Consider the following 71,108-nt stretch of genomic DNA (forward strand, 5'->3'; position numbering starts at 1 on the left):
GAGCAACGGAGTCACTGGCAGGCCTAGGTCCATCGATTTGCTCGGGGGCTGCCACCAAAACATACATCGTCGGTTGAAAGAAAAGTTGCTTACATCGGGTTTCACAAAACTCGCAACATGATCTGATCACTCAAAAGAATTTGCTGCCGACAAGCATACGTATACATCATAATACAGATGTAAAACGAGTAGTTAATATTTACTCCTAAAACCTTGCCAATGGCATTAAAATATAATTACAAAAAGGATGTACATATATACACATGCCGATGAATTAGTTTAATTCTAAGCATCCGAACAATAGGATACAACAAGTATTGGAGTGTTTCCTTTATAACCGGAGCATAGTTCAGAACTATTCATATGGAGCCTCCACTTCTTCAGCTACTATTGTGGAATCTTCAAGTCTTTCGATAACAATGGTGGCAGGAACCTCCACCTTCGGATAAAGAGGTCCTAGCTCACCATCTGTGTTATCAATGGTCATTAAGTCTGCAGAAGGATGTTGTACAAGAACAAGAGCAAAAGCAGATTTAGCTCCCGCAATTAGCTGTGCTCGAATCAAGCTTCGGATCTCCCTGGTATTGCAGAATTTTGACATTAAAGTCAGCAACGTAGGAGGAACCTCGTTCAAAGGGAACATTGTCTTCCAGATTATCCTTAAACTCCTATAGCACTTGTCAAAGAATCGGTGGACCTGTTGCACCCGATCTTGAAACTTGGCAATAGTCGAAGCCTTTGATTGACTCCTCCAGAAAACTTCATCTGCAGATGCTAGCTGACTCAACACATTCACGCATTCATGAATACGCTTGTTCTCTTCAGCTGAGTTCAGAGCTATGACTACAAGAAGCAAAGAAGGAATATAATAGGGTACCTTTATTATTATGGAAAGTTAAGGAACAGGAAATTAAAAGGCACTTACAGTTCAAACTTTCCGTGGCCTTATGCAACTCAGCAAGGGCATATTGCTCTGCGTCCGTGGCTAGCTCCCCCTTTTTCTTGATAATAGCAGCCAAAGCCCATAAGTACCACGCATATCTTTCTCCAACTGCGTGATCCGAGATTTCATACGTTGGAGTCGATCATTCTCAGAAGAAGCACCCGAAGAATCTTCGGTAAAGGAGGGTACAGGAAACACCTGCAAAGTTATTAAGAGCATGATGGATTATATGGGTTCATCATTGGAATTCACTCCCATCGGGAGCGTGAAAATAAAAGTATTATAACAGGAGGGAACTGGCAACATTGCCAATACAAAATTCGTTACAAACACAAGGTCTTGTGACAAGAAATTGTCTTAAACAAGCAAAGATTACAATTCAATAGGAATAAAGTCAAGGAGCTTGGGTCTGGTTTGACAAGCTTGGGCCAGTGGATGATTTCCTTGCCGAGACCAACTCAAGAAGCTGGCGAGCACACTTAAGCGTTGGGATTTTAAAGTCACCCAAATCAATGAGTCGCCCATCCTATTCCTTTGGCAGTTCCTTGGACATTTTTTCAATATCGGCCTTGAAACCATGACCCATCATAAGCTGAAAAGCTAGGAGGGCGCCGTAGGTGCGCGAAGTGCGTTTGAATACCTCGATAACTTCCTTCGTGTCGACAGCAAAGGCATCAGTTAGTTGCTCCAGAGTTTTGTTCTGGTCAACTTTGGGAAAGATCATCGAGTGTATCCTCGCCATAACTCCTTTATTCTTCTCAAGAAGGGCTTGAACAAGCTTGTGAAATTCAAGGGTCGAAGACAAGGCATTGGCAGGAGAATTATTCGGGAGCTTTTCCAAAACCTCAGCGGGGATATCGACAGCTTCAGCAAAGAACAAAAAGGAATAATTTGCTAACAACAAAATTGAATCAATGAAGGGGGAATTAAGAAGAAAGCCAAAACGAGGATTACTGAGCAAGGCCAAAACAGATTGGCGAAGAAGATCGTCCTTCTCGTTCATTTGAGCTTCGGCAGCAAGCCGCGAAGTTTCTTCGCCCTTGAGCTTCCTCTTCAGCTTCTCAAGCTCATCCTTCAAGGAATCGGCATTCTGGCGAGCTTCGGCAGCAATTTTAGTTGCTCCTTCCAGCTTTGAAGAATAAGACTCGACCTCTTCTTGCAGTCGAACTTTATCAGTTTCAAGGGAAGAATACTGAGAAGAGAAGGCCTCCAGAGAAGAAATGACAGCCCGAAGATCCTGGAAAAATAAGAAAAGATGGCTATTGTCAATCAGAGAACTAACTTTCAGAAGAAAAAAAACCCATTCGGAAGCTACCAGAGGTGAACGTACTGTTAAAACAAAAAAAGGGGCTTACATGTTTCTCAGGAGGAGAAGCTGTGTGTACAGCAGCTGAAGGAATCTCCTTCCCTTTGGAGAGGGAAGAAGCTGTTGAAACTTGCGCCGCTGGGGCTGTAGCGGGAGCCGAAGCCTCCGAGGCCGCCGGGACTGGCTTGCTGATGCTCGTCTTGGTCTTCTTGGGTGTAGGTTCGATGGAGCCCTCGTCACTGCAAGAATACGAATTAGAAAAAATCGGAAATGAATGCAGATGAACTTCGTCAGAATATAACCTTGGAGTAAGGAGTGAGGACTTACATATCAAAAAGTTCGTCTTCATCGGCAAAGCCGCCGGACGATCTCTTGAGGGTAGCACGTTGGCCTTCTCCGCAGCTGCATCAACAAAGGCAGTGCGGTCAGCGTCGTCATCATGGGTCGACCCCGCCGTATTGCTTATGTCGTCAGCAAGGGATTGAGGATCGATGGAAGAAGCTTCAGGATTCATCGGATCATCATCTTCATCTTCTGGGTTTATGTTTCCTTCAGTATGAGATTCTACATGGAGTGGAGAGTTTTTTACTTCCGAAGCGTCATTCGACAAATCTTGCAAATGTTTGGGAGCTACGAGGATCTGTCGAAAAGAAACCAAGTCAGGATAGCAGGAACCATGAATATGAAAGTAGCAAGGTTAATGCAAACTCAAAGGGAAAATTACCTCAGTTGGTGGATGATCAGCATCGAAAGGCGGCTGGAGGGATATGAGTGGTATCGAGTCTTCTTGGCTAAAGAGAGTAAGGCGCCTAACTTCATCGAGCAGCTCCTTCTTGGATAATTCAGCAACGTTTACTCTAGTCTTGTCCTTGGGGCCCGAGTACAACCACATCGGGTGGGCCCTAGACATCATCGGCTGAACTCGACGTTTCAAGAACACGGCGGCCACCTAGGTACCTATCATGGCCTGGCCGTCGGATTCCTTAATCCGAAGAAATCTCTCAAACAATCTATCGGTTATTGGTTTTTCATCGGGTGAAAGAATATTCTTCCAAGACTTCTTAGGCACTACCTCCAAGACATTAGTGAATTGGGGAAGCTGGGTGTCGGGTGCTGACGAATCTCTGATATAGAACCACTTCAGCCTCCAACCTTGGACAGATTCCCTCATCGGAAAGTTGAAATAGTTCACATCTTTGCGGACGACGAACCCGACTCCGCCGATGACGAAGGACCCACCGCTGCAGCTATATCTCTTCACGAAGAAAATTTTCTTCCACAAACCAAAATGGGGCTCAATACCCAGAAAGGCTTCACATAAGGTAATAAAGATAGCAAGATGAAGGATCGAATTGGGGTTCAACTCCCATAGTTGGATCTCGTACACACGAAGGAGGCGATGAAGGAATTCATGAGCAGGAAGCAAAAGACCTCGGTAAAGGAAGGATAAGAACATCACAGTAAAACCGGCGGGGGGATTGGGCCGCGAAGCCGCACCTGGCAGAATGACGTTCCCTTCGACGGTGGAGATCATGCCTAGACTTCACGCCCTCTTCTCGTCGTGTTTCGTGATAGTAGAGACCGACCAATCGCCGGGCGCGGGCCCAGCCGTGGAACTTTTCGGCGCGGGCGGCGCCGGAGCTAGGGGAGGAGCATCCGATGCTCCTCTCCTCGATGAGCTTGGAGGAACCTTGGCGGCGGCACCGCTGGTCGTTGCGCCAGCGGTGACGGTGAGGTTATTCTTCTTCACCATCGTGAGATTTGAAGAAGATCTAAAAAGTGGCGGCGGCGCAGCAGTTATAAGTAAGAAGGATGGACGAAGGAAGAAGAATGCGAGGTGAAAGCGTGGAAAGGGTGAAAACTGCCCTTTGAAGGTTATAAACTAAGGAGAGTCTCAGATTGGGTGGCCACGTGTTGCTACCTTCAATTTGTTAAAGGATCTATTTTCATCATTGTGCGCGAAAATCGAGGAGACGCCTTGGTAACCGCACGAGGACTGGTCATTTCCTAAACTGACCGCACGGAAGGGTGGGCCCGTTAAGTCACATCATGTCAAACCGCAGCAGTTGCTACGTCATCCATGATGTCATTGGAAGTATCGATTTGGCAAGGAGCATCCGAAGAAAAATGATGTTATCGAGTGGTTCGGCTTGAGTCTACATACGTATGCGAGCATCCGCGCTTAGACTCGGGGGCTACTCCCATCGGGAGCGCTGAACGCGCACCCGATATAATTTGGACTCAAAGATCATTGCAAGAAAGATTACACCAGAAGTATCTGAAGAAAGGTTCAAGAGATTTGGGCTTGAGTCTACACACGTATACGAGTATCCGTGCACAGACTCGGGGGCTACTCCTATCAGGAGTACCAAGTGCGCACCCGATAAAAGTGATGAACTCGAAGATTTTTTGCGAGGACCGGAATCATGCCTGGGGACTTGATTCTGTGTAGAGTGATGTTGTTTTGCCATCGGCAGTTAATCGGTAAAAACTGGGCACATTACTCAGTATCCCTTACGTACTAAATCTTGCTTGAAAAAAATGAAGACCCGATAAAAGGAGAAATATCGGATGATCATGATGAATTGAAGAAAACTTCAGCAGAAGGGAAATGTTCGAGTAGTACAACTTGAGTCTACGCACGGTTGCAAGCATCCGTACCTAGACTCGGGGGCTACTCCCATCGGGAGCGCTGAACGCGCACCCGATAAAAGAAGACGATGCTGTTACAAGAAGGACAAGACTTATCGCCTAAGGCGAATATTCGACAGAAGACATGCTTTAGTCCCTGCCCGAAGTACCTTCGGCCAAGCACTCGGGGGCTACTGGTGTGGGCAATACCCTTCGGGTAACTAGTATTGCACTACCTCTTGCGGCCCAACCAGGGGCCCATGAGGGCACTCGATGGCAAGGTGGGCCACTACGACGGTGCCGAAGTAGAATCCTTGAAGAACAAGACAAGGAGACGAAGAATACAAGGAAAGTTTAGAACTAGGACCCTTTGTAACCTAGTCGTACCCGGACAGATCTCTCAAGACCTGGCTCCCAATATAAGGGCCAGGAGAGAGGCTGCCGAGGACACACACAATCTTAGTAATCTTAGCCACCGCAAGTTTCGAGCTAGGTCCCTACGGAACTTAGTCTCTCGACGAGATCACAGTCGAAACCTTCGGCACCCCATTGTAACCCGATATTTTCATAATCAAGATCAGACAGGCAGGACGTAAGGGTTTTACCCCATCGAGGCCCCCGAACCTGGGTAAATCGCTCTCCCCGCTCGTTTGATAACCGATGTCTCGCGTCAGCCTACAGGATTCCATCTACCCTAAGCCCCTTACGGAGGGCATTGCCGAGGAGTACCCTCGACAGTCGCGTTCTTGCACTAACCGCTTCTCAAAGAACCCTCGGGCCATGCCTTGGAGGAACGCCCGGTTTGGCCGTTTCTAGTGAGCCACCCCCATTTCCGTAGAAGTGGAGAACGCGGAGTCCTTGCGGAGCCACCGCGGGAGATGGTGGGAGCTCGCGCGGGACGGCGAAATCTCGGCGGGATGAATTCGATCACCGCGCTTGAATTTTCGCCACCGTATATAGGGGCGGCTCTCTCACCGGCAAATCCAAATCCACCATTTCCCCCATTTCGAGCTCATCGTTCCCGGTCTAGCGACATGGCCGACTCTACCTCACCCGCACGGTCGACGAGGTTGCGGCGGCGACGGCGGCTACTGGCCGTGGATGGTTGTCTTCTTCCTCTACGTCAATGACTTTGGTTGTGGTAAGCTTCTGCAAACCCTAGCCTTAGATCTAGATCTTTTGGGTACACAAGCGGGGACTGAACGAATCCATTGTAGGACATTCCTTCGTCGCCGGTGGAGGTTGTCCAGGTTGCATCTAACTCTACGACATGAACCGGTGTCGTCGTTGACTCTTCCACTGGGACGGTGGTGCTGCCTGCATCTTCACCAGGGTCCCCTGCTTCCCCGACCTCGGGGTTGCGTGTGGATCCTTTGACTGTAAGGCCGCTTGATACGTCTCCGACGTATCGATAATTTCTTATGTTCCATGCCACATTATTGATGATATCTACATGTTTTATACACATTATATGTCATATTTATGCGTTTTCCGGAACTAACCTATTGACGAGATGCCGAAGGGCCAGTTGCTATTTTCTGCTGTTTTTGGTTTCAGAAATCCTAGTAAGGAAATATTCTCGGAATCGGACGAAATCAATGCCCAGCATCCTATTTTTCCACGAAGCTTCCAGAACACCCGAGAACCGCCACAGGAGGGCCCTGTGGGCCCCAGACGACAGGGTGGCGCGACCCAGGCCTTGGCCGCGCCCCCCTAGTGTGTGGGCACCCCGTGGCCCCTCCGACTCCGCCTCTTCGCCTGTTTAGTCGTCCCTGACCTAAAACCTCGACCACGTTCGACGAAACCAGAAAAAACCTTCCAGAGCAGCCGCCATCGCGAAGCCAAGATCTGGGGGACAGGAGTCTCTGTTCTGGCACGCCGCCGGGACGGGGAAGTGCCCCCGGAAGGCTCCTCCATCGACACCACCGCCATCTTCATCAACGCTGCTGTCTCCCATGAGGAGGGAGTAGTTCTCCATCGAGGCTCGGGGCTGTACCGGTAGCTATGTGGCTCATCTCTCTCCTATGTACTTCAATACAATAATCTCATGAGCTGCCTTACATGATTGAGATTCATATGATGATGCTTGTAATCTAGATATCATTATGCTAGTCAAGTGGATTTTACTTATGTGATCTCCGGAGACTCCTTGTCCCACGTGTGTAAAGGTGACAGTGTGTGCACCGTGTGGGTCTCTTAGGCTATATTTCACAGAATACTTATTCACTGAGTTATGATTTGAGTTGGATGTCTCTATGAAATTGTGGTGTGTTAGTACCTCCTGTGAATGCTCAAAGTGACAGCGTGGGGTGTTCATTAGTACTTGGGAATGCATCTTTAAGGTTTGCCTACATGATGAATTAGTGTTCGTTATCTTGCCAGAGAGTAATTCAGAGTAGCATAGTGAAGTGCTTATTTATATCTCTTTATGATTGCAATGTGTTTTGTATCACAATTTATCTGTGTGCTACTCTAGTGATGTTATTAAAGTAGTTTATTCCTCCTGCACGGTGTAATGGTGACAGTGTGTGCATCGTGTGGTACCTGGCGTAGGCTATGATTGTGATCTCTTGTAGATTATGAAGTTAACTATTGCTATGATGGTATTGATGTGATCTATTCCTCCTTTCGTAGTGTGAAGGTGACAGTGTGCATGCTATGTTAGTACTTGGTTTGGTTATGTTGATCTGTTATGCACTCTAAGGTTATTTAAATATGAACATTGAATATTGTGGAGCTTGTTAACTCCGGCATTGAGGGTTCGTGTAATCCTACACAGTTAGTGGTGTTCATCATCCAACAAGAGGGTGTAGAGTCTAGCATCTATCTATTTATTCTGTTATGTGATCAATGTTGAGAGTGTCCACTAGTGAAAGTATGATCCCTAGGCCTTGTTCCTAAATACTGCTATCGCTGCTTGTTTCTTGTTTCTTTACCGCATTTATATCGCTCGCAATATTACTACCATCAACTTCATGCCAGCAAGCACTTTTCTGGCACCGTTGCTACTGCTCATATACATTCATACCACTTGTATTTCACTATCTCTTCGCCGAACTAGTGCACCTATTAGGTGTGTTGGGGACACAAGAGACTTCTTGCTTTGTGGTTGCAGGGTTGCATGAGAGGGATATCTTTGACCTCTTCCTCCCTGAGTTCGATAAACCTTGGGTGATCCACTTAAGGGAAACTTGCTGCTGTTCTACAAACCTCTGCTCTTGGAGGCCCAACACTGTCTACAAGAATAGAAGCACCCGTAGACATCAAGCTATTTTCTGGCGCCGTTGCCGGGGAGGAAAGGTAAACGGCACTCACACACCGGACCCCGGCAATAAGCTATTTTCTGGCGCCTTTGCCGGGGAGGAAAGGTAAAAGGCTCTCATACTCCGGTCCCAGGTAAAGTACTTTTCTGTTGCCGTTGTGTATGTGCTCGAAGCTATTTCCTTTAGATCCTGCAATTGCATCTTTTTGTTTCTTGTTTACACTAGTTAGGCATAATGGACAACAATGAGCTTCTTATTCTATTTCCTGATTTAAGACATGGATGGTTTGATGCGAAAATTAAAAAACCTATGGAACATATTAGTATGAACGTTTTGAACACCATTGTTGCTAATGATATGGAAAATTCTAAGCTTGGGGAAGCTGGCTTTGATGAGCATGATATTTTTAGTCCCCCAAGCATTGAGGAGAAAATTTACTTTGATGATACTTTGCCTCCTATGATGATTATAATGATACTGGTCTTTTAGTACCGCATGTTATGGAGGATAAATTTGATTATGATTACAATATGCCTCCTATATTTGATGATGAGAATAATAATGATAGCTACTTTGTTGAATTTGCTCCCACTACAACTAATAAAATTGATTATGCCTATGTGGAGAGTAATAATTTTATGCATGAGACTCATGATAAGAATGCTTTATGTGATAGTTATATTGTTGAGTTTGCTCATGTTGCTACTGAAAGTTATTATGAGAGAGGAAAATATGGTTGTAGAAATTTTCATGTTACTAAAACACCTCTCTATGTGCTGAAATTTTTGAAGCTACACTTGTTCTATCTTCCTATGCTTGTTACTTTTTTCTTCATGAACTTGTTTATTTACAAAACTCCTATGCATAGGAAGCATGTTAGACTTAAATTTGTTTTGAATTTGCCTCTTGATGCTCTCTTTTGCTTCAACTACTATTTCTTGCGAGTGCATCATTAAAATTGCTGAGCCCATCTTAATGGCTATAAAGAAAGAACTTCTTGGGAGATAACCCATGTGTTTATTTTACTACAGTAATTTTGTTTTATATTTGTGTCTTGGAAGTTGTTACTACTGTAGCAACCTCTCCTTATCTTATTTTATTGCATTGTTGTGCCAAGTAAAGTCTTTGATAGTAGGGTTGATACTAGATTTGGATTACTGCGCAGAAACAAATTTCTTGCTGTCACGAATTTCGACCTGCCTCTCTGTAGGTAACTCAGAAAATCTGCCAATTTACGTGCTTGATCCTCAGATATGTACGCAACTTTCATTCAATTTGGGCATTTTCATCTGAGCAAGTCTGGTGCCACTTTAAAATTCGTCTTTACGGACTGTTCTGTTTTGACAGATTCTGCCTTTTATTTCGCATTGCCTCTTTTGTTATGTGGGATGGATTCCTTTGTTCCATTGACTTCCAGTAGCTTTGGGCAATGTCCAGAAGTGTTAAGAATGATTGTGTCACCACTGAACATGTGAATTTTTGATTATGCACTAACCCTCTAATGAGTTTGTTTTGAGTTTGGTGTGGAGGAAGTTTTCAAGGGTCAAGAGAGGAGGATGATATACTATGATCAAGGAGAGTGAAAAGTCTAAGCTTGGGGATGCCCCCGTGGTTCATCCCTGCATATTTCAAGAAGACTCAAGCATCTAAGCTTGGGGATGCCCAAGGCATCCCCTTCTTCATCGACAAATTTATCAGGTTCCTCCCTTGAAACTATATTTTTATTCGGTCACATCTTATGTACTTTACTTGGAGCGTCTGTTTGTTTTTGTTTTTGTTTTTGTTTGAATAAATGCTTGTGTGGTAGAGAGACACGCTCCGCTGGTTCATATGAACACATGTGTTCTTAGCTTTTAATGTTCATGGCGAAGATTGAAACTGCTTCGTTAATTGTTATATGGTTGGAATCGGGAAATGCTACATGTAGTAATTGGTAAAATGTCTTGGATAATATGATACTTGGCAATTGTTGTGCTCATGTTTAAGCTCTTGCATCATATACTTTGCACCTATTAATGAAGAAATACATAGAGCTTGCTAAAATTTGGTTTGCATAATTGGTCTCTCTAAGGTCTAGATAATTTCTAGTAAAGAGTTTGAACAACAAGGAAGACGGTGTAGAGTCTTATAATGTTTACAATATGTCTTTTATGTGAGTTTTGCTGCACCGGTTCATCCTTGTGTTTGTTTCAAATAACCTTGCTAGCCTAAGCCTTGTATCGAGAGGGAATACTTCTCATGCATCCAAAATCCTTGAGCCAACCACTATGCCATTTGTGTCCACCATACCTACCTACTACATGGTATTTCTCCGCCATTCCAAAGTAAATTGCTTGAGTGCTACCTTTAAAATTTCCATTCTTTACCTTTGCAATATATAGCTCATGGGACAAATAGCCTTAAAAACTATTGTGGTATTGAATATGTACTTATGCACTTTATCTCTTATTAAGTTGTTTGTTGTGCGATAACCATGTTCCTGGGGACGCCATCAACTACTCTTTGTTGAATATCATGTGAGTTGCTATGCATGTCCGTCTTGTCTGAAGTAAGGGAGATTTACCTTTCATTTAATGGTTAGAGCATGCATAATGTTAGGGAAGAACATTGGGCCGCTAACTAAAGCCATGAATCATGGTGGAAGTTTCAGTTTTGGACATATATCCTCAATCTCATATGAGAACATTAATTGTTGCTAATTGCTTATGCATTAAAGAGGAGTCCATTATCTGTTGTCTATGTTGTCCCGGTATGGATGTCTAAGTTGAGAATAATCAAAAGCGAGAAATCCAATGCGAACTTTCTCCTTAGACCTTTGTACAGGCGTGTTGCGGTCAAAACCCACCGGCGGGCAGCGACGGGCAACACAGTAGAGCCGGGAACAACTTAGGGCTGCGGCTGGCCCTGGTCCCTCCGAGCGACGGCCCGCAAAGCCTCTGGTACACACGTCCGATGCTAATGCAAGGGCGTGCCACCTGACCTATACCTGGTCAGGAAGGTGATGGAGATGCCTCGCTTAGTTTCCTGCATGGCATACACGTAAACATTAAATACGAGCCTCGATCGGCTCTCAGTTTATCCTGTGAATCGGCTCAAGGAGCCGATCCACCCATGATTCGTACGAGGTGCACCCATGATCAAGATAAAGCTAATGCGATCTACGACGATTTAGGGTTTTCACCGCATAATCGGATCATCCTACTCACGATTGGGCCTCGCGGCCACGCACGGTAATCGTAAGCCGATCCTAGATAGGGCCTAAAAACCAACACGAGGTTGATCCCCGGAACATCCTGTCTAGGACTAGCAAACGACACCCTACGTGCCGCTGGATCCTCCAACCCTTTGTAAGGCCTAACTATTGCAGATATTAAACTAATCCTTGAAGAACAAGGAGCAACCGTAACGGATCGGATCTACTAAATAATGATCAAGCGGGGTGCCGTCCCTACACCTAAGATAGGTGTAAGGGCGGCTAGATATGCAAGGGTTGCACTACGATAGCATGTTATACGAAGAACTAATGCTAACCCTAACACATCTATGATAACTACGTTGCTCGCCATCAAAAAGGCTTCAGTACGAGCAACGCATGAACAACATAAAGCTTATGCTGCCTAGATCGCAAGATGCGATCTAGGCAGCATGATACTTACCGGTAGAAACCCTCGAGACGAAGGAGTTGGCGATGCGCCGAGATTGATTTGTTGGTTGAACGTTGGTTGTTGTTTATTTCATAAACCCTAGATACATATTTATAGTCCAGGGGACTTTCTAACGTGGGAACAATCCCCACCGTGCACGATACAAACTCTAAGTTTTAATCTAAGATGCGATCTACTATAACTAAAGATACACGGGCAATCTAGCCCAAATTCTTCGTGCAAGGCCGCTTCAGAGATCTTCCACATGTAGTCTTCCAAGCCCATCTCCCTTACGGCCCACCTCCTGATTTGGCCAAAATCTGGTGATAACACATGCCCCCCTGGTTTTGGCAATGATAATTTCAAAACCACTCTGTTTTTCCTTCGAAGGGTCATGTCGTGGCAGAGCAGACCTGTCGCAGTATTCTTCATCATGACGCCCTACCTTCTCAACTTCTCTGCTCGATTTGACAATTTTGGCTCCACCCCCTCGGAAACTGCTTGAGCAATAAATTTCCACTAGGCTCCTCATTATTTAACTGTGCCGATTGATTAGCCTACTTCATCCCCTTCCTCTGTTCCAGCTATCGGCACCAAAAAACCATCTTCCCCTGTAGCAATGTCTTCCTCTTCCTCTGTCTCCTCCGGCCTCTCCCTTCAATCCTTCTCTTCGAGCGAGCCGGAGTGGAACTCCGATCACGCGCCAGAGGGCGACCTGCCTCTGACCGATGGGGAAGAGGACCTCAAGTTCCTCATCGATGGTGAGCTGATAAGCGAAAGTGAAGACGACCTCCATCCCTGGGCGAAACCCACCTCCCCCGACGGGAAGGGGGAAGAAGTAGAGGAAGAAGAAGAAAAAGAGGAGGGCGGCCCCTCTTCCCCCGCTAAGCTTCTGCCGGCCAAGCGATTCCGCGCTTGGGCAGACAGCGAAGACGATGATGATGACGAGGAGGAAGAGGAGGAGGATCCTCCTCCTCCATCGGGTATCCACCGACCAAGCGCTTTCGCTCCTGGGCGGACAGCGAGGATGATGATGATGACGAGGAAGACGAAGCTCCGGCCAAGGGCTGGGGTAGCAGCGACGAGGAGCTTCCTGGGAGCAGCGCCGACGATATCGACGACAGCGACGATGAGGACATCGATGACTAGTAGAGTAGGACTAGTAGTAGCAGTGCACTAGGCACCAGATCCTTCTTTTGAGAGCCATCGGCTCTTTCTTGTAAAGCCGCTCCTTTGAATTAATGAAAATTGTTCTTTCAATTCATCTTTCAATTAATCCAATTTCACTCCTTCCGCTTGCCACACCAAGACCGATAGCAACGTATCGGATTCCTTTTCCTTTAGACGCCCAGGAAGCCGGACTCAAATATCGATTAGACCGTCAATCAAGCTCTTCTCAAATTCAGACTGCGATTTGACCTCTGACCATAAATTTTCGCAATCCCATAGCCGATGACTATTCATCGGCTATTTTGAGAATCCAGTCCCTTTCCTTTTCTTGCAGCAGCAGGACGGTCCAAAACCTGTAAAAGCCGATGGCCTCCTTTTCTGGCTTCTCTCCGTAACTTTAGCAGTCTTCTTCTGCAACACCTCACTGCTTTCAGAGAAAACCACGATGCAAGGTCAGCCGATGCAACTCCAATCGACTCCCCAAACAGAGCATCTACCAAGTTAGCTGCCCCCCGAGCCTTAATCAAGGCGAGAATACCGGCGAGGATGCAAGGATGCACAGGTCATTGATCAGCTTTCTTCCACTGGGCGCCGATGTTGTAAATAATTTTTTTTTTACTGGCCGATTTTTCCTAATCGGCCCCCAATGTTTCACTGCACACATGTTTACACATGTTTATCTGCGCATGCTCATCTGACTATATGCCCCCCGAGCCGAATCTGCCAGGTGACTACAGATATCGGCTTTGTGGTTAGCCAAGGCACTGTACTTGCACGTCGACTCCGGTAAGACCAAGGTTGATTTAGCTCATCAGCCGTCGTAAAACCGCTGCCAAGTAAATCGACGTTGCATGTAAGCAGAACATGTGGTGAAGATAATTTTGGCCGATTGCTGGAATCGGCCTCCATATTGATTGAAGTGCTCAGTGAAGGTTCTGTAATGCCCCTTCATAGATTTTTGGGAGCCGATCCCAAGGATCGGCCTCGCCATACTTGCTCATTGGTTTGTTCTTGCTACTCGGTCAGGCCGGTGGACAAGACCATCCCAACCTCATCCTTTGTCATGTCGATGCACTCGCTGTCGTCCACCTTAAGTGCATCGTTTAATCCTGGAGCGCTAACCTCCGAAGGAAGGATGAACACCATGTTTGTGCCAGCCGATGTTTCATCATCGGCTTTCCTTTGCTTGGGGCGCCACTCCATTTTCCGTGGTCGATCCTCTTCGTCCAGGGTTCGCTGAACTTTTGCAGCCAGATCAGGTCGCGCCTTCCTTAGCGTATGCAAGTATAATCTTTCGGCTTCCTCCAGGCCACGCAATCGCTGAACCCTGCGCTTTTGGGAACGGCTGAGCCCATCAGGGCACCACCTTGGCCGGTGGTACCTGTCTTCTTCTTCTTCTTCTTGTCCCTCGTCTTCTGAATCCTCGAGATCTTCCAGCCGAGGGGACTCAGCGCGTTTGCTTTGTGGTGGGAGAGGCCCTAGGCGCTTGAACACGGACACGTTGGCTGCCTCCTTCTTCTTCTGGTTGCATTCTGGGCAATTGCCGATTGTGAGCAATCGGCTCATTCCTGAATCCCAGCATTGTCGGAAGAAGGGGCAGTCCCAGTGCCTATCGTTGTCGTCTTGCTCCCTTGATTTTCCTTTGGCACGGCGCTCGTGCTCCTCCTCATCGCGATCGTGCCGACGATGTCTTCTGGCTTCTCTAGCCAAACGATCTCTTTCATCATCATCGCTGGATCGTCGGCGTTGGTCATACTGACTCACATACTTGTTGAGGAGGTGATCAGAGAGGGGTCGCTGATATCTTATGTTCTTCACTTCTCCCTCTGTGACGTAGCGCTTGCCATCATGACGGAGCCGATCGCGTGGAGCGGCCTCCTCTGTGTCCTTGCTACGAGAGCAGCTGCCCTCAGCTCCATCCTTGCCAGCGTGGTGTCCAAGTCCTACCATGTTGATGCTGAACGAGGATCCTGGCTGGCAACTTTCAGGGTAAGTGCATTCCACCATGTTAACGGCGGGGAAGGGTTGGGTGTCGACCTTCATGGCGTACTGGTTGAAAATCAGACGTCCTTTTTCTATCGCCATTTGGATCTGCTGACGCCACACCCTGCAGTCGTTGGTGGCATGGGAGAGCGAGTTATGCCATTTGCGGTATGGCTTTCCGTTCAGCTCTTGTACCGTGGGGAATTTGAGACCTTCGGGAATCGTCAATCGCTTCTCCTTGAGCGGAGGTCGAAGATTTGCTCAGTTTTGGTCACGTCAAAATCAAACCCCACAGGCGGGCCTGGTGGCTTTACCCATTTGCGGGACACGAGGGTTGCCCCCGAGTCCATTCAGCCACTGCTACCTCTTGATCTCCCGCGAAACTTCGTCTTCCTCTGCCTCGACCGGGACTACGCACGCTTGAATTTGTCCCTGCACAGGTCCGGTGGCGCTGTTCATATGCCGACGGTTTCTGAACCATGTGCGCCGGTGAGGGTAGTCTGCTTGGGAGGCCATGTCCTTGAGCGGCGCTGCAAGGCCCGCTACGCCAACTCGGCGCTTCCTTTTCGGTCACACGAACCGAATAACATCGGTTCCTAAGATTCCTGAAGCGCTGGATGTATTCTGTCACAGTTTCTCCACGCTTCTGACGCATTTGTGCTAGATCGGCAAGGCCAGACTCGGAAGCCTCTGAATGGTACTGCATATGGAACTGTTCTTCCAACTGCTTCCAAGTCCGGATCGAGTCTGGTGGCAACGAGGTGTACCACCCGAAAGCCGATCCCGTGAGGGACTGTGAGAAGAACCTCACGCGTAGTGGATCCGACACTGAGGCCGTTCCTAGTTGTGCCAAATATCGGCTCACATGCTCGATGGAGCTGGAGCCATCTGATCCGCTGAATTTGGAGAAATCAGGGAGCCGATACTTGGGTGGTAACGGGATCATCTCGTACTCATCGGGGTACGGCTTGGAATAGCCGATTGCCCTCCTTTTCGGCACCATGCCGAACTGGTCTCTCAGTATGGTACTGATCGATCCCATTGTCTTTGGCTGCGGGAGTTGAACTACGAAGATTCGCCGGGGTGGCGTACTTAGCCAGCCATGCTTGCTTTTCCAGATACGAGCCAACCGCAGGAGCTGAGCTACGGAGGTTCGTCGGGGTGGCGTACTTAGTTAGCCACGTCTGCTTCTCAAGATCTGTCGCTGACGTTCCTCCTGTTTTCCCAGAAGTCCCTGATGTTGTGGCCTGGTTCGTGAGCGCCCAGTTACCGCAATCTGGCACATACGTGCACATGTACCCGTGAGGGATCTCCTTAGGCGCCTCATGCAAGAACTGGCAGTCACTAGGGTCACCACCGATCTTGTATCCGGCGAATGCCGGTGAAGTCGGCACTTCGGTGCTGCCAACGCAAATGGCAGCGGTGGACGGGACTGGAGTGGCAACTCTCCTTGATGCGTCCCGAGAGCTGGTCCTGACGGCGAGTACTGGTGCCTCATGATCTCCTGGATCACCCGAAGAGCTACACGCTCCAACGTGTTTACCAGGTTCTCAGAGTGGCGATGTAGCGAGTGAGCCACCAAGTAGTTGATCTCCTGCCGTAGGGACCTGGTGCGTTCTTCTGACGGGGCAGAGAGGTCTATCCCATCGAGTGCACCATCAGGCGAGAACCCCTTCCACCTGATGCCATGTGAACGGGTTCTGTGGAAAGAGCCGATGAGATCGGCTTCGAGGATAGCTTTGACCTCGTCATACTTCTTCTTGAGCTCGTCGGTCAGATCCTCGTACGTGACTGGAGTGCCGTCCGCCATCTCAGACGTAGATGGCGATGTGGTTGATGACGAAGCTTGTCCCACCGGGCGTGCCAGAATGTGTTGCGGTCAAAACCCACCGGCGGGCAGCGACGGGCAACACAGTAGAGCCGGGAACAACTTAGGGCTGCGGCTGGCCCTGGTCCCTCCGAGCGACGGCCCGCAAAGCCTCTGGTACACACGTCCGATGCTAATGCAAGGGCGTGCCACCTGACCTATACCTGGTCAGGAAGGTGATGGAGATGCCTCGCTTAGTTTCCTGCATGGCATACACGTAAACATTAAATACGAGCCTCGATCGGCTCTTAGGTTATCCTGTGAATCGGCTCAAGGAGCCGATCCACCCATGATTCGTACGAGGTGCACGAATATATGGTGGTCCTGCTTGATCAAGATAAAGCTAATGCGATCTACGACGATTTAGGGTTTTCACCGCATAATCGGATCATCCTACTCACGATTGGGCCTCGCGGCCACGCACGGTAATCGTAAGCCGATCCTAGATAGGGCCTAAAAACCAACACGAGGTTGATCCCCGGAACATCCTGTCTAGGACTAGCAAACGACACCCTACGTGCCGCTGGATCCTCCAACCCTTTGTAAGGCCTAACTATTGCAGATATTAAACTAATCCTTGAAGAACAAGGAGCAACCGTAACGGATCGGATCTACTAAATAATGATCAAGCGGGGTGCCGCCCCTACACCTAAGATAGGTGTAAGGGCGGCTAGATATGCAAGGGTTGCACTACGATAGCATGTTATACGAAGAACTAATGCTAACCCTAACACATCTATGATAACTACGTTGCTCACCATCAAAAAGGCTTCAGTACGAGCAACGCATGAACAACATAAAGCTTATGCTGCCTAGATCGCAAGATGCGATCTAGGCAGCATGATACTTACCGGTAGAAACCCTCGAGACGAAGGAGTTGGCGATGCGCCGAGATTGATTTGTTGGTTGAACGTTGGTTGTTGTTTATTTCATAAACCCTAGATACATATTTATAGTCCAGGGGACTTTCTAACGTGGGAACAATCCCCACCGTGCACGATACAAACTCTAAGTTTTAATCTAAGATGCGATCTACTATAACTAAAGATACACGGGCAATCTAGCCCAAATTCTTCGTGCAAGGCCGCTTCAGAGATCTTCCACATGTAGTCTTCCAAGCCCATCTCCCTTACGGCCCACCTCCTGATTTGGCCAAAATCTGGTGATAACAAGGCGGCATAGAGGTACCCCTTTGTGACACTTGGTTAAAACATGTGTATTGCGATGATAATCCTGGTAATCCGAGCTAATTAGGACAAGGTGCGGGCACTATTAGTATACTATGCATGAGGCTTGCAACTTGTAAGATATAATTTACATGATACATATGCTTTATTACTACCGTTGACAAAATTGTTTCATGTTTTCAAAATAAAAGCTCTAGCACAAATATAGCAATCGATGCTTTCCTCTTTGAAGGGCCATTCTTTTACTTTTATGTTGAGTCAGTTCACCTATCTCTCTCCACCTCAAGAAGCAAACACTTGTGTGAACTGTGCATTGATTCCTACATACTTGCATATTGCACTTGTTATATTACTTTACATTGACAATATCCATGAGATATACATGTTATAAGTTGAAAGCAACCGCTGAAACTTAATCTTCCTTTGTGTTGCTTCAATACCCTTACTTTGATTTATTGCTTTATGAGTTAACTCTTATGCAAGACTTATTGATGCTTGTCTTGAAGTACTATTCATGAAAAGTCTTTGCTTTATGATTCAGTTGTTTACTCATGTCATTACCATTGTTTTGATCGCTGCATTCATTACATATGCTTACAATAGTATGATCAAGGTTATGATGGCATGTCACTCCAGAAATTATCTTTGTTGTCGTTTACCTGCTCGGGACGAGCAGGAACTAAGCTTGGGGATGTTGATACGTCTCCGACGTATCGATAATTTCTTATGTTCCATGCCACATTATTGATGATATCTACATGTTTTATACACATTATATGTCATATTTATGCGTTTTCCGGAACTAACCTATTGACGAGATGCCGAAGGGCCAGTTGCTGTTTTCTGCTGTTTTTGGTTTCAGAAATCCTAGTAAGGAAATATTCTCGGAATCGGACGAAATTAATGCCCAACATCCTATTTTTCCACGAAGCTTCCAGAACACCCGAGAACCGCCAGAGGAGGGCCCTGTGGGCCCCAGACGACAGGGTGGCGCAGCCCAGGCCTTGGCCGCGCCCCCCTAGTGTGTGGGCACCCCGTGGCCCCTCCGACTCCGCCTCTTCGCCTATTTAGTCGTCCCTGACCTAAAACCTCGACCACGTTCGATGAAACCAGAAAAAACCTTCCAGAGCCGCCGCCATCGCGAAGCCAAGATCTGGGGGACAGGAGTCTCTGTTCCGGCACGCCGCCGGGACAGGGAAGTGCCCCCGGAAGGCTCCTCCATCGACACCACCGCCATCTTCATCAACGCTGCTGTCTCCCATGAGGAGGGAGTAGTTCTCCATCGAGGCTCGGGGCTGTACCGGTAGCTATGTGGTTCATCTCTCTCCTATGTACTTCAATACAATAATCTCATGAGCTGCCTTACATGATTGAGATTCATATGATGATGCTTGTAATCTAGATGTCATTATGCTAGTCAAGTGGATTTTACTTATGTGATCTCCGGAGACTCCTTGTCCCACGTGTGTAAAGGTGACAGTGTGTGCATCGTGTTGGTCTCTTAGGCTATATTTCACAGAATACTTATTCACTGAGTTATGATTTGAGTTGGATGTCTCTATGAAATTGTGGTGTGTTAGTACCTCCTGTGAATGCTCAAAGTGACAGCGTGGGGTGTTCATTAGTACTTGGGAATGCATCTTTAAGGTTTGCCTACATGATGAATTAGTGTTCGTTATCTTGCCAGAGAGTAATTCAGAGTAGCATAGTGAAGTGCTTATTTATATCTCTTTATGATTGCAATGTGTTTTGTATCACAATTTATCTGTGTGCTACTCTAGTGATGTTATTAAAGTAGTTTATTCCTCCTGCACGGTGTAATGGTGACAGTGTGTGCATCGTGTGGTACTTGGCGTAGGCTATGATTGTGATCTCTTGTAGATTATGAAGTTAACTATTGCTATGATGGTATTGATGTGATCTATTCCTCCTTTCGTAGTGTGAAGGTGACAGTGTGCATGCTATGTTAGTACTTGGTTTGGTTATGTTGATCTGTTATGCACTCTAAGGTTATTTAAATATGAACATTGAATATTGTGGAGCTTGTTAACTCCGGCATTGAGGGTTCGTGTAATCCTACACAGTTAGTGGTGTTCATCATCCAACAAGAGGGTGTAGAGTCTAGCATCTATCTATTTGATACATTATGTGATCAATGTTGAGAGTGTCCACTAGTGAAAGTATGATCCCTAGGCCTTGTTCCTAAATATCGCTATCATTTGCTTGTTTCTTGTTTTCTTGCATTTATCTTTGCCAATATTACTACCATCAAGCGCACGCTTGACAAGCACTTTTTACAGCACCGTTACTCTTGCTCATATACATTCATACCACTTGTATTTCACTATCTCTTCGCCGAACTAGTGCACCTATTAGGTGTGTTGGGGACACAAGAGACTTCTTGCTTTGTGGTTGCAGGGTTGCATGAGAGGGATATCTTTGACCTCTTCCTCCCTGAGTTCGATAAACCTTGGGTGATCCACTTAAGAGAAACTTGCTGCTGTTCTACAAACCTCTGCTCTTGGAGGCCCAACACTGTCTACAAGAATAGAAGCACCCGTAGACATCACCGCTCTTACTTATCGTGTTGTTCATTGATGTGGTAGTGGTAGTTCATTGATCTGCTAGTGCGTAAGGATATGGATGTGGATGTGGTACTGGTAGTGGTGATAGTTCATTGATATGTTAGTGCTTGTCATGTAGGCGATCATACCTTTGGGCTCCCGTGATCTGTCTGCGTCTACTGTGAATGCTTAGCCATGTCTAATTGCAAGCAAACCAGTCATGGTTTGGAAACCTGAGCTATTAGAGTTTGTGCTGAACCTGTTGGTTTAGCTCGTCCGTAGCGGCGTCTGCTTCAACATGGAATTCAAGGAGCATCAGATGAAGCAGGTAGCAGCGGATGTTCTTGCATTCGCCGGCGTACATGTCACCACTCTTCAGCTGTACAACCACATCAGAAACTGGAGGACGAAGTGGAGCGTCATTATGAAGATGAAATCCGATCGCATTCTGAACTGGAGCGAAGATGGTTGCTGCTTCTACGGCAGTGCTGAAGGGATGGCGGACGAGTACATCCATGTACGAAGCTCATTGAGTTCTACATAGATCTGAAAGTATATATATGTGAATTTCGTCTGCACTAACAGTTGTTCCTTGTGGATTGCAGCGCTACCCGAAACACCATTAGCACGTCGGCACCCCGATCACGAACTACGCTCAGATGAAGACAATCTTCACTCCCCGATTTGTGTGCAAGGCGCAACTGTTCCAGCCTAACTTGCTGGTCAGGGCTATCGACTTCATTGCAGACAATGAAGTAGAGTATGCCATCTACCGTAAGCTGCAGCCACCGGAGAGGAGGAGCTGGCTTAGGACCTGGCTCCGCAACCAGTTTCCTGCTTAGTGCTTCTGCTTCCTTCGTCATGATCTGCTGATTTTGGTAGGTGATCTTGTATCCTTCCATTAGCTAGAACTTGTTATAACCTGATCCCCGGTATGTAATGATGAACTTGTTCGAGGTGGTATATACTAACCCCTCGTGTGATGAACCTGTGATGCATCACAAAGTAGTTGCTTCGCTCGTGATGCATCGCTCACTAACTAGTTGCTGTGTATTACCATCACCTTTTGTGATGAACTGAATCTGATGTGTGCTGTTATTCAATGCTGGGTAACCTCACCACTCTAAGGGAAGGAGTTACCACAGTACTCAGCTATGTGCAACCAAACACGTTGTGGGCTGCACGAGCAGGGAAGAAAATAGTGGAAACGGGCAACCAAACGATGGGGTCTGGCTTCCCTCTCCATCGCAGAAAAGGCCGGCTAGTCTACCAAACGACTCGCCTTTCATGGCCTATGACCCGTTCGCGATGCGCAGGGAAACCCATCTTACTGGCGTAGTGGTGGAAGAAATCCATACAGGCTACCAAACGCGTCCTATGTACATGCTCTCTACAGAAACTGCGGTACACGATTGGCATCCGGTGCACGACGTCATGGAGTCGGAGTCAGTTAGGCCAATTTCTCACCGTGCACACTTGTGCAGCACCGGCACAGTGTGCTCGCCTGCCCATCTTTGACAACAACCCCATGTCTGTTCCCATATTTTCCTTTTCCAATTCGCTACGTAACAAAATTCTGCGATCTCATTTCGTCGCGCACCGTCTGCCTCACCCTCACCCCAGCCAATCCGGCAACGGGGCCGAGCTAAACGCCATTGGCACGCCTGGCCACGGGCGTCACTAAAAAATTCTGCCCAGCGCAGAGCTGCCGGGCAGGCCCCGATTACAAAGAATGGCCAACTCTGCCGCCCTGCTCCACTCACTCCTCCCCTCCACTGCCTCCACCCCGCGCCTCCGCCACCGCGCCTCGCCCGCCCCGCCCGCCGGTCTCTTCTGCCGCCGCCGACCGACGTTCCCCGCCGGCCCGATGGCGACCGCTGCCGTGGCCGACGCGTCGGCGCCGCCGGGGCTGAACGAGGGCATCGCGGGGCTCTACGACGAGTCGTCCGGCCTCTGGGAGAGCATCTGGGGCGAGCACATGCACCACGGCTTCTACGACGCCGGCCAGGCCGCCGACATGTCCGACCACCGCCGCGCCCAGATCCGCATGGTCGAGGAGGCGCTCGCCTTCGCCGCCGTTCCCGGTGAGTAGAGTACGCTCCGGATCATACGCTTGCAGTTGCAGTTTTTGTATCAGTCCGTCAGTTACCTTCACCTGAGTGGTACAGTACTACAATCCCGAGTACGGTGTGGACTTGTACAGTGTATATTGACCCGAGCTATCTGCCCGGCTTACCTTTACCTGCCAGTTGCCACGCTAATGACCATTGCTTTTTGTAAGTACGAGATGACACGGGCTAGGAGGACCGCACGCTCTTCGGATTGAGCTCGCTTGTGTCATCTCTGTTCTGTTCTGCCAATAGCCTCTTGCTCGTACTAGTAGTGCTTTACATACAGTGGTCGTGCCCACTAGACTCAACTAGCTGTCTAGCAGTTTGCAACGATGGCGTTTAAAAGGAAAGTCTGTGTATACTACTACTATACAGGGACGCGGCTTGCCTGTTGCCTCTTGATGCGACCATCCGTGCGACCTTCTCTTCATTTAGGATCGTGTGGCTGCTCCCAGTTTTTCCATCGGCCGTAAAAGAAAATACAAACTGCTTCCTTATTTCATTCTTCTTCTCATCGTACGGCACTACGGTCGTACCCCGTATGTCCTCTCGATTCGACATACATCCAGAGAACAGGAGCGCCGCCCCACCGGCCCACCTCCCACGGGAGTGCGCATGTTCATCGTCTTCCTCGTCGTGACCACTGGGTGAGCGCGACGGAGACAGACCAGACATGGTGGACATGGCCATGGCGGCAGGTATTTCTGGAACTGGAGGGCGGAGTCGCGACCCCGGCAGTTCCTCCACCACAGCGGCCTCGTTGGGGACACACGATGCAGACGCCGCGTAAGGTGGAGTTGGTGGCCTTGCGCCGCTGGCCGAGCCGAGGTTGTTTTGCGAGAGGCAATCTCTAGCGGCAGCGAGGCAAATGGATGACTAGAACGCCCGCAAGCAAGTGCAAGAAAGAAAATGGATTGGGAGAGATGCCAATGTATGCACGAGAGAGAATCAAGTCAGCTGGACTAGAGCTGCGGTGGCTGCCATTGATCACTCCATCTGCAGGACCGCCGTACATCGTTGTGGCCGCCGCCACGGCCATGGATCTAGATCATGTACGACGTGTGGACGCTGACATGCTACTTGCGGCCTCGAGGTTGCCGACCTACACCGTGCCCCTACCGCCGTCCTTCCGCTATCAGGTGCGAAAATTTTGATCTGACTGGGCTCTGGAGAGACTGCGATGCGAGGTGGGCATCGATACGCAGTCGCGAGTATATTCGCCGTATTTCTATTTTCCTTTTCGTAAAAAAAAAACCAGCGAAGAGAGTTGCAGCAGGGATAGCCGTGGGATGAGCAATGAATGGTTCGGTCGCACGGATGGTCGCACAAAAAGGCCGCAGGCAAGCCGCGTCCACTATACAGTACACCTCTCGATGATCAGCCCTTAAGGCCGCACCAGTGCAGTAGTCCACGTTCAGCTTTTAACCCAAGTCAAACTTTATTAAATTTGACAAATTGTTTAGAAAATAGTGGCGTGATTTATTACACTAAATTAGTACCACTAGATCCATCTTGAGACATAATTTAATAATACCTTTGTCCACAAACGGATGTCTCAAATTTGTCCGAATTTAGATGTATCTATACACGTTTTAGTGTATGGATACATCCGAATTTAAACGAATCTCCGACATCTTTTTATGGATGGAGGGAGTATAATATACTAATTTGATGTCATATATGTTTCTACCTTTTTTTCATAAAAGTTTGGTCAAATATGAGAGTTTAAAAAGGTATACATACACTTAGTCACGGATGGAGGAAGTCCGCCGTAACAATTCCCTCCCTTACAAATTATTTTTTGGGCGTTCCCTTTCAATTTCTATAGAGTACTTGTACTTCTACTTTTTTTATGATTGTCTTAAGTAGATTTGAAATATACTTTTTCTGAGAAATTCACTTTGTAGTCTCTTATAGTATGCATGACAGTATATTATAATTGGTGCTAGAGTGTGACTTATTTTCTGCTTACTCTGATCATATAAAAGTCAATTTTGGAAGGTCGAGAGTAACCCTATTTTATTATTATTATTTATTAAGATGGCATGGAAATAATGTCCTAGATTATTCACGCACTAGAACTGCTTGTAATTTATTTTTAAAAAACATATATTCGGTCATAAGTATTACAAGTGCATAACAACAACCACATCTCCAGTTCAAGGCTGCCGTAATATCTTGCAGCACAGCTGCATTGGGAATCAACCAAGTTCAAATTCATAAAAATGGACTAAACGAGACATCTTAAAGGATAGTAGCACCTTGTTTCAAAACAAGCAGAACTAGGAAAATTGGCTGTAATGTCTCATGTATGGACAATCAGCGTAATATGTGCTGCAAATATGCATTGCTGCTACTAACAGTTCGCTTGTGCTGGTGTTTGTGCTTTCAGACGATCCGGCGAACAAACCCAAAATGATAGTCGATGTTGGGTGTGGAATCGGTGGTAGCTCAAGATACCTGGCGAACAAATACGGAGCACAGTGTCGCGGGATCACATTGAGCCCTGTGCAAGCTGAGAGAGGAAATGCCCTCGCTGCGGCACAGGGGTTGTCGGATAAGGTGTGCCTTACTGTTCCACTCTTGGCAATTGGTTTGGGATTTCAGTTGGTTTTAACGCTAGGAGTAACAATGTTGTGGACATGCTTGGCATAGGCTTCTTTCCAAGTTGCTGATGCTCTGGATCAACCTTTTCCCGATGGGCAGTTTGATCTAGTTTGGTCTATGGAGAGTGGTGAGCACATGCCGAACAAAAAGAAGGTAAACATACTTCTGAAAAGAAACCTAACAGTACGTGTCACTGCAAAACCATAAATTAGCCCACTCACCTGATGAAAATTAGTATTGGGTATTATGTCAAATCCTACTGAATCATGTATCAGTTCGTAGGCGAGCTGGCACGCGTCGCAGCTCCTGGAGCACCGATCATCATTGTTACCTGGTGCCATAGGAACCTAGCGCTGTCTGAAGACTCATTGAAACCTGACGAGCTGAATCTCTTGAAAAAGATTTGTGATGCATATTACCTCCCAGATTGGTGCTCGCCTAATGATTATGTCAAGATTGCCGAGTCATTGTCCCTTGAGGTATTTCTTTCCCCCCCCCCCCAAATTAGGAGCTCTGAATTAATTTGATTGATTCTATCTACCTCATACACAAATTTGCACGATCTCACACTTGTACTGTCTGAGATATCAGGATATCAAGACGGCTGACTGGTCGGAAAACGTTGCACCATTTTGGCCTGCTGTTATCCAATCAGCACTGACATGGAAAGGCTTCACTTCTCTTCTAAGAAGTGGTATGATCTTAGCTTCTTTCCCACTCTGTACGGCCCATCAGCTGCACCAAAATGAAACGATCTGTTCATGATTCTTTTTGGACTGATTTACATCTCAACTTGGGCTTTACCCATCTGAAGGATGGAAGACGATAAAGGGAGCACTGGTGATGCCTCTCATGATTCAAGGCTACAAGAAAGGCCTCATCAAGTTCACCATCATCACCTGCCGCAAACCCCAAACAGCCATAGAAGGAGAAGAAACTCCCATTGCTAGCCCAGCATAGGATGATAGAAACCACATGATTGTGATTTCTCCATTGTAATACACTCGGCATGCTGAAGCCTTGTAGCTGAATAATTTGTGTTGCCCTACCTCTGTACCTTAGTGTCATATAATAAACGTGGCTTCTGAAGTAAAATTCTCCACAGATTTATTAGTAATACTGATGTTACAAAAGAGCAAGCAAAGAAATGTCTATACATGCTGATATGGATTGATTACTAAAAACGAAGAAAAAATGAGATGCTATTCATGCAAGACAAAGACACCATCAGGTTTTAACACAGCTTATCCAAAGCGCAGAAACAGCAGATAATACCTCCTCCTTGCTGTAGATGTGTGCGCCAGGTTGTTGATAGGAGCCTGATCCACGCGTGTACTCTAAAATCCAGCTCTTAGACAAAAACTACTTAATAGCACAATGCAGATGCGTAGTATCTGTCCTTTGCTTCAGTTCAGCTCTCAAATAAAGAGGGTTGCAAAGAGGTGTCAATGCAGAAGAACAAACACGTCTTATATTAACTTTCAAATTCCAACATCTGAGTATACATAAAAGCTATCAAACGAAGCCGAATAAAAATCAATGATATTTACTGTACAGTCACAAATAAAAATCAAGGGTGTTTACTGTCTAACAACAAGACATGTCTGCCCTAAAAACGGCAGATTATTGCATGGTCAAAAAGAAGTTTCGTGGCAAAAACTGAAGAGTCATTTCTCATCGCATCTCTGGGATAGATAAACAGATGGTCAAACTCCAGGCCAAATCTTGGCTTGATCAGAGTTCTTCCCAGTTCTCAGTTACTCACGGTAGTGACATGCCTAAGAAGCATGTGGATCACCTCAGGGGAGATGCTCGCAGCCTGTTGATTTAATTGCTTAATTTTCGTAGAAGTTTCTTGCTCAAGGCGCTTGACGTTTGCACCGGAATCCCCGCTACTCTAGAAAAAAGAGCAGATAGGTTAGGACCAATGTAGCTCCTCTAATTCTATGAAAATAATAATTGGGTAAAAATGAAGCATACCTCTGCAACCTTCCTCTGAAAGTCAGCCTCCATCTGAGCACGATATTCAGCTATCTCCCTCTCAGCCTCCTCTTTAGCCTGCCTAAGCCTCGCTGACTTAGCTGCCAAGTAGTAGTCAACATGTGATCAGTTTCAAACCAATCATTTTGCATGTCAGTTCTATAGGCAGCATAGCAAGAATGGTAAGAAATATATCAGTGACAGAGATTACTAATTAGCAGGTTTTTTTGCAAATTTTAAAGCAAAAGCTGAAATGGCTTCTAAAAAGCTGTGCATTTCACTGCATTGTCCAGATTGTTGTTTTGTAGATCCAAGGAATTGAAATTTGGTGTGATACAGCAGCGTGTAATAAAGAAATATATAGTATTTAAGGATCAAATGAGATACATAGTCATAGATCACCACACCAAAAAAACCATCTGAGTTTGGTGAAAATGAGCATAAGTATACCAAAACCAATACCATAGAGCTTATTCTGATTCTCAAATGATCACCATTGAGATTATAGTTATTTTAATTTGTATTCTTATAAGAGTTATCTTAATTTCAAAGAAAACTTTTGGTAGACATGGAAATCTTGTGTTGTTAATTGCTCTAAATTGGTAACCGTATTTAACAAAATAATGAAAACAGATGAAGGTGCTCTATGCAAATATTGACAGAGACTTTTCTTTGAAGTTTTAGAGCAAGAATGGGTGAAAACATGTTTGTTCCAGGGATCACCAATTAGAACATTTTTGAAATTTTAAAACAAAAGCTAAAAATGGCTACTAAAAAGCTGGGTATTTTATTGCATAGTCCAGACTGTACTTTGGTAGATTCAAATAATTGAAGTTTGGTGTGAAACAGCAGCGAGGACCAAACTAAATATGTAGTCATGAATCTCAACAACGAAAAACATCTGAGTTTGGTCAAAATGAGCGCAAGAATTCCGAAATCAATACCATAGAACTTATTCCCATTCCGAAATGGTCACCATTGAGATTAGAGTTATCTTCTACGGCAAAAATATAGATTAGAATTATCTTAATTTGCATTCTCCAAAGAGTTATATTAATTTGAAAGACAACTTTCGGTAGACATGGAAATCTTGTGTTGTTAATTGCTCTAAATTGGTAACCATATTTAATAAAATGATGAAAACAGATGAAGGTGCCCTATGCAGATATTGACAGAGTTTTTGAAAAGTTTTAAAGAAAGAATGGGTATAAACATGTTTGTGCCAGCGATTAGCAATTAGCACTTAAAAAAAATCTAAAGCTAAAAATGGCTTCTAAAAATCTATGTATTTCACTGCATAGTCCAGATAATTGAAGTTTGGTGTGAAACAGCAGCGGGGACCAAACAAAATATGTAGACATGGATCACAACAACGAAAAACATGTGATTATGTGAGTTTTGTCAAAATGAGCACAAGTATACCAAAATCAATACCATAAACTTATTCCAATTCTAAATTGATCACCATTTGAAAATAAAATGATGAAACTAGATACGTAGTAATGCTGGCAGTGGAAAAAATGAAAAAATAAGATACAGTTAGTAGTAATGCTGGTAAACACATTAAACATATAGCATACTGCATAAGATTTTGCTCCACCAGTGGTGTACTGTGCTCAACTCACTATACTAACAAAATCGATAAAATAATTACCGGTCCTAGCAGCATTCACTATTTGTTGAGCTTCCTGCTCTGCAGCTAATAATTGCTGAATTCCCCCTTGGCGTCTGTTAGCATCCATCTCCCTTCTGCTACAGGCATGATGGACAAGGATTCAGATAAAAGACCCTAAACATATCATTGTACACAAGGGCACATAAAGAAGGCCAAGATAAATATGACAAGTTCTAAACAGATAGATCCGTACAAGCTTTACATCATATAAAGGCCAGACTCTCTAATATAGTATTGTATGCAGTACATCTTATCAGTGTTAGAATACATGTATACCGTATATGACTCTGGGTACGGTGTAGTACACCGACCTAGGTCATACCCTTGTAATGCTCCGGCTGGGGCTTTTCCAGCCTATATAAACATGCAACCCGGGACCCAAAAGGTACACCGGTTAAACCCTAAATTTTCACAATCAGCATAAAGAGAATATATTAAATCAAGCAATATATAAGCCTGTAAGGAGAAGGTATAGAAAACCACAGGGGGTGCTATTTATCTAATGTGATATTCCCCAGGGATAACTTTTGGACCAATACGCACGACTGGCGTATCATATCACAATTAACTTTATATTCATCGCTAATTTGTATTCAGAAGCATCCGTCTGTACTTTGATTTCAGAGGTATATAAGAAGTCAGCATTCAATGGCTTAGGCATCTTGTTGTATCTGAGAGGGTTTGCTGCTTTCTGCATTTTTGGGGCCTGGTTTTCTATAATTGAGTTTGCTTACTGGTATCTTGTTTGTGGAAAGACCAAAGCTGAGATTGAGTTGTTTCCCCTAAAGCTTCATACAAAGGCAGCAGCTCTCCTGTACTGCATTTGGAAAGGGCCGCACTTTGGCTTGGAGTTAAGAATTCAGAGGATCCTATCTCTATGCATGCGCACCAAAAAACTAGTTTTAATCCAAATCTTCCATCTATAAGTTCCAAAACAATCGCCACAATTGTAAATTTAAGCCTATTTTCACCAGAAATACATGCGATTAAACCAGAAATTGTTGTTTTATGTTCGGCTAAAGAGAGTGGAAACAGAAATCTACAGCTGCCAGTGCGAGGCAACAATCGTCATGACTCGTGCGATCCACAAATGACCGCATTGGAAAGATAAGATCGGGCAGATGCAATTCTGTTCGATCGTCCTTCCTTCTTGAGATGCGACGCAAAAAGAATCGGATCAAGATGCGGCCCGCTGGGAGTCACGGGGAGCTCCGGATTTGCATCGATTGAAAGAGAGAGCGAGAAGGGAAACTTGTCCGTGGAGTGGAGCCGAAAGGGATCGTACCTGCACGGTTGGACGCTTGACGATTCCACACAATGAGGATCTTGAGATGGAATTGCAGGAACCGATCTGTGGCTGGCGACGAGGGGTAGGTCCGAAGGTACACGAAGCTGACCCGTGACCTGTTCGAGGCAATGATCCTGTGGGCTTGATGGATTCAGGTGTGGCAGTTATCACGGTATTATTATTACTTTTTTTCACGACTTCCTATATTGTTTCTTGTGGAGTCTCTCGATATGGTAGATGCTCATCATATTGTAAAAAAGATGGTCAAACTAGAAAACATATATATATACCTTATATTTTTGTAATGAAGAGAGTAGAATGAATGCGTCTCTAAGTTCAAAGAAATTTGTGGCGCAGTCATTGTGTTTCTCTGTCATTGCGTCTCTAAGTTAGTTTTATGTTTGTATGTCTCTACTAGTGGTGTCTGCGATGAAGGTGGCATAAGAGGAAACTATTTTGGACTTCCAATCTTCTCTTTCTAAATAGCCGACCCCATTTTCTTGCCCTCCTGTGAAGCCACGTCAACACAATTTGAGCAGCCCGTTGCGGATGGTTGCCTCCACCTTTCGCCTTCTCCACTACGACCTCCCTCTTCATCTCCACTAATGCATTGCATTGATTGATTCGTTCTTTTATCTTCATCTCCACCAAACTGTAGTAACCGATGCCACAACTATATATCTTCTTCTCTCCCCTTTGAGCATTGGACCCGCTTTGTCAACATCGTCTCCGCCATAGCTGTGAGGCAGTGCCCCTGTTGTGATCTGAATCCCCATCGGTGAGTCATTCCCGTCACATTCTCTAAAATCTCCCCACTTAGGTATCTGAATTAACAGATTTTAGCTCAGCCGAACAGATTTCATCGCATGTGCCATCCAAGCTCATCGCCGGGGGCTACGCGGTTGCTGGACGAAATTAATCTTCAGCCCTTGCCGGCGCTGGCGCTCCACTTCAACCCGCTCGCCAAATCAGGCCAGTACAAATTTCCCCCAATCGTCACATACTGAATTTCCTGTTGATTGTTTTTTTCCTGTCTCGGTTCAGTGTGCCGATTTAGATGATTTCGTATACCCCTGTTGGATCTCTGAATTCACAGGTACACATGTTGTTATACATTCTTGGGTGCAATGACACAATTAGATTTATATGCTACATGCAGAATTAAGAAGTGCATTAGAAAGCAGTACAATGATCTGCATGTTTATATTTGAGATAATCGTACAAATAACCATTGTCCGTATAAATTGCATCTTCTGGTCACCTTGAAATCATCAAAACCCCTGACTGTTGGATCTCTGAATTCACAGATACACATGCTGTTGTACATTTTTGGGTGCAATGGCACAATTAGATTTATATGCTACATGCAGAATTAAGAAGTACACTACAAAGCAGTACAATGATCTGCAGGTTTATATTTGAGATAATCTTACAAATAACCATTGTCCATATAAATTGTATCTCCTGGTCACCTTGAAAACATCAAACCCTTGAGAACGACCTTCTGTCCGACATATTTGTAAGGATGAGCACTGAAGAAGATTCAAGATATACCTTATTTTTCTACTTACTGAATATTCATGTCTTCCAGAAGTGATCGGCAGAAGGAGGGCTAAAAGAGCAATCACGTCAGACCAGGTCCAGCATCCCCTGTGTATCACTGATTTCTCCTAGGTGATGGGTGTATCCTTTGCTACTTTTCAATACTGTATTAGTACAATCGTTCATGGATAAGAGGGCTAGATGGGAAATATTTTGATATGTGATCAGAACATTTTTTTCCCGCATGTCGTCGAGGCCTCCTGAATCTCTCTGGCCACCGTATCGTTCTGTACTTCTGCTGTCACCGATTCATGCGCTGAGGATGGCCACGGCAATATATTTCATTTAGTAAAGGTTCTCTTTGGTCTGATCTGTGTTGTCGATCTCTGATAACCTGTTCTCCCTCTCTTTTTTTTTCCCTTGCCAAATATTTCCGTGTAAACTGTCCTGAATGAAGATGAATGTCCTCCTTGCTGTTGGTTGTCTTCATAAATCTACTTAACATGCATTGCTTACTTGATGCATGATTTTCTTAACTTTTTTTGTTGTTGTTGCATGTTACAGTCATAAGAGAATAAAAAGAAGCACTATTGTGTCCACTTATCTATTGTGCCATTTTTTTCGTTCTATGTTATTGTGCAAAGTTGGTCATTCTTTGACACCAGCCCTCAGACTGCCTGCATTATATCTGGCCTCAGTAAGGAGGTACTTGCTACAATTAAGTATCTATAATGTTATCTGCTTAGTTCGTTTTCATCTGCCTACTATGACGAATTCTGCATGATATATGTGAATATGTTTACATTATTTGTTCAAACGTTTGTACTGAAACATGTCATCTTAATCTACATTCTAATTCAAACTCACACTTCTAATTTATTGTGCAAATTTTCAGATATATTTTCCCTAGAAAGATGGCATGGCAGTAAAGACAAACAATTCTTATGTTTCCATTATATGTGTGAAGATAAGGTGTTAAAAAAAACGATGATTAGAATATTGAAATTTCCTAAACATGGGAATCTGATGATGTAAACTATATGTGTAAGAATATTGTGCAATTTAAATTGGTTAATCACCTGATATCCACATTTTTTTCTTATTATTTGAGTGTTTTCTTATACTGAATTTCTTATTCTTCTCTGCGCAACAAGTATGTATGGGTATTCCGCAGCAACGCGCGGGATATCATCTAGTTTAGTGTAATGTGATTGTTGTGGCTTACATTAAGAATCAATTGGTGTTCACGGATGAACTTTCAGCTTAGTTTTTCTGTGCTCTTGTTTCTCTTCCCCGGGTAGTCAAGCAACATGCTCTTGAGAGGGATGCATGAAGTACATAACGAATGCCTTTTTTTAGAAATAAGGTTTATTTGGCTAATTAGAATTGGAGAAAAAAATAGGAATGTGATTATTTTTTCTTTGTTGGCACTATTTTATCTGTTTGGTTCAAAGTGATAGAGCAATGAAAAAATTGTCTGCCTATGTCTTGGAGAAATGTGAGAATTTAATACTTCACTTGACCTCCTTTCAGAATTTCTACACATGAAGTATGAGATTTAAGGCATTTATCGACATTATACCATCACAATTATGCTGCTTTATATGGTTTAATTTTAATTTAGCTGTGCTTATTATTATTATGTAAACCATACACAACAATTTATAATATTCATGTGTTTTGAGATTATCTATTTTGCACATGGTTTTTTTATTCCCATTTCCCCCCCCCCCTATTCTTGCATCTCGAATCCTGCAAACCAACAAGACTCTTAAGTTAAGGGTAACCATGACGTCTTGGTGGTTCGTTCATGCCAGATTCCTTCAAAATTTATTGGGACAGTACGACTTTTGTGGATTTAGTCTTTTGTAGTTTCACAGTCTCTAGCATAAAGGAACTTTTTAGGCCGGGGATGAAGCTAAACATGGCAGCTGTAGGAGATACAGGTCGCGTTTTTTTAAACTCCTTTTATGATTGAGCTACATTTAGGGCATGAACAATGATGGCATACACAACTAGCTGCTCCATGTAAAAAAGTTGTCAGAAGCAACATGGTCAATTTTATATCTCCAATGAAAGCTACAACTTTAGTCAGGAAAAAGAGAGAAGGGACCCCACAAATATGATACTATGTATCTCTTTCTCTCTCCAAAAAGCATGCTTTTAAGGCTTAAGATCCCACTTCCTGAAGAGGAGGATGCCTCCTCACCCGAACCTACTATGGACCACCCGAACCTAATTAAAGGTGTGAGGCAGTAGCTCTAGGGCAGTGCATTGGGCATGCCCTTATTTGACCTGATGTCAGGAATCTTGTACTACCTGTGTCTATAAATAGACGTCTGAGATTTGTCTAAATCTGGATGTATTTGGACGCTATTTAGTATCTAGATACATCCAAATTTAAAACAAACCTCAGACATCTATTTATAGACGGAGGGAGAGAAATGAATAGTTGTAAGCCGATGTCAAAAACCTTCCGATCGAATCGTTCACATAGGTGCAAACATTTTTGTGGACCCATCCATGTGTCCAAGATTAATAGGCTCTATTTATAAATCTAGTGCGAAATAGTCTTTGTTCAATTTCAATTCACAGAGTTTGATGCAGATCTGGCTAGCACCCATCGTGGTTAGGGCGTGTGGAATATTATTACAACCAGGAGGGCAAACAAAAAAAAAACTACTCTCATGAACCGAACTAAAATTGACACCGCATATTATTTTGAAAAGAAAATAACTAAATTTTGTGTTTTCTGGCTTCTCTTGCTCTTTGGGTATTCGCTCTGCCAACAACGAGTCATGGAACAGTTATATGGGTCGCACATCTACGAAAATGCAATTATAACGGCGTGGCCTACCGATCAAGCATCCACCATCGAAACAATGCCGTGATTTTTTTCCAAGCGATCCCGACATCGAATGATTTAGTGAACATATCAAGATGGAAATGGACAAAAAGTGGTCAATTTACTGTTAAAAGTTTGTACAAACATTTGTGCAGGAATAGAACAGATAGACCTTTCAGGCACCTATGAAAGAGTAAAATTCCGCTGAAAATCAAAATTTGGTTGTGGCTAATCTGGCACAATGCTATAGTTACAAAAGACAACTTGCTGAAAAGGAACTGGACTGGAGATTTTCTCTGTCAATTTTGTTCCACCCATGAAACCATTATGCATCTTTTCTTCTCTTGCCCTGCAGCTAAATATGTCTGGAGCATGGTGGGAACTGTTGTTGGTGCACAGACTCGCCCTGGGTCTTTTGCACAATTCTTTTGGTGGATGCCTCAATCCTGTTGAAAACGCGTAACAAAGCTTGTTTCGAGAAAAAATCCTTAAAAATCCTGTTGATCTCATTTGTCAATCTGAGGCTTTTATGAAATACTGGACATGTTTACACTCTGCAGCCGATGATGTGCAACTCCAACAAGGTGCTAATGCGCTTCTCAATCTTGCCCTAGGACCTAACACCAGAAGGAATGATGCAGATACAAGTGGGGTGCGCCGGCTGACGAATCGATCGGAAGGAGATATGGAGATCGACAGTGAGAATGAAGATACAGATGATCTGGGAGCGTGAGACTCTTCACCTAGGTACCTGATGCTTACAAACGTGGAACTCTTCGTTTTGGCGTCGATAGTTCCATGGCTCTTCTTGTTGACCGTTTTGGTTGTTGTAGCTCATCCTGATGCAGCAGGAGGAAAGCTTCCTAGTTCCTTTTTCTCGCCGAACACTAGCTGTAGCTTGCGTGTTCCCGCCACGTGTTTTTCTTTTGTTATCCCGTGCTTCGGATCCTATTTTGATGATGGTTGTAAATATGGCAAAAGTCTCGGACACTTGTTTTTCGTTATCGGTGGGTAATGAAAATCGATCGGTGAGGATCGTTGTGCAACATGAAATTATTATAGACTAAGGAAACTTAACTGTTTGGTCCAAGTATTCAGTAGCACAAATCAAAAGGAAAACAGGCGGTTAAAATTTGATCCGTAGGCGGCGGCGCCGCTAGAAAAATCGCTGTAGCACATCTCCATCGACATAGCTAGGCCGGCAAAGTCGCTTCAGTACACACACGGGGACGGGTGGACCTCCTCCCTGTCAGATCTGCCCTTCCCGCCGGCCGCCTCTCTCCTCGTATATCCCGACACGCGCGAGGCCAGTGTTCTCCCTCGCCTCCACGACTCCACGGCCGCCGCACCAGATCTGAACCAGGGAGGCGGCAGGCCCTCCTGCCTCCATCGCCGCTCGCTGCTCCGCTCCACTCCGCCGCAGCACCTCAACCACCACTTCCCTCCACCACCCCACAAAACCCAAGCCCCAGCGACCTCGCCATGGCCGCCGAGCTCCTACTCCTGCTCCTCCTCGTCCTCGTCACACCAATCGGCCTCCTCGCCGCGCTCGCCTTCCTGGCGCGGCCCCGCGCCGCGCGGGTCCCGCTCAGGGGCCGCCACGTCTTCATCACGGGCGGGTCCAGCGGCATCGGGCTGGCCCTCGCCACGGCCGCCGCGCGCGAGGGCGCGCGGGTCTCCATCCTCGCGCGCGACGCCGCGCGGCTCGAGGCCGCGCGCGCCGCCATCCGGGCCGCCACGGGCCAGGACGTCGCGGTCCACGCGGCCGACGTCCGGGACGCCGCCGCCGTGGCGCGCGCGCTCGGGGAGGCCGGCGCCGTCGACGTGCTCGTCTGCAACCACGGCGTGTTCGTCGCCAAGGAGCTCGAGGAGCAGGACATGGAGGAGGTCAGGTGGATGGTCGACATCAACCTCATCGGCACCTTCCACCTCGTCAAGGCCGCGCTCCCCGCCATGAAGGCCCGCACCCGCGAGACGGGCCTCCCGGCGTCCATCGCCATCATGTCGTCCCAGGCTGGACAGGTAGACACTGCTTCTTCCCTACTTTGCGCAGCCCAAGTGTTTGATGTAATGTTAGCATGTGTTGAGACGAATCTCTGTCTGGTGACATCCTTGCTGCAGGTTGGCGTTTATGGGTACACTGCGTACTCCGCGAGCAAGTTTGCGCTAACTGGACTCGGGGAGTCGCTGCAGCACGAGGTCATTTCGGACAATATTCACGTCTCCTTGATTTTCCCTCCTGACACGGATACACCGGGTCTCGTTGAGGGTATGTGTGAACCGTAAATGTTCTTAGTGATTGCTAATTTGCTATGCTAGCTAACTAAATGCTTACTTACTTATTTTATTTCCTGCTTGATATTTGTATGCTATACTAGCTAACTAAATGCTTACTTATTGATTTTCTTTCCTGTTTGATATTCGTATGCTATACTAGCCAACCAAATGATTAATAGATGCTCAAAATAATTAAATGACTTCACATATCTGAAGATTGGTAACTTTGAGATACTATTACTCCCTCCGATTCCTTTTAATTGACTCAGATTTAGTGCAAGTCAATTAAAAGGAATCGGAGGGAGTAGCTTATTGAGATGCTCTCTTCAATCCTCCAACTTTAAAGCTTATGGAGTGATGAAAATTGATGCTATACACAGTTTTACTTCAAGGATCAAGTGCTCTATAAAACTGAAACCACTTGATTAGTCACACTTACCGGTATATTAATTTTGTCCAATGAATGAACTTCTGCATTATACTCCCTGTGTCCCACCGAAAGTGTCTGAGATTTGTCCAAATTCAGATGTATTTAGACAGTAAAAGCATATAGCTACATTCAAATTTTGACAAATCTCAGACACTTTTGGTGGGACGGAGGGAGTACTTAAGTTCACTGCTATGTACCTTACCTTATTTGGTTCATGGGTTATGTGTTTCTAAGTATGATTCTTGCAAGCTGCAATGGTACGGATGCAAAAATATACTCCATTTTATCTTCATTACCACTTGCAACAGAATGTACATTTGCCATTCTGTTCTGAAGAGGCTCTTATTTTTCCATCAACAACACTACCAAATATGGTTGTGGTATTCCATTGTGGAATATTTGAGCGGTTATGAACATAAATATTGTAAAACAATCATTTCCTCTGAAAACGGAAAAAAAGGGAACTATCAGTACCAATTCCTATAGTGAAACTGAAGACAAATAATTTCTCACTGAATTGCTTACATTAGTATTGTTCTCTTACTGTTTGCAGAGCAAAAAAGCAGGCCAGAGGTTACCAACATCATAGCAGGATCATCTGCTGGAATGAAGGCTGATGATGTCGCTAAGAAGGCTTTGAACGGCATCAAATCTGGAAGGTTTATCGTGCCCTGCAATTTTGAGGGAGCAATGTTGGCTATAGCCACTTCTGGTCTGACCCCCCAGAGTTCACCGTTAATTGCATTCCTGGAGGTGATCGGTGCTGGACCTATGCGGTTTCTAGGGCTGTGTTTCCAGTTCAATTGGTTCTCTATTATTGAGAACTGGTACGCCAAGAACAAGAAGCATGCATGAAAGCCAGACCAATTCTAGGATTCGTAGGTTTTCGTAGGTACCTGAACTGGACTTTACAGTGTAGCAAAATTGAGTTTTTTAGATAAAAGACGAGTGATATGTAGCTCAAATGAGTTACCTTTTTACTAGTCCCTGAAATGAATGTACCATGGGGATAAACTGGAGATTTCTCCCTTCGTTTCAGCAATAAATCCCAGCACGGCACTAATATTTTTTTGTGATGATTTGATGCATCAGAAATGAGTTCTGCTAACTTTATTGTACATACAACAAGTTAAAATTTTATATTGTAGCTGTCTTATATTTTTTTGTAAGATTCTTGTTTCATACTGTATATCAGCAGGCTACGATATGTTACTCTCCCTCTGTCCCGGTTCATGGTGCTTGCATGTATTTCTAGATTGTAAATTTGAACATTGTAATACGAGATATATATTACAAGATTTAGTGCTGATTTTTCTTGGAACAGCTTATCTATCAGTGCTGATTTATTCAGTGCCATTTCTGTGTATCAACATTTGCACACTTCGGCCTGCTTGGGGGGGTCCCAATCCAGCCTTCACGAGCCACCCTGCAGAGACGATTAGGTAGCCCGTGCTCGAGTAAGATAGAAGCAGCGCAGCTCTTCCGGTGCTCGCCATCGATTCACCCATGGCGTCCACCTCTTACTGCGCCACTCCATCTCCATCACTGCGATGCTCTGCCGCCCTCTTCCCCACCTTGGCTTCTCCACCTCCCTTCCCCCGTTTCGCCGTCCATCCGCTCCTCCCCCGCCGCCTCGCCATATCCACGCCACGAATTCGAATTCCCCAGGTAGCGTCGGCGCTGGAGTCCCTAGTGCAGGAGTCTGACGACGAGGACGAGGAGGATGAGGAGGACGGGGCTGGTATGTTCAAGGAGGAGGCCTGGGCGGCGTCCGACGAGAGGGACGCGGTGAGGTCGCCGGACCTGGACGTGCCCGAGCTGGAGGAGCTGCCCGAGCAGTGGCGCCGCTCCAGGATTGCCTGGCTCTGCAAGGAGCTCCCGGCCTACAAGCACTCCACCTTCACCCGCATCCTCAACGCCCAGCGCAAGTGGATCACCCAGGAGGACGCCACCTACATCGCCGTCCATTGCCTCCGCATCCGCAACAACGATGCCGCATACCGGGTCAGTTCCCTCGCAGCATTTCCTCACCTGCCTCCCACTGTTTCCTGCTCATCAAGTGTTCGACGGATTGCCGATAGTTGTAAATACCCGACATGTCGATGGATAACTGATGGATACTCGTTGGTTGTTCTCAGGTGTTCAGCTGGATGGAGCGGCAGCACTGGTACCGCTTCAACTTCGCGCTTGTCACAAGGGTGGCAGATTTTCTCGGCAGGGAAGGCAAGGTCGAGAAATGCCGGGAGATGCTCGAGGCGATGGTCAAGCAGGGCCGCGTGCCTGCCGAGTCCACCTTCCACATATTGACCATCGCGTACCTCAGCACGCCTCAGGGTCGCTGCCTTGAACACGCTTGCACTATCTACAACCAGATGATACAGATGGGCGGCTACAAGCCCCGCCTCAGCCTTCACAACTCCCTGTTCCGTGCGCTTGTGAGCAAGACGGGAGGGGCTGCGAAGCACAACCTCAGGCAGGCTGAGTTTGTGTACCACAATATCGTCACCACAAATCTTGAGGTGCACAAGGAGGTCTATGCTGGCCTCATCTGGCTTCACAGCTACCAAGATGTCATTGATAGAGAGAGGATCGCGGCTCTTAGGAAGGAAATGAAGCGAGCTGGATTTGATGAGAGTGTTGATGTGCTGGTGTCAGTGATGAGGGCCTTTTCCAAAGAAGGGAGGGTTCAAGAAACAGAGGCAACTTGGCGTGAAATTCTTCAGAGGGGTTCGGAGATTCCTGCTCAGGCCTATGTCTGCCGAATGGAGGCTTATGCACGGAGTGGTGAGCGTATGAAGTCGCTGGATATATTCAGGGAAATGAAGAGGCAAAGCATACCCCCAAATGTTGCCACGTATCATAAGATAATTGAGATAATGGCGAACGCCAAGGAGGTTGATGTCGCGGAACAACTTATGGACGAATTTGCTGGGAGCAACATGAAGCATCTGATGCCAGCATTTCTCAGCCTGATGTACATGTACTTGGATCTTGATATGCATGAGAAACTAGAACTAGCTTTCTCAAAATGCATTGCTAGGTGCCGGCCAAATCGAATCTTGTACACCATCTATCTGGAATCATTGGTGAGGGTTGGAAACGTCGAGAAGGCTGAGGAGGTCTTTGATGAAATGCACAAAAAAGGGACGATAGGTACCAATACGAAGTCTTGCAACATCATGCTCAGAGGTTATATTTTCGCAGAAGATTATAAGAAAGCTGAAAAGGTTTATGATATGATGTGTAAAAAGAAGTACGATGTAAATGAAGAGTCATTGGAGAAACTTGAAAATGGTCTCCGTCTTGGCAAGAAACTCGCTGTGAAGCCAATACCCGTGAGCATGAAGTTGGATCAAGAGCAGCGTGAGATTTTGATTGGTTTGCTTCTGGGAGGTACACAGATTGAATCTCATGCACAAAGAGGGCCCCATATTGTCAATTTTAAGTTCCAGGAAGATTCTGATGCCCATTCGGTTTTAAGGGTGCACATTCACGAACGTTTCTTTGAATGGCTAACTCCAGCAAGCAGATCATTCGATGATGAGAGCAAGATACCTTATGAGTTCTCAACCATACCTCATCTCCATTTCGGTTTCTTTGCGGATCAGTTCTTTCTGAAAGGCCAGCCTGTTCTCCCAAAGCTTGTCCATAGGTGGTTATCTCCACGTGTTCTAGCGTATTGGTTCATGTTTGGAGGCTTCAAACTCAAATCAGGTGATATTGTTCTCAAGGTTAGCGGTGGGAATAGTGAGGGTGTTGAGAGAATTGTGAACTCCTTGTATGCACAGTCCTTACCAAGTAAAGTGAAGAGGAAAGGGCAATTCTTCTGGATAGGTTTTCAAGGGAGCAATGCAGATTCTTTCTGGAAAACAATAGAACCTTATGTATTGGATGGTTTCCTGAGTTTGAAAACACAGGAAAGCAGCAACACCGGTTCTGGTGAGGATCAGGACACTGATTCTGATGATGATATTCATAGGAGTGGAAGTGAAGAGTAAATACTGCAGAGTAGGAGACGTTCATTGAATGGGGTTACTTGCCGTTCTGCACCAACGTCAAGTTCTTGCTGAGTTGCTGTGAGCAGATGTACTATATATGTTGATGGCTTGGTGGTGGTAGAACTTGAAAAATCTCCATTTGGCGATTTTTGCTGATAAGGTTATTATCTGCAAACTTATAAACCCCCCTTTTTTTGGCAATGGCCTGTGACTGCTGTGAACTGACAGAACTTGTTTTGTCATTTGTGTTCCATTTTCAGGCTTCTAAAATGGAAGACTGAAGGCAATGTTCAGGAAGTAGGTTATTACAATCTGAAAGTACATCAAAAGGAAAACAGCTTCACAAGCCACAGATCTGATCAGAGTTTTGTAACTTATACTTTTGCTTTGAGGCACACTTTCGTACTACTAGTAAGTAGTAACAACACAATGCCCATATTTATCTACCTATCTCGATCTGGACACCTGCATGATACTAGAGACTAGGCAGCACTAGGCAGATAAGTTGATAAAGACCTATAGTTTCGCAGATTATTCATCTTTATGTCACATGTTTTGTTGTACCAGGAGTATATACAGTTAGCTATTTCGTTTTCCACTTATGTTATCATTTGCGAAATGCTCATGGATGTTTGGTAATGGCACGACTCAACAGTCCGTAGAGCATATATTTGTTCCATGATTTCTAGGAGACAAAACGTTTACAATTTTATGAAGACATGGCATAGCACATAGCAGCATCTTATGTATCGAGTACAAAAGGAGTTCAACATTTCTAAAGATTAACCTATGCTCAGGTAAAAGACAAGTAATTAAGTAAACAAAGAATTTCTACCGATCACCTAACACTGCCATAAACTGGGCGCTGCCCTTGCTTCTGAAATCGAAGACTGAAGGCAATGTTCAGGAAGTAGGTTATTGCAATCTGAAAGTACTCCCTCCGTTCGGATAAAATTTGACGTGAGCTAGGCAAACTCTGCGTCAATTAAACAGGACCAGAGGGAGTACATGAAAAGGAAACCAGCTGCACGAGCCTACAGATTTGATCGGAGTTTTGTAACCTATATACATTTGCTTTGATGCATTGTCTATATTTATCTACCTATCTCTATCTGGACACCTGGAAAATCCTGGATGATGCTAGAGACTAGACGGTACTAGGGCAGATAAGTGGATAATGACCCATGGTTTCGCAGATTACTTGTATCTGACATGTTTTGTTGTATACTTATAATTCACTATTTTCGTTTTCCACTTGCTTTATCCGTGGCGACATGCTGATGGTTGTTAACGAGGCAAAATGCTCATGGATATATTTGGCAATGACACGACTCAACAGTCCGCAGAGCATGTGTTCGTTCCATGATGATTTCTATGAGACAAAACGTTTACAACTGTATGAAGACATGGCATGTGGCAGACTCTTATGCAGCGAGTATACAAAAGGAGTTCAACATTCCTAAAGATTAACCAATGCTCCGGTAAAAGACAAGTAATTAAGTAAACAAAGAATTCCTACCAATCACCTAACACTGCCATGAACTACGCTACCAGTAACAATTTTTTGCTGATCATCTCGCCCTAGAGGTTTTCGTGCAGGAGCCTGTTCAGCAGGTTGTTCAGCAGCGCGTCCCTCCTGTCGGCCCTGGCCTCCTCCCTGGCCCTCCTCTGCTCCTCGCGCTCCCGCCACGCCTGCTCCAGCATCAGCCGCTCCCGCTCCAGCCGCTGCATCTCCTGCCGCCACTGCCGCTCCAAGGCCAGCCGCTCCTGCGCGTGCCGCGCCGCCGCCTCCTGCCGCTGCGCGTCCAGGCGCTGCTGCTGCTCCAGGAAGTCCTGCAGCACGGCGCGGACGGAGGAGGCCGCGCCGGCGGCCTGGGCGCTCGGCTTCTGCTGCGTGTCCTTCATCCTCCGCTTCGTTCTTGGGGGCAGCTCGTCCTCGTCGCCGGCGGAGGACTCGGTCGCGGGTCTCTTGAGCTTCTTCTCGTCGGCGGGCGGTCCTCCTCCTGGCTCTTCTCCTCCGGGCACGAAGTGCTGCCGTTGCATGCTCCTACCAAGACGGCGTGGTCGTCCCTTGTTCGTATCGTTCGCTCGCTCGCTCGCCGGCCTCTCTGTCTCTCTCACACACGCGGCGGTCGCTCACCGATTCACCATCAGCCGTTGCCGAGGTCGCGGGTTGATAAAGGGAGCGCGCACGCGGCTACGCGTGTTGGCGTTGGTGAGTGTGGAAGGAGTCGTCGTCAGGGGGGCGGCCAGCCTGCATGCAGCGCGCGGCAGCCATTGGTCGTTCGTGTTCTTGCGACGCTTCGCAATATCCTCGCCGGTTCACACCGCCGGCTGGTGAGAACGGCTTTGTCCCTGTCCACACCGGCGACGCCACGTCATGCATCGCCAACGGATGAATGCCAGGTTGGACCCACGCGCCGCCTCGTGGCGTAGCTTCTCTCAGGTGCTGCTCGCATCGTTGTCCGTTGACCGGAATCTCTCCGACAGCGATGACGTGCACGCACGCGCGACCTCTATGTACCCGAGACTTCTGGCATCGCCGCCGGCCATCACCTAGACGTCAGACGTGCCGTGTCGGAAAAAAGGAAAAAGACTCTCGCGCCGGATAATGTTGTGATACATGGACCCCAGTCACGACTACGTGTCCATAGTTTTTTCTTTGAAGGGAAACGTGAGCGCCCCCTTCCTCACACGTGTTACATGCGAAAGCGAGCATAACTTCGTGCCTGGGCATAATTTCGCGCACGGGGTATAAGGTGTGATCGGTTGCCTGCAAGAACATTTCATGTTTTCCTATTTGATGTTGGAGCCGTATGAGGAGAAACAGGGGTTGGGCTATATTGTGCTAACGTTTGGTTGCAAACAATGTTACTAACGGTACTCTCAAACCTGTACGAGGGGAGAAGTAAAAACCAAAATGTAGGCCACAAAACGGGTTTCTTGGTTTCATTGATGCAACACGTAATGTTTGGCAGCTCGCATAAGTTTCGATACGGTCACCTTGCACACACAGTTAGTGAGGTTACCATCCTCGAGTCCAGAGTTTAGGGTATTACAGGCGATCACACAATCTTATGACCACATCAAATAAATAATCCAGATTACCAGAACGACGATGATCAAGTTCTTCAAGCTGATGCCTTCACCATCACCTACGATCTTTGATGAAGCTTCATTCACCTCGACATGTGGAGGCACATAGTAGCCTGACTGCTGCGATAAGAACTAGGAGTAAGCTTCTTCTGCCTCTTCCCTAGTCTTCTACCCTCCGTGGAGGTTGTTCTCGCATCCCATCACAAGAGACCCAACCTCCTTCTACGAACTGTACACTTCTCATTCTCTCCCATAGTAGATCACATACCAGTTGTACTTCTACTAAGTGATGAGGACATCCCTACTACACCACTACCTCCGTCATTGATGAATGAAGATGAACCTGCTGTGAAGCTCAAGTCCAATGAAGTTCGGATTGGACCAATTACAAGGGCTCGTGCGAAGCTACTTAAGCAACAGGTGAACTTGTTTCTAAACGATACTTTGATTGATGAGAACTTTATACTGCATAAGTCCTATTACTTATGTATCATCAGGTAGCAAGAGGAGACGAGCATCGCACGAGGAGTAGAGGAGCAGCTGGACATAAAGACGAACGTCAAGATGGACTTGAAGCTGGACATGGAGCTGGACATGAAGATATCTCATGGACGCGCGAGGGAGGAGCGGGAGGAATGCGCGAGAGGAGGAGTCGACGTCCAAGCCAGTCCAGCGCCCGGTTAGACCGGCCTCCAGACCGGTGATACCTAATCATCACCACCGTTGCTTACTGAGAAGATCGGGCCACCCCATATCATCTTGGAAAAAAATAGCCCACATATGACCATTACATAATCTAGGATAAATAAACTGGTGGAGTCCTGAATCTGGGCTCCACATAGGCCTCCATGCCCGTATCATCCTCCCCCCCTTCAAGAAGCGTTGTCCCCAACGCGTGAGGGTCTTCTGGAAAAGGTGACGCGATATGAACATGACACGTCCTCGCCGTCCTCAAGTCTTGCTTGCCTTCCACACCACATCAGGTCTGGAGGCCGGTCTAACCGGGCGCTGGACCGGCCTGGACGTCGACTCCTCCTCTCGCGCATTCCTCCCGCTCCTCCCTCGCGCGTCCATGAGATATCTTCATGTCCAGCTCCATGTCCAGCTTCACGTCCATCTTGACGTTCGTCTTCATGTCCAGCTGCTCCTCTACTCCTCGTGCGATGCTCGTCTCCTCTTGATACCTGATGATACATAAGTAATAGGACTTAGGCAGTATAAAGTTCTCATCAATCAAAGTATCGTTTAGAAACAAGTTCACCTGTTGCTTAAGTAGCTTCGCACGAGCCCTTGTAATTGGTCCAATCCGAACTTCATTGGACTTGAGCTTCACAGTAGGTTCATCTTCATTCATCAATGACGGAGGTAGTGGTGTAGTAGGGATGTCCTCATCATCACCCCCCCCTTTCAAAAGGCGTCGACCTCGACGCTCCAAGGTCTTCTCCGTCATATGGTGTCAAATCAGCAACATTGAAAGAATTACTGACACCAAGCTCATCAACTGGAAGATCTATCGAGTATGCATTATCATTGATCTTGGCAAGCACTTTGTAAGGTCCAGCACCACGAGGCTTCAACTTAGACTTCCGCAGCTTCGGGAACCTATCCTTGCGAAAATGTACCCAGACCATATCACCAGGCTTGAACAACATCTCTTTGCGCTTCTTGTTCATCCTTGCAGCATTGCCCTTGCCTTTCTTCTCTATCAACTCTTTAGTCTTCACATGGATCTTTCGCACAAAATCTGCCCTCTTGGATGCCTCCATATTAACTCTCTCATGTATGGGCAAAGGCAACAAGTCAAGTGGAGTAATGGGTTTGAAACCATACACCACCTCAAAAGGACACAGCTCCGTGGTAGAGTGTACCGCCCTGTTGTAAGCAAACTCCACATGCGGCAAACACTCTTCCCACTCCTTCAGGTTCTTCTTGATCATGGATCTCAACAGTTGTGACAAGGTTCGATTCACCACCTCAGTTTGACCATCAGTTTGGGGATGACAAGTAGTACTGAACAGTAGCTTTGTCCCCAGCTTTCCCCAAAGTGTCTTCCAGAAGTAGCTCATGAACTTCACATCACGATCAGAAACAATAGTCTTCGGGACTCCATGTAGTCGAACAATTTCCCTGAAAAACAGGTTAGCAATATGCGACGCATCGTCGCTTTTGTGGCAGGCAATAAAGTGTGACATTTTAGAAAATCTGTCCACTACCACAAATATAGAATCATGGCCACTTTTAGTACGCGGCAAACCCAACATAAAATCCATACTAATATCCTCCCAAGGTGTAGTAGGTGCCGGTAAAGGAGTATACAAACCGCGAGGCTTCAGCTTGGACTTGGACTTGTTGCAAGTAATACACCTCTTCACATACCTGTCCACGTCCCGCCTCATCTTTGGCCAATAAAAGTGGTGAGCTAGCATGAGTAGCGTCTTCTCACGCCCAAAGTGACCCATCAAACCTCCAGCATGTGATTCCTGCAATAAGAGCAAACGCACAGACGATTCTGGAACACATAGTTTGTTAGCTCTAAACAAGAACCCATCATGTATGTGATATTTTTCCCATGCTTTACCAAGAGCACATAAGCGATATGGTTCAGCAAAATCATGATCAGTAGCATATAAATCACATAGCACTTCTAATCCAGGAATTTTAACATCAAGTTGAGTTAATACCATATTCTTCCTAGATAGAGCATGATACGTCTCCGACGTATCGATAATTTCTTATGTTCCATGCCACATTATTGATGTTATCTACATGTTTTATGCACACTTTATGTCATATTCGTGCATTTTCTGGAACTAACCTATTAACAAGATGCCGAAGTGCCGATTCTGTTTTCTGCTGTTTTTGGTTTCAGAAATCCTAGTAACGAAATATTCTCGGAATTGGACGAAATCAACGCCCAGGTTCCTATTTTGCCCGGAAGCATCCAGAACACCCGAGAGCCACCAGGGAGGGGGCACAGGCCCACCAAACCCTCGGCCGGCGCGGCCAGGGGGGGCCCGCGCCACCCTATGGTGTGGGCACCCCTTCGACCCTCCTGCACCGCCTCTTCGCCTATTTAAAGCCTCCATCGCGAAAACCCTGATACGTTCGACGAAACCCACAGAAACCTTCCAGAGCCGCCGCCATCGCGATGCCAAGATCTGGGGGACATGAGTCTCTGTTCCGGCACGCCGCCGGGACGGGGAAGTGCCCCCGGAAGGCTCCTCCATCGACACCACCGCCATCTCCATCAACGCTGCTGTCTCCCATGAGGAGGGAGTAGTTCTCCATCGAGGCTCGGGGCTGTACCGGTAGCTATGTGGTTCATCTCTCTCCTATGTACTTCAATACAATAATCTCATGAGCTGCTTTACATGATTGAGATTCATATGATGATGCTTGTAATCTAGATGTCATTATGCTAGTCAAGTGAATTTTACTTATTTGATCTCCGGAGACTCCTTGTCCCACGTGTGTAAAGGTGACAGTGTGTGCACCGTGTGGGTCTCTTAGGCTATATTTCACAGAATACTTATTCACTGTTGAATGGCATAGTGAGGTGCTTATTTATATCTCTTTATGATTGCAATGTATTTGTATCACAATTTATCTATGTGCTACTCTAGCAATGTTATTAAAGTAGTTTTATTCCTCCTGCACGATGTAATGGTGACAGTGTGTGCATCCGTGTTAGTACTTGGTTTATGCTATGATCATGATCTCTTGTAGATTGCGAAGTTAATTATTGCTATGATAGTATTGATGTGATCTATTCCTCCTACATATGCATGAAGGTGACAGTGTGCATGCTATGTTAGTACTTGGTTTAGTCTATTGATCTTTCATGCACTCTAAGGTTATTTAAATATGAACATTGAATTGTGGAGCTTGTTAACTCCGGCATTGAGGGTTCGTGTAATCCTACGCAATGTGTTCATCATCCAACAAGAGTGTAGAGTATGCATTTATCTATTCTGTTATGTGATCAATGTTGAGAGTGTCCACTAGTGAAAGTGTAATCCCTAGGCCTTGTTCCTAAATACTGCTATCGCTGCTTGTTTACTGTTTTACTGCGTTACTACTGCTGCAATACTACCACCATCAACTATACGCCAGCAAGCTATTTTCTGGTACCGTTGCTACTGCTTATTCATACCACCTGTATTTCACTATCTCTTCGCCGAACTAGTGCACCTATTAGGTGTGTTGGGGACACAAGAGACTTCTTGCTTTGTGGTTGCAGGGTTGCATGAGAGGGATATCTTTGACCTCTTCCTCCCTGAGTTCGATAAACCTTGGGTGATCCACTTAAGGGAAAACTTGCTGCTGTTCTACAAACCTCTGCTCTTGGAGGCCCAACACTGTCTACAGAAAAAGGAGGGGGGCGTAGACATCAAGCTATTTTCTGGCGCCGTTGCCGGGGAGGAAAGGTAAAAGGTACTCACACTCCGGATCTCGGCTACTAAGCTATTTTCCGGCGCATTGTAAGTACTCGAAGCTATTTCCTTTAGATCCTGCAATTGCATCTTTTTGTTTCTTGTTTACACTAGTTTGGCATAATGGACAAGAATGAGCTTCTTATGCTATTTCCTGATTTAAAACATGGATTGTTTGATGCGAAAATTAAAAAACCTATGGAATCTTATTTGCATGCTGGTAGTAATATTAGTATGAACTCTTTGAACACCATTGTTGATAATAATATAGAAAGTTCTAAGCTTGGGGAAGCTGGTTTTCATGATCTTTTTAGTCCCCCAAGAATTGAGGAGAAAATTTTCTTTGATGATACTTTGCCTCCAATTTATGATGATTATAATGATAGTAGTCTTTTGTTGCCGCCTGTTATGGAGGATAAATTTGATTATGAATACAATATGCCTCCTATATTTGATGATGAGAATAATAATGATAGCTACTTTGTTGAATTTGCTCCCACTACAACTAATAAAATTGATTATGCTTATGTGGAGAGTAATAATTTTATGCATGAGACTCATGATAAAAATGTTTCATGTGATAGTTATATTGTTCAGTTTGCTCATGATGGTACTGAAAGTTATTATGAGAGAGGAAAATATGGTTGTAGAAATTTTCATGTTACTAAAACACCTCTCTATGTGCTGAAATTTTTGAAGCTACACTTGTTTTATCTTCCTATGCTTGTCACTTTGCTCTTCATGAATTTATTTGTGTACAAGATTCCTATGCATAGGAAGCATGTTAGGCTTAAATTTGTTTTGAACTTGCTTCTTGATGCTCTCTTTCGCTTCAACTACTATTTCTTATGAGTGCATCATTAAAACTGCTGAGCCCATCTTAATGGCTATAAAGAAAGAACTTCTTGGGAGATAACCCATGTGTTATTTTGCTATAGTACTTTGTTTTATATTTGTGTCTTGGAAGTTGTTTACTACTGTAGCAACCTCTCCTTATCTTAGTTTTGTGTTTTGTTGTGCCAAGTGAAGCCTCTAATCGAAGGTTGATACTAGATTTGGATTTCTGCGCAGAAACAGATTTCTATCTGTCACGAATCTGGGCTGTTTTCTCTGTAGAAAAATCATAAAAATATGCCAATTTACGTGCGTGTTCCTAAGATATGTACGCAACTTTCATTAGTTTTGAGTTTTCTGATCTGAGCAACGGAAGTATTTATTAAAAATTCGTCTTTACGGACTGTTCTGTTTTGACAGATTCTGCCTTTTATTTCGCATTGCTTCTTTCGCTGTGTTGGGTGGATTTCTTTGTTCCATTACCTTCCAGTAGCTTTGAGCAATGTCCAGAAGTGTTAAGAATGATTGTGTCACCTCTGAACATGTGAGTTTTTGATTATGTACTAACCCCTCTAATGAAGTTTATGAGAAGTTTGGTGTGAAGGAAGTTTTCAAGGGTCAAGAGAGGAGGATGATATACTACGATCAAGAAGAGTGAAAAGTCTAAGCTTGGGGATGCCCCGGTGGTTCACCCCTGCATATATCAAGAAGACTCAAGCGTCTAAGCTTGGGGATGCCCAAGGCATCCCCTTCTTCATCGACAAATTATCAGGTTCCTTCTCTTGAAACTATATTTTTATTCGGTCACATCTTATGTGCTTTGCTTGGAGCGTCTGTATGTTTCTTATTTTTGTTTGTGTTTGAATAAATTGGATTACATCATGCTTGTGTGGGAGAGAGACACGCTCCGCTGTTGCATATGAACACATGTGTTCTTAGCTTTTAATATTCATGGCGAAGTTTCTTCTTCGTTAAATTGTTATATGGTTGGAATTGGAAAAATGATACATGTAGTAATTGCTATAATGTCTTGGGTAATGTGATACTTGGCAATTGTTGTGCTCATGTTTAAGCTCTTGCATCATACACTTTGCACCCATTAATGAAGAAATACATAGAGCATGCTAAAATTTGGTTTGCATATTTGGTCTCTCTAAGGTCTAGATAATTTCTAGTATTGTGTTTGAACAACAAGGAAGACGGTGTAGAGTCTTATAATGTTTTCAATATGTCTTTTATGTGAGTTTTGCTGCACCGGTTCATCCTTGTGTTTGTTTCAAACAACCTTGCTAGCCTAAACCTTGTATCGAGAGGGAATACTTCTCATGCATCCAAATCCTTGAGCCAAACAACACTATGCCATTTGTGTCCACCATACCTACCTACTACATGGTATTTCCTGCCATTCCAAAGTAAATTGCTTGAGTGCTACCTTTAAACAATTCAAAATTTATCACCTCTGATTTGTGTCAATGTTTTATAGCTCATGAGGAAGTATGTGGTGTTTATCTTTCAATCTTGTTGGGCAACTTTCACCAATGGACTAGTGGCTTCATCCGCTTATCCAATAATTTTGCAAAAAGAGCTGGCAATGGGATTCCCAGTCCCAAATTAATTAACAAAAATAGACACTCCTCCATGGTATGTGATTGTTGGACGGCACCCGAAGGATTCGGTTAGCCATGGCTTGTGTAAGCAAAGGTTGGGAGGAGTGTCATCATAATAAAACTAAAATAAAAAGGCACTCCTTCATGGTATGAGATTGTTGGCAGGCACCCGAGGATTCGGTTAGCCATGGTTTGTGAAAGAAAGGTTGGAAGGAGTGCCACCCAAAAATAAAATAAAATGGGAGCCGCTCTTTGAAGGTTTGCCTGGCAAGGGGGTTAGAGTACCCGCTACCATTCGTTGACAACAACATACACCTCTCAAAACTTTATTTTTATGCTCTCTTTATGTTTTCAAAATCAAAGCTCTAGCACAAATATAGAAATCGATGCTTTCCTCTTTGAAGGACCATTCTTTTACTTTTATGTTGAGTCAGTTCTCCTATTTCTCTCCACCTCAAGAAGCAAACACTTGTGTGAACTGTGCATTGATTCCTACATACTTGCTTATTGCACTTATTATATTACTCTATGTTGACAATATCCATGAGATATACATGTTATAAGTTGAAAGCAACCGCTGAAACTTAATCTTCCTTTGTGTTGCTTCAATGCTTTTACTATGAATTATTGCTTTATGAGTTAACTCTTATGCAAGACTTATTGATGCTTGTCTTGAAGTGCTATTCATGAAAAGTCTTTGCTATATGATTCAGTTGTTTACTCATGTCATTACCATTGTCTTGGATCGCTGCATTCACTACATATGCTTTACAAATAGTATGATTAAAGTTATGATGGCATGTCACTCCAGAAATTATCTTTGTTATCGTTTTACCTGCTCGGGACGAGCAGAACTAAGCTTGGGGATGTTGATACGTCTCCGACGTATCGATAATTTCTTATGTTCCATGCCACATTATTGATGTTATCTACATGTTTTATGCACACTTTATGTCATATTCGTGCATTTTCTGGAACTAACCTATTAACAAGATGCCGAAGTGCCAGTTCCTGTTTTCTGCTGTTTTTGGTTTCAGAAATCCTAGTAACGAAATATTCTCGGAATTGGACGAAATCAACGCCCAGGTTCCTATTTTGCCCGCAAGCATCCAGAACACCCGAGAGCCACCAGGGAGGGGGCACAGGCCCACCAAACCCTAGGCCGGCGCGGCCAGGGGGGGCCCGCGCCACCCTATGGTGTGGGCACCCCTTCGACCCTCCTGCACCGCCTCTTCGCCTATTTAAAGCCTCCGTTGCGAAAACCCTGATACGTTCGACGAAACCCACAGAAACCTTCCAGAGCCGCCGCCATCGCGACGCCAAGATCTGGGGGACAGGAGTCTCTGTTCCGGCACGCCGCCGGGACGGGGAAGTGCCCCCGGAAGGCTCCTCCATCGACACCACCGCCATCTCCATCAACGCTGCTGTCTCCCATGAGGAGGGAGTAGTTCTCCATCGAGGCTCGGGGCTGTACCGGTAGCTATGTGGTTCATCTCTCTCCTATGTACTTCAATACAATAATCTCATGATCTGCTTTACATGATTGAGATTCATATGATGATGCTTGTAATCTAGATGTCATTATGCTAGTCAAGTGAATTTTACTTATGTGATCTCCGGAGACTCCTTGTCCCACGTGTGTAAAGGTGACAGTGTGTGCACCGTGTGGGTCTCTTAGGCTATATTTCACAGAATACTTATTCACTGTTGAATGGCATAGTGAGGTGCTTATTTATATCTCTTTATGATTGCAATGTATTTGTATCACAATTTATCTATGTGCTACTCTAGCAATGTTATTAAAGTAGTTTTATTCCTCCTGCACGATGTAATGGTGACAGTGTGTGCATCCGTGTTAGTACTTGGTTTATGCTATGATCATGATCTCTTGTAGATTGCGAAGTTAATTATTGCTATGATAGTATTGATGTGATCTATTCCTCCTACATATGCATGAAGGTGACAGTGTGCATGCTATGTTAGTACTTGGTTTAGTCTATTGATCTTTCATGCACTCTAAGGTTATTTAAATATGAACACTGAATTGTGGAGCTTGTTAACTCCGGCATTGAGGGTTCGTGTAATCCTACGCAATGTGTTCATCATCCAACAAGAGTGTAGAGTATGCATTTATCTATTCTGTTATGTGATCAATGTTGAGAGTGTCCACTAGTGAAAGTGTAATCCCTAGGCCTTGTTCCTAAATACTGCTATCGCTGCTTGTTTATTGTTTTACTGCGTTACTACTGCTGCAATACTACCACCATCAACTATACGCCAGCAAGCTATTTTCTGGTACCGTTGCTACTGCTTATTCATACCACCTGTATTTCACTATCTCTTCGCCGAACTAGTGCACCTATTAGGTGTGTTGGGGACACAAGAGACTTCTTGCTTTGTGGTTGCAGGGTTGCATGAGAGGGATATCTTTGACCTCTTCCTCCCTGAGTTCGATAAACCTTGGGTGATCCACTTAAGGGAAAACTTGCTGCTGTTCTACAAACCTCTGCTCTTGGAGGCCCAACACTGTCTACAGGAAAAGGAGGGGGGCGTAGACATCAGAGCATCAGCAACAATATTATCTTTTCCCTTCTTATGCTTAATAATGTATGGAAAAGACTCAATGAACTCAACCCACTTAGCAAGACGCTTATGCAAAGTAGACTGAGCTTTCAGGTATTTTAAAGCTTCATGATCAGAATGTATGATAAATTCTTTTGGCCACAAGTAATGTTGCCAAACCTCAAGAACTCTAATTAAAGCATACAATTCTTTATCATATATTGGATAGTTCAACTTAGCACCAGAAAGTTTCTCAGAAAAATATGCAATTGGGCGACCCTCTTGCATCAACACACCACCAATTCCAATACCACTAGCATCACATTCAATCTCAAATTGCTTATTGAAATCAAGAAGTGCAAGCAACGGTGCAGAAGTTAACAATCTCTTAAGTTCATCAAAAGCATGATCTTGGGCTGCGCCCCACTCAAATAGAACACCCTTTTTAGTCAAGTCATTCAAAGGTGCAGCAATAGTACTAAAGTTGGGCACAAATCTTCTATAAAACCCAGCTAGACCATGAAAACTTCTTACTTGACTCACATTCATGGGAGTAGGCCAATTTTGAATAGCTTCAATTTTAGAAACATCAACTTCTACTCCATGCTTAGAGACAACATAACCCAGAAATATGACCTTATCTTTGCAAAATGTGCACTTCTCAAGATTACCATAGAGTTTATTATCACGCAACACTTGCAAAACATGTCGAATATGTATAGTATGATCCGATTCATTGCGGCTGTAGATTAATATGTCATCAAAATACACAACCACAAACTTGCCAATAAATTCACACAAAACATGGTTCATCAGTCTCATGAAGGTGCTAGGTGCATTAGTTAGACCAAAAGGCATTACTAACCACTCTTATAAACCAAATTTTGTTTTAAAGGCAGTTTTCCACTCATCCCCTTCTTTCATCCTAATTTGATGATAACCACTACGCAAATCAATTTTAGAGAACACAGCAGCACCACTCAGTTCATCTAGCATATCCTCTAAACGGGGAATAGGGTGACGATATCGAATAGTGATATTGTTTATAGCTCTACAATCTACGCACATACGCCATGTACCATCTTTCTTAGGAACTAGAATAACAGGAACAGCACAAGGACTAAGGCTTATGCGGATATAACCTTTGTCGAGTAGCGCTTGTACTTGCTTCTGTATCTCCTTCGTTTCTTCGGGGTTCGTTCTATATGGTGCCCGATTGGGTAGCGAAGCTCCGGGAATCAAGTCGATTTGATGCTCAATACCTCGCAATGGTGGAAGTCCTGCGGGTACCTCATCCGGAAACACGTCGCCAAATTCCTGCAAAACATTAGAAACACCAAGAGGAAGAGGGGTCATGTCGTTAGAAACCAAAACCATACCCCTGTACAAGAGCACAAGAGGCATGACTGTAGGATCCTCACTAAATTCTCTCATGTCTTCTTTGGTGGCTAATGAGACTAAGGAATTCACTCTCTCACTTTTCGTTATATCACTCACAACATTACAATTCTCTCGCCTATCTAAAGATGCATCCTCCAAGTTTACTTCAATCTTCTGACGAGACTCATTGACAATTTGCTGTGGTGTCATAGGCTGTAAGTTGATCTTCTTGCCCTTGAACTCCAAGTGATATGTATTGGCACGGCCATTGTGTTGCACAGAACGGTCATAGAGCCAAGGCCGACCCAATAGTAAGTGACACACCGTCATAGGAACCACATCAAAATCAATGCAATCCTTATACGGTCCAATAGCAAATTCAACACGCACCATGTGGTTTACCTTGATCTCACCATTGTCGCTCAACCACTGAATATAGTATGGATGCGGGTGCGGTAGATACTTCAACTTCAGCTTGGTACACAACTCCTTGCTTGCTAAATTGCGGCAACTCCCGCCATCAATAATGACCTTGCAAGCCTTGTCAGGACCAACTAAAGCTTTTGTTTGGAACAAATTGCAGCGCTGAGTAGATGCACTAGGCAACACATTAAGAGCACGCTGCGACATAACAATGGTACGAGCATCAGACGGATATGCATCTTCACCATCAGTGTCATAGTCATCATCGTCTGGAGCATTAGGATCAACATCATCTCCAGTCTCATACTCATTGTCCTCATTGATAATCATGACTTTACGGTTAGGACAATCTCTCTTAAAGTGACCTTTGCCACCACATGTGTGACAAGCCATATCACGGTTACGCGCAGTAGACACATTAGAGCCACTCGTACTGGCAGCAGATTCGGACTTCTTTGTGTTAGACACATTGGAGACCGGCTTACTAGGCGGAGTAGAGTAAGGGGCGGAGCGTGTCGAAGGCGCCGGCGCCGTAGATGGGGCCGCGCGGGGTGTAAAACGCCCAGCTCCTGTAGCTCGGCCTTTGATCTTTGCTTCGTCAGCCAACTGTGATTCAGCTTCTCTTGCATGATGTAATAATTGATTCATATTGGTGTAGCTGTAGTGACGAACAATGCCTTTGATATCATACTTCAAACCATTCAGAAAACGCTGCATTGTCATCTCAAGAGACTCACGAACACGGCCACGCTGCATAAGCATCTCCATCTCCATGTAGTATTCATCCATAGTCTTCACACCTTGTCTCAATAGAGTCAGCTTATCATATATATTCCGCAAGTAATTTGTAGGCACAAAGCGAGAAGTCATCGCCTCCTTCATGGCACGCCATGTACGTATAGGTTGCTCACCATCCTCGTCTCGGTTACGAACAAAAGCATCCCACCAACGCAAAGCATAACCATCAAATTCAGAAGAGGCAAGCTTGATCTTCCTATCTTCAGTGTAGTGCGGATGTAGATTCCATAGCTTCTCAATCTTGAGCTCCCAAGTGAGGTATTCTTCAACATCAGCACCTCCTTCAAACTTGGGTATAGAGAATTTGGGCTTACCCAATCCATCTTCCTCATCATGTCCACGACCATTGCGGCCAAGTGGAACCCAACCGCGAGCACGATCACCACGAGGCGCACCATGAGCATTGTGTGTGTCATCTTGAAGCTCAGGATCTTCATCATCGTCTTGTTGTTGTCGTGCGGTCAAATTCTCAACAAGTAAGCGCAAGTCAGTAAGACTGCGTTGTATATCCGTCGTTTGATCTTGCATCCTTGTGACGGTCGCACTTGTAGCATCCAGCTTCTGGGAGATCTCTTGGACCGTCCCTTTAAGCTCATCATCCTGAGCGCGGAATTCACGTCGCATCTCATTACGAAGAGCCTCATACTCCCTCCATGTCATCAAATCCGCAGAGTTCTTGTTCTCCTGGTTAACAATTTTCTCATCACTAGCAGACATGGTTAGTAGGTTAGTGCACTAAATCAAAAATATATGGTGGTACTCTCACAACTCACTCAAAAACTGATAAGAAAAGGAGATCTTACCGTTCCAAAGTAAATTAGTGTTGCTTACCACTTGTATGAACAACTAGTGCACGGATGTAGCGAAGCGAATATCAAGGGTATAAGAACAAATCACACGGCAAAGCAGGATATATGTGGGGGTGTAGGTAGGCTACCTATTTGCACCAATAACAAGCTCTAGCGCTGACTGTAGACAACCAAAGATACTCACACAAGGCGATATAATGGGGCAATGCAACTATATGTAGGAAAGGTTGCAATGCACTAGAGAGACGCTAGCAAAGCTCAACGAGACAGGCACAAGATTGCTCAACTACGGGTGCAGTAAAGTAAACGGAGGCCTTCACTTGATTCTTCTAGCACGTCACTTTTCTTTTTGTATTTTCTCTTTATATAACACTCGCAGCTATGTAGCTCTTTTTGCTTCTTTTCAATTTTTTTTATTTTTTTTTATTTTATGACTCAACTCCTTGATAACACGGCCAACAAAATATGCAAAGCACCAAACCCTAATGAGCAGCCTGACGAGCGGTAAAACTAGTCTCTTCTGCGGAAGTTCCTAGTCACGTATATCGATAGGCTGTGGCTATGGTTGGGAAAAGCACACTGTACGCTATGTGGACTCGGAGTAACAAAAACTAAAAACTAGATGAAAGTAGAGACTCAAACCCTAACAACTAGATGATAGACAAAGATACGCAAAAACAACTACGAAAAGCAACTAAAACTTGAAATTAGTGCAATCTAAGGCGATGGCAAACCCTAACCCTAATATTTTTGGCTTTTTCTGGATAGGAAAACACTCACAACTCAACTATGGGGTGGATTGTGGATGGCTTACCGAGGAAAACTGGAAATCTGATACCAAGATGATATGGGGTGGCCCGATCTTCTCAGTAAGCAACGGTGGTGATGATGATCACAGGTGATAGCAGCGGAGGAACACGACGATGTAGTGGATGATAACTTGTATGACGCAACGAGATCTCTCGATTGGTCCCTGTCGCCAATGCAACATCTCTCAACCCTGCAAGATATTCGCAACTCCACACACTTGCGCACGTAGCCGCCAACCACGAAGCGGTAAGTTGCAACCTTCTAATTCCCAATGGAACAGCAGATCACACAAGACTTTTTCAGGATCTACACAATATCAAGCAATATGGTGTAGGGAATTCAATAGTTTTGCAGAGCAAACAACTAAGAACTAGGGTTTATCTTAAACGTGGTCTAAAGCAGCTAGGAGGTCGTCCAAGGCACTTTCATAGGCGTCCGGGACGAGTTCTGGTCGAAAAATACAAGTAAAACCGACCCAAAAAAGTTCTGGTCGAGACAGACTCGGACAGATCTGGTCTGGAATCCGGTCAAACGGGCCAGGGACCGGGCTGGCCAGTCTGGAGGCCGGTCTAACCGGGCGCTGGACCGGCCTGGACGTCGACTCCTCCTCTCGCGCATTCCTCCCGCTCCTCCCTCGCGCGTCCATGAGATATCTTCATGTCCAGCTCCATGTCCAGCTTCACGTCCATCTTGACGTCCGTCTTCATGTCCAGCTGCTCCTCTACTCCTCGTGCGATGCTCGTCTCCTCTTGATACCTGATGATACATAAGTAATAGGACTTAGGCAGTATAAAGTTCTCATCAATCAAAGTATCGTTTAGAAACAAGTTCACCTGTTGCTTAAGTAGCTTCGCACGAGCCCTTGTAATTGGTCCAATCCGAACTTCATTGGACTTGAGCTTCACAGCAGGTTCATCTTCATTCATCAATGACGGAGGTAGTGGTGTAGTAGGGATGTCCTCATCACTAAGACATAGCATAAGAAACATATCAAGGAACATACCATTGCAAGACAAGTAATGAACACAAGCTAAGCAATATAAGCATGCATGATCATATAGGAAAAAGTATAAGTTTAATCTACCGGCTAGCATGATCATACTAACGATCACACTAGCTACTATGTTGTCATCCTACCACAAAATCAAAAGAGGGTGTACTCCTACCACGTGCATGATCGTCTGTTCAATATCATGTGAGGGGTTAGTATATACCACGTCACCTAATGTACATGTCCTACCATAATTGTCCATCAAGTTCTAACTACTTCAAAATGTACAACCAATACCGTCATTGTCTTCATCATGCATTCATCACCACCACCCCAACACAAGGGAGCACTATACATAGTAGTGCTTGCCCAGGAAGGTCCTGAGCTAGAGCTCCTTGTGGTCCTTGGCCATCTGGACAAACCCGTTGCCCTGGGCCTGTTGTCGAAGAGGTGGCTTAGAGCCTCTACGCTGAAGGTAGGTGAGGCACCCATGACGGTGGAGTACATGGCAGGGTGGACGTCGGGAGGGGCAGCATTGATGATGGTCTCCGCCACCGCTTTGACAGCTTTTGTGATGAAGGTCATGTGGCCAATGTCCTCCTCAGGAGGACATACCTCTCCCTCTTCCTCGAAGGGTCACCATAAGCTACAGTTCCTGGACGAGGAACAACACCAGCGCCAACACCATGAGAGGCTGGCTGGTAGTCGTCAAGCACAACCGTATCAGAGTCCCGAGTGTCAGGGTCATCTGCTTCGGCTGCTCCTAGAGGCTCACTAGAGCCCATGGCATACCTGCCGGTGGCTAGGCCAAAGGCAAAGATCGGTTACATCTGCAAGTAGTTGGTAATTGGCTTGTTGAGGAACTCGACGTCCTTTGTGTGATCCTAAGATATGGGGAAAATAGTTGGTTAGTTGGGGAAGGTTACAAGACATACTAAGTTGTGCAAGTGAATGATTGTGCAAGTGAGAGGTAAATACCGAGACATGGCCTATGTAGTGGTCGTCCTCCAGGATGATAGTGTGAGTGTCCTCATCCCATCCGGCATCGCCGAGGTCTCTCAGATTGCTGATATGGATCCACCTAGCTCTCCATTTATGTAGGTGGTTGTACACCTGCGTTGACGACACCTCCTGCTGGTAGTAGTCAAAGATCTTCTTGACACAATCATTCAAATGCACCTCCTTAAACCCTTCTCTATCCTGATGCCACTCTTTGATGATTTCGCACATCCGATTCAGGACGAACACAGAGAGGTAAGGTGGCCACTTCATAGTGGACTTGCCCAACATAAGACCACCACTAGTGGTGTGGGCTTCACCAACCTTGATCACCTTCTTCTTGGCGTTCAAGGTTGCAGCTGCCACGACATGTTCATCAACAAGCAGCGAACGCATGGGGGCGTCGGCTTCATATCACGTCCTGCGGGTAAGTGAGTGCTACCTGGGTCTCGGGAACTAAGGACATATTTTCCTGGGTATCAATCAGGGCCTGGCAGAAGTCATCGTGGGTGTACACCTAGGTAGGGGTTAGTTACAAAGCCAGCATAAATTAGTCGCCATAGAATGTTAATACAGTACAAAGTTGCAATATTATATGTAAATGTAGCACAAAAGCATGTACATTGCCAACATTATGGCTAGATCTAGCACAAAGGCTTACTAATTTGACACACATGAGGTTGATTTGTCCAGATCCACATAGAAGTACTAAAACAATAGATGGAATAGCTACCTTCAAGCACAACAATGGCTACAAGAAAAGAACTCGTAGGGATAGAGCAAAATGGACATGTATCGAGGAAGATTGAGTAAAGATTACTATCTACAACCTACAATCTGGCTCAGATCTACCGAATCAACTACTCTGATCTAGAAACATGCTCATAGATCATACATAGCTAGTGTTACGAGACTCGCTGTCATCGGAGAAGAACCGCTTGCCAACCTCGGAGAAGAAGTGGAAGCGCGCTTGCTGCCGCCGCCCAACGCCTACCAGGGTAGTCATCGCATCTTAACTGGCCGTCGGTGAACCTCTGCGCTAGGACACAGAGCTCAAAGGGGGGATGGAGATGAGATTTGGGGCAATGAGCCGTGCGATGATATAAGGCCTTGAAATCGGCGCGAGGTGACGAAATTCCTCCCGCCGCTTTTCGTGGTTGCGTCTGTGCTCGCACCATCTCCGATCTTGCATGGGCGGGGTGAATCTTTTCCCCTTTTCGGCAGCCCGGAGCTTGGCTGACCAGAAACTGTGGAATAAAGCGTTCATTCGCGTGCAGACAAAATGATGCTTTGAGGAGCGTGCGAACCACGGTTTTGAGACAGGCCGGCCTACCAATCAGCCATTTTTGGCCCGTTGGAAGAGAGAAAATGGATTGTTAGCAACCAAACACGCCTCTATAGTTTTTTTGATGGAGAGGAGTGGTTGGCTTTGTGAATTTGTGGAGGGACATGACAATGTGCAAGGTTGTCTCAGGATCTTCTTCTGCTTTATTCTAGGATGGTAAGTGGCAAGATGACATTCTATCTGAAAAGTTTCCAAGGTTATATTCCTTTGCTAAGGACGGATTTGTCTGTGTTAAGGAGTTTTTAAGTTTGCCAGCTACACATGAAGAATTTCATCTTCCCATGTATGTGGAAGCTTTTGATGAATATAATCAGCTGCAAGATATCTTGCTCACTACACCTATCCAGGATGGTAATAATATTTGGTGCTATCAGTTTAATAATGGAACTTAATCTTACATGTCTTTCTACAAACAACACTTTGTATTGATGCACGATCATTTGCCGCCCAAAATGACCTGGAAGTCTAAATGTATGTCCAAGCACAAGTTTTTTTTGCATGGTTGATTCTTCATGATAGAATTAACACTAAGGATATGCATCGGATTGATAGAACCCTATCATCATGGTATCTAGTTTTGAAGATCTTGACACGAGAATCTCAAAAGTGAAAATGGTTTGTAATGTTATGAAACGGTTCTCAAGATATTTTGTTTTGGAAAATTGAATATGGAAAACGGGGGAAACTAAGAGAACTGACCCTCCTGTGTCTATCTCTCTCATCGTTCATCTTCACCCAATGTTCAAGAAATCGTTAATTGTTACTTATGGGTCGACTTCAAAATAGAGATTAATTGCTTATGGGCCAATTAATCGATTTTATCGGTCGACCATTTATCGGCTTATTTTTTGTAAATCCTAATTTTCAGCACAAAATTTTCTAATATTGGAGCATTGAAGAGAAGTATTACCTTCATTCCTTGCATTTGAATCAATAACAATGGAAATTTTGAGCTATTGCACAATTCTACAAGACCATAGAACGAAAATATCGACTGGCAGATCGAAGTTCAGCGAAGTTTCACTGAAAATCGGCCGAAATATTGGCCATCGGACCAAAAATCGGCTGAAATATTGGTGTCACGATAAATCAACCAATATGCCAAAATCTTATCGGTTACCACTCGATTCACGATAAATCGGTCGATAAATCGGTATCTCGTCCGATTCTTTGAATAGTGTCTTCACCTTGTTTCCCCTTGCGACAAATGGTGAGTAGGGATACCACTTCTTGGAAGCTTTCTAGTACTAAAAGACAACCATGTGTCAAGCACGGAGCACACGGACGAACCTTCTCTTTTTTTGTGGCTAAAAGGGTATTTCATCAATCAGATAGGGTTACAAGACGCTTTTCCAATTTCTGAAACATAATATTAGGACCGGAACTGAGCCATACATAAGTTTGGAGTTCTACCATCGCAAGTTTGCGAGGCGGTGGCTAACTCTAACCTATGAACGATCCACTCTTACTAATTTGCATGCATAGACTAAAGGAGAAAGACTTTTGATCCATGAAACTAAGTGCACGAGAGGAGACCGGTTTGGATATCGATTCTGGACAACCAACACTATTTGGGCAAATATGTGTCGATGACTATGGGCAACCGCCTAGTGCCAGCTCAATCCTTTCTAGGAAATCACACACTTTAGCTTCCAATGGATCATCGCACAACATTAGTCGCGATGAGATGAAAAAATAACATGCCCCATATCATCTCGGAGAATTGATACATTCGATCCGGATTATGGATTGTAGTATTTTAAGCTTTTTCCGTAGAAGACCTAGGTTTAATCCAACCTTCGAAAACACTGCTAAAGTGATGTGAAGGAAACGTCTACAAGACTTGCTAGTTGATTTTATGTTATGTTTACTGGACATTTCTAGCTTACTTTGTTTTATGTTGTGCTCAATGGATGGAAATAGGCCAGGGTCAAGGATTCTCCTGCAGCTATGCATACATATAGAAATGAATTACAAATGTGTAGTAAATAAAATAGTGATAAGAAATTTGTGAGCAACACACCGTGAATACTATTGCCCCTAAAAGCAGGGGTGGCAAGAGTCTCTTGGTCCAACCATTATCCCCACAACCGCGACTAACAACAATTATTAAGTAAATGTAGAGACCAAATCATTAAGCTAGATGATTGTGCCGTTGATCGCGAGCGGATCACTAAACTTGTATCGTTACTTTCCCCTTTCTGTCACTAAGGTTTCGCGATAGCACACCGTTCTCCCATCATCCCACTTCTTCCCTTGATCGATCCGATAAACATGGGTACCTGCAGATCACTGAACCGAGACAAGGATACAAGACTGCAAAGCTCTTATTCAATTTCTACACAAATTCATGAGATTAGATGCATATAAACGATGCGAGGATTCACCCCAACCCGCAGCCCGTGAGGACTACTCACACATGATATCAAGATCAAATATAGAAATCATTGTTGCAAATACTTGGATTGAAATCACAATATTCTTACAATGGTCGCCAGTTCTCAAGGAGATCTCTATTACAATGGTGATGGCTATGACTATGGAGGAGATGGTAGATGGAATGGATGAACAATGGTTGTGGATCTGCTTCGCTGTGGTGTAGATGGATCTGATGGATGGCGGCTCTGTTTTGCGATGAATGGCTCTCTTTTTCGCGCGCCTCCCTTCACAGAACTTATAGGGTTTGACCTCGGGAGTGTTGCGGCACACCGTATGGGCGGGCCTCGCCCGTACTGGTGCCCGCTAAACTCCCTAGAACCTACTTTCACCTCGTGGTTGATTTTTTGCACTTGTGACAAGATTCTCTTCAATAATTGCATGTACATTTGCCATTAAGACTTGATTTCCTGCACACCATTCAAAGATGGAAAGGATTGCACATATTTGCAATAATTAGTCATTAGTGGCACATTTAGATAGAAGTTTAGTCAATTTATTGACATAGCAAAGGGTTTAAACGTGATAAAAATGGTGTAATGAAAGTGTAGGTGTTAACTATATAAGGAACTTTGGTAATAACGGATATGGGAATAACTATAGTAACTCCTATTGTAGACCACCTTATTCTCAAAATAAGTATAGCAACCAGCCTTTCTTCCATATCCTAATGCCAATAAAACAAATGGAAGTCTACCACCATCCCACAAATGAGTGGAGACTCTGAAAAACAACAAGAGAAAAATAAAACACTTATTGAACAGGTAGCTAGCCATGCCACCATGATATAAGGGGATTGCGTAGGTCTCTTGCATCTATAAGTTTTGAAATAAAAGGGCTACAACACCAGGCAGCTGGTTTAGACAAAGTGTTATCAAAATTGGGTGACAACCAAGCAACTCGTTTAAGCATGCGGCAGGAAAACCACAAGGGCCACTGGCTATTGTTATGAATTCTATAACTGTTGAAGCAAATATACCGCTCACATTTGAAGAGACATGCAATGAACTAATGCGACATATACCGATCTTCTTACACCACTTGTATTACAATTTTGAACTCCCATCGAAAATTTAGAAGAAGAAAAAGAAAATATTACTACACCTGAAGAAGAAGATGAAACACTTGTGCTTGGAAATTATAAACAAATAGAAGAATTGAAAATGTTTAGTAAAGTAAAAGGACCATTAATCTTTATTCTAGAAAAATTCTCTAAAGATCCTACTATCAATGTTCATCAAGCTGGGTTTGGCTCTTATATTGCTAATTATGTTATTAAAGAAAAAATAAAAAGGTATAACAAAGAAGCTATGATACCACCTAAGCTTGGGGATGCTTGGATCCCCAAGATATTAGTTTCTATAGATAAAGAGACACACCATGCCATTCTAGATTTATGATCTAGTGTCTCGGTTTTATCTAAAGAGCTATATGATTTTCTTAATCTTAAAAACATGGAAAAATGCTCTATAGATCTTTTACTTGCTGATGATTCTACTAAAAATCACTAGGAAGAGTTAATATGTTATGGTTGAATTACATATGGAATATGTACCTATGGATTTTATTGTCATGGATATGGGTAGAAATATATCTAGTTCTATAATTCTTGGGAGACCTTTTTTGAGAACCACGGGGGCTATTATTCATTCAAAAGAGGGAAATTTTAAATTCCAAATTCCCACATAAAAAGTGCATGGATAAATTTCCAAGGAAGAAGGAGGTAGCACCAAGATTCAAGCTACCACATGATCTCCATACAACTTGAACCAAGTAAGTAAGCCTAGCTATATGGCTATAAAGAAAATGCTTTATGTGAGGCTACCCAAGATGTTTTTATATTTGGTTTGTCTTTTGCATTCTTCCTGTTGCAAGAAGTTTTCTCTTTTGTTTACTCTCTGGTTTTTAAATAAAATACCCAGTTTTTACCCATTTGGATGTTAAAAGTTGTGAAACAAATTGGGAGTAGCTGATTTCTGCACTGCACTTTTTAGTGCATGATTTTTATGATTTTTTCATGACTCCTAAAACCTTGATAAATTCACATTAGTTTCAACTTTTCATCCTCTATATGAAAAATATTGGCTAAAATTTCTGACATGTCTAAGTGGTTGAAAAAATTCAGTTTTGATGTTGCCAATTTTTTTTGATAGGTTCTGCCTCTTAATGATTGCACCATTTTTTGAGTTCCAAATGATTTTTCTTGAATATTTTGAGTTGATGTGAATGTGTATAACTTTATGTGCTCTCTGGTACATAAATGAAATATTTTATCTTTGAAGGAAATGGTAGCAAGCATATTATTCTTGTACCACTAATGTCACCCCATAAAAAGAGTGCGAATAAAGTTTTGTGTTGAAGTTTTTTGATAGGGAATAGAAGAATACCACACCAAAAGCAATACACGTATGGTGAAGATCATAAGCTTGGGGATTCCCAAGTCACCCCACTGGACATATTTTAAAACTCTCGGTTTGCACACTTCTAAACTTTGTTTTTTGAGTAACATAGAATTCTCGCTAAAACTTGGAGCGTTATTTATTTGTTTTGTGTCTAGTTTTGTTTTGTTTTAAAGAATACCATCATATTGAATAAGTTTCATTCTTATGAATGAGATACTGGATCAAACTCTCTATTCATGAATGCATCAATAAAAATAAGTTGCATATTATTAAAAGATGAAGAGGGATGCCAATTACAAGATGAAATTTATTTTATGCATGGTACTACTAGTTTCAAATGATTTTTTGAGTGATGATTTGTCGTGTGCCTTTTTTGGTGATACTTGTTAATAGTATACATAGATGTTAAAATTTAAGTATCATTATTTGATGATGACTAAATAACACTATGGATACTATTGCATGCTTCTAGATCTCTTGCTAGCCCCGAAAAATGAATTCTAACACCAGCATAGACTTGTTTACAATTCAACTAAAATCCAAATGTATATCATATCAACCTATATAGAACTTTCTTTTCAAAGTATAGTATGTATGTAATGCCTCCAACCATTTCAAAATATTCCTTTTTGTGTAATTTAAAACTCATAGGAAAGTAAGGTATGGAAGGAAAACACCACTATGTATGTCATGGGTTTGACTAATTACGAGTGATGAGCTAGGTTGGAACCATGCTTTCATGGGAAATACCTTTAAACATTGCACTTACCATTGAGTTGATCATCATTTTCTTTGGATTACTGGTTAGCCATCTAGTGTGAAATGAAGGTTGTTATCAAATAAAGACTAGAGTATGCATATATGTTAGATAAATGCATTGGGTCACTACCCAAAGTCATGCCTAATCATGGTGGAAGTTTCATCACGAGCATCCTGATACGTCTTCGACGTATCGATAATTTCTTATGTTCCATGCCACATTATTGATGATATCTACATGTTTTATGCATACTTTATGTCATATTTATGCATTTTCTGGAACTAACCTATTGACGAGATGCCGCAGTGCCAGTTCTTGTTTTCTGCTGTTTTTGGTTTCAGAAATCCTAGTAAGGAAATATTCTCGGAATCGGACGAAATCAACGCCCAGCATCCTATTTTCACACGAAGCTTCCAGAACACCCGGGAGCCGCCAGAGGGGAGCCCTGGTGGGCCCACACTTGTGGCCGGCGTGGCCAGGGGGTAGGGCGCGCCGCCTTGGTGTGTGGCCCCACCAGGACTCCACCGACCTTGCCCTTCCGCCTATTTAAAGCCTCCGTCGCGAAAACCCTAGGAAGATCGACGAAACCCGCAAAAACCTTCCAGAGCCGCCGCCATCGCGAAGCCAAGATCTGGGGGACAGGAGTCTCTGTTCCGGCACGCCGCCGGGATGGGGAAGTGCCCCCGGAAGGCTTCTCCATCGACACCACCGCCATCTTCATCAACGCTGCTGTCTCCCATGAGGAGGGAGTAGTTCTTCATCGAGGCTCGGGGCTGTACCGGTAGCTATGTGGTTCATCTCTCTCCCTATGTACTTCAATACAATGATCTCATGAGCTGCCTTACATGATTGAGATCCATATGATGATGATTGTAATCTAGATGTCGTTATGCTAGTCAAGTGAATTTTACTTATGTGATCTCCGGAGACTCCTTGTCCCACGTGTGTAAAGGTGACAGTGTGTGCACCGTGTGGGTCTCTTAGGCTATATTTCACAGAATACTTATTCACTGTTATGAATGGCATAGTGAAGTGCTTATTTATATCCCTTTATGATTGCAATATGTTTTGTATCACTATTCATCTATGTGCTACTCTAGTGATGTTATTAAAGTACTCTATTCCTCCTTCATGATGTAATGGTGACAGTGTGTGCATCATGTAGTACTTGGCGTAGTTTATGATTATGATCTCTTGTAGATTATGAAGTTAACTATTACTATGATGGTATTAATGTGATCTATTCCTCCTCTCATAGTATGAAGGTGACAGTGTGCATGCTATGTTAGTACTTGGTATAGTTGTGTTGATCTATCATGCACTCTAAGGTTATTTAAACATGAATATCGAATATTGTGGAGCTTGTTAACTCCGGCATTGAGGTGCTCTTGTAGCCCTACGCAATTGGTGTTCATCATCCAACAATAGAGTGTAGAGTGGTTTTATTATGTGATCAATGTTGAGAGTGTCCACTAGTGAAAGTACGATCCCTAGGCCTTGTTCCCAAATACTGCAATCTCCGCTTGTTTACTGTTTTACTGCATGTTTACTTACTGCACGCCAGCAAGCACTTTTCTGGCGCCGTTACTACTGCTCATATACTTATTCATACCACCTGTATTTCACTATCTCTTCGCCGAACTAGTGCACCTATTGGTGTGTTGGGGACACAAGAGACTTCTTGCTTTGTGGTTGCAGGGTTGCATGAGAGGGATATCTTTGACCTCTTCCTCCCTGAGTTCGATAAATCTTGGGTGATCCACTTAAGGGAAACTTGCTGCTGTTCTACAAACCTCTGCTCTTGGAGGCCCAACACTGTCTACAAGAATAGAAGCTCCCGTAGACATCAAGCACTTTTCTGGCGCCGTTGCCGGGGAGGAAAGGTAAAAGGCACTCATACTCCGGTTCCAGGTAACAGTACTTTTCTGGCGCCGTTGTGCGTGTGCTCGAAGCTATTTCCTTTAGATCCCGCAATTGCATCTTTTTGTTTCTTGTTTACACTAGTTTGGCATAATGGACAACAATGAGCTTCTTATTCTATTTCCTGATTTAAAACATGGATGGTTTGATCCGAAAATTAAAAAACCCATGGAACATGTTAGCATGAATACTTTGAACACCATTGTTGCTAATGATATGGAAAATTCTAAGCTTGGGGAAGCTGGTTTTGATGAGCATGATCTTTTTAGTCCCCCAAGCATTGAGGAGAAAATTTACTTTGATGATACTTTGCCTCCTATTTATGATGATTATAATGATATTGGTCTTTTGGTACCGCCTGTTATGGAGGATAAATTTGATTATGAATACAATATGCCTCCTATATTTGATGATGAGAATAATAATGATAGCTACTTTGTTGAATTTGCTCCCATTACAACTAATAAAATTGATTATGCTTATGTGGAGAGTAATAATTTTATGCATGAGACTCATGATAAGAATGTTTCATTTGATAGTTATATTGTTGAGTTTGCTCATGATGCTACTGGATATTATTATGAGAGAGGAAAATATGGTTGTAGAAATTTTCATGTTACTAAAACACCTCTCTATGTGCTGAAATTTTTGAAGCTACACTTGTTTTGTCTTCCTATGCTATTCACTTTGCTCTTCATGAACTTGTTTATTTACAAGATTCCTATGCATAGGAAGCATGTTAGACTTAAATGTGTTTTGAATTTGCCTCTTGATGCTCTCTTTTTGCTTTAAATACTATTTCTTGCGAGTGCATCATTAAAACTGCTGAGCCCATCTTAATGGCTATAAAGAAAGAACTTCTTGGGAGATAACCCATGTGTTTATTTTACTACAGTACTTTGTTTTATATTTGAGTCTTGGAAGTTGTTTACTACTGTAGCAACCTCTCCTTATCTTAGTTTTGTGTTTTGTTGTGCCAAGTGAAGCCTCTAATCGAAGGTTGATAATAGATTTGGATTTCTGCGCAGAAACAGATTTCTATCTGTTACGAATCTGGGCTGTTTTCTCTGTAGGTAACTCAGAAAAATATTCCAATTTACGTGCGTGTTCCTCAGATATGTACGCAACTTTCATTAGTTTTGAGTTTTCTGATTTGAGCAAGGGAAGTATTTATTAAAAATTCATCTTTACGGACTGTTCTGTTTTGACAGATTCTGCCTTTTATTTCGCATTGCTTCTTTCGCTGTGTTGGGTGGATTTCTTTGTTCCATTACCTTCCAGTAGCTTTGAGAAATGTCCAGAAGTGTTAAGAATGATTATGTCACCTCTGAACATGTGAGTTTTTGATTATGTACTAACCCCTCTAATGAAGTTTATGAGAAGTTTGGTGTGAAGGAAGTTTTCAAGGGTCAAGAGAGGAGGATGATATACTATGATCAAGAAGAGTGAAAGCTCTAAGCTTGGGGATGCCCCGGTGGTTCACCCCTGCATATATCAAGAAGACTCAAGCGTCTAAGCTTGGGATGCCCAAGGCATCCCCTTCTTCATCGACAAATTATCAGGTTCCTCCCCTGAAACTATATTTTTATTCGGTCACATCTTATGTGCTTTACTTGGAGCGTCTGTTTGTTTTTGTTTTTGTTTTTGTTTGAATAAATGCTTGTGTGGGAGAGAGACATGCTCCGCTGGTTCATATGAACACATGTGTTCTTAGCTTTTAATTTTCATGGCGAAGGTTGAAACTGCTTCGTTAAATTGTTATATGGTTGGAAACAGAAAATGCTACATGTAGTAATTGGTAAAATGTCTTGGATAATGTGATACTTGGCAATTGTTGTGCTCATGTTTAAGCTCTTGCATCATATACTTTGCACCTATTAATGAAGAAATACATAGAGCTTGCTAAAATTTGGTTTGCATAATTGGTCTCTCTAAGGTCTAGATAATTTCTAGTATTGAGTTTGAACAACAAGGAAGACGGTGTAGAATCTTATAATGTTTACAATATGTCTTTTATGTGAGTTTTGCTGCACCGGTTCATCCTTGTGTTTGTTTCAAATAACCTTGCTAGCCTAAGCCTTGTATCGAGAGGGAATACTTCTCATGCATCCAAAATCCTTGAGCCAAACACCATGCCATTTGTGTCCACCATACCTACCTACTACATGGTATTTCCTGCCATTCCAAGTAAA

At 44.4% G+C, this 71,108-nt stretch overlaps 5 protein-coding genes across 6 annotated transcripts; 3 read left to right on the top strand and 2 right to left on the bottom strand.

The window, feature by feature from the left end:
• Positions 1-22,198: 22,198 nt before the first annotated feature.
• On the top strand, positions 22,199-26,371 carry LOC127306535 (probable tocopherol O-methyltransferase, chloroplastic). Its single transcript, XM_051337190.2, has 6 exons — positions 22,199-22,642; positions 25,062-25,231; positions 25,325-25,429; positions 25,552-25,755; positions 25,868-25,970; positions 26,091-26,371. The coding sequence occupies exons 1-6, from the start codon at positions 22,291-22,293 to the stop codon at positions 26,234-26,236; spliced, it is 1,080 nt and encodes a 359-aa protein (XP_051193150.1). The 5' UTR covers positions 22,199-22,290; the 3' UTR covers positions 26,237-26,371.
• Positions 26,372-26,725: 354 nt separating this feature from the next.
• Positions 26,726-30,376, bottom strand: LOC127306536 (V-type proton ATPase subunit G1). Of its 2 annotated transcripts, none has more exons than XM_051337192.2 (4): positions 30,217-30,376; positions 28,911-29,005; positions 27,257-27,357; positions 26,726-27,173 (listed from the first exon to the last, which is right to left on the bottom strand). In XM_051337192.2, the coding sequence occupies exons 2-4, from the start codon at positions 28,996-28,998 to the stop codon at positions 27,030-27,032; spliced, it is 333 nt and encodes a 110-aa protein (XP_051193152.1). In that variant the 5' UTR covers positions 28,999-29,005; positions 30,217-30,376; the 3' UTR covers positions 26,726-27,029. The 2 variants fall into 2 exon arrangements, with proteins under 2 accessions (XP_051193152.1, XP_051193153.1); XM_051337193.2 differs by having other exon boundaries at positions 28,911-29,008.
• A 5,389-nt stretch (positions 30,377-35,765) lies between these two features.
• Positions 35,766-38,389, top strand: LOC127306534 (3-dehydrosphinganine reductase TSC10A). Its single transcript, XM_051337189.2, has 3 exons — positions 35,766-36,628; positions 36,728-36,875; positions 37,867-38,389. Exons 1-3 carry the CDS (start codon positions 36,089-36,091, stop codon positions 38,166-38,168), a joined length of 990 nt encoding a protein of 329 aa, XP_051193149.1. The 5' UTR covers positions 35,766-36,088; the 3' UTR covers positions 38,169-38,389.
• Positions 38,390-38,709: 320 nt separating this feature from the next.
• LOC127306533 (pentatricopeptide repeat-containing protein OTP51, chloroplastic) lies at positions 38,710-41,913 on the top strand. The gene is made up of 3 exons (XM_051337188.2): positions 38,710-39,317; positions 39,452-41,471; positions 41,572-41,913. Exons 1-2 carry the CDS (start codon positions 38,820-38,822, stop codon positions 41,309-41,311), a joined length of 2,358 nt encoding a protein of 785 aa, XP_051193148.1. The 5' UTR covers positions 38,710-38,819; the 3' UTR covers positions 41,312-41,471; positions 41,572-41,913.
• A 796-nt stretch (positions 41,914-42,709) lies between these two features.
• LOC127306531 (uncharacterized) lies at positions 42,710-43,476 on the bottom strand. The gene has a single exon (XM_051337187.2). The coding sequence runs from the start codon at positions 43,352-43,354 to the stop codon at positions 42,893-42,895; it is 462 nt and encodes a 153-aa protein (XP_051193147.1). The 5' UTR covers positions 43,355-43,476; the 3' UTR covers positions 42,710-42,892.
• Between the last annotated feature and the right edge of the window lie 27,632 nt (positions 43,477-71,108).

This window comes from Lolium perenne, chromosome 6 (assembly GCF_019359855.2).
Source record: "Lolium perenne isolate Kyuss_39 chromosome 6, Kyuss_2.0, whole genome shotgun sequence".
NCBI classification, from domain to species: domain Eukaryota; kingdom Viridiplantae; phylum Streptophyta; class Magnoliopsida; order Poales; family Poaceae; genus Lolium; species Lolium perenne.

What these genes read in the sequence shown, in the direction of transcription:
- LOC127306535 (XM_051337190.2), top strand. Translation starts at nt 22,291, where the DNA reads ATGGCCAACTCTGCCGCCCTGCTCCACTCACTCCTCCCCTCCACTGCC. An exon ending in CACAGGGGTTGTCGGATAAG is followed by an intron (nt 25,232 to 25,324) that starts GTGTGCCTTACT and finishes TGCTTGGCATAG; the next exon opens with GCTTCTTTCCAAGTTGCTGA. An exon ending in CCGAGTCATTGTCCCTTGAG is followed by an intron (nt 25,756 to 25,867) that starts GTATTTCTTTCC and finishes CTGAGATATCAG; the next exon opens with GATATCAAGACGGCTGACTG.
- LOC127306536 (XM_051337192.2), bottom strand. Translation starts at nt 28,998, where the DNA reads ATGGATGCTAACAGACGCCAAGGGGGAATTCAGCAATTATTAGCTGCA. An exon ending in AGTGAATGCTGCTAGGACCG is followed by an intron (nt 27,358 to 28,910) that starts GTAATTATTTTA and finishes ACTACTTGGCAG; the next exon opens with CTAAGTCAGCGAGGCTTAGG. An exon ending in TTCAGAGGAAGGTTGCAGAG is followed by an intron (nt 27,174 to 27,256) that starts GTATGCTTCATT and finishes TCTTTTTTCTAG; the next exon opens with AGTAGCGGGGATTCCGGTGC.
- LOC127306534 (XM_051337189.2), top strand. Translation starts at nt 36,089, where the DNA reads ATGGCCGCCGAGCTCCTACTCCTGCTCCTCCTCGTCCTCGTCACACCA. An exon ending in TGTCGTCCCAGGCTGGACAG is followed by an intron (nt 36,629 to 36,727) that starts GTAGACACTGCT and finishes TCCTTGCTGCAG; the next exon opens with GTTGGCGTTTATGGGTACAC. An exon ending in TACACCGGGTCTCGTTGAGG is followed by an intron (nt 36,876 to 37,866) that starts GTATGTGTGAAC and finishes TACTGTTTGCAG; the next exon opens with AGCAAAAAAGCAGGCCAGAG.
- LOC127306533 (XM_051337188.2), top strand. Translation starts at nt 38,820, where the DNA reads ATGGCGTCCACCTCTTACTGCGCCACTCCATCTCCATCACTGCGATGC. An exon ending in ACAACGATGCCGCATACCGG is followed by an intron (nt 39,318 to 39,451) that starts GTCAGTTCCCTC and finishes GGTTGTTCTCAG; the next exon opens with GTGTTCAGCTGGATGGAGCG.
- LOC127306531 (XM_051337187.2), bottom strand. Translation starts at nt 43,354, where the DNA reads ATGCAACGGCAGCACTTCGTGCCCGGAGGAGAAGAGCCAGGAGGAGGA.